The sequence below is a fragment of the Phaseolus vulgaris genome, chromosome 5 (genome assembly GCF_051622355.1).
Source record: "Phaseolus vulgaris cultivar YP4 chromosome 5, ASM5162235v1, whole genome shotgun sequence".
Taxonomy (NCBI): domain Eukaryota; kingdom Viridiplantae; phylum Streptophyta; class Magnoliopsida; order Fabales; family Fabaceae; genus Phaseolus; species Phaseolus vulgaris.
Window position 1 is genome coordinate 31,339,783 of NC_143502.1, and position 60,948 is coordinate 31,400,730.

Consider the following 60,948-nt stretch of genomic DNA (forward strand, 5'->3'; position numbering starts at 1 on the left):
TGGCAAGTATGCTGAACATGCCAACAAAAGGAGAAAAGCATTATTGTTTGATGTTGGTGATTGGGTTTGGCTTCACTTGAGAAAAGATCGTTTTCCTAATCAAAGGAAGTCCAAACTTATGCCTCGTGGTGATGGACCTTTTCAAGTCCTAAAGAGGATTAATGATAATGCTTATGAGTTAGATATGCCTGATATGTTTCTTGGTAGTCATACCTTTAATATCAGTGATCTAACTCCTTTTTCTGTAAGTCTTTAGAATTCGTGGTCGAATTCTCTCCAACTCGGGGAGTATGATGGAGATCAAGAAGAATAAGAGAATGAGGATGAAGTTGAAGATGCTCAAAGACATATTAGCTCATCATCCTTTTTACCTCAAAGGATTACAAGGAGCAAAGCTAAAGAGTTAGGAAGTAGGCTTCAAATGTTTTCTCTTATTGTAGTTTCTTTTGTATAAAATTTAAAATACATAGAGTAGTGTTTAGTAAGGTGCTAAAGAGGAAAACCTAAGACACATCTTGTGTATAGCATCTATAGGCGTTAGTTTTTAGGAAAAATCTAGAAGGTGCCTCTTCACTCTCCATTTTAGGCGCTAGAAGTGGAAGAGTTATAGGCTACCTTGTAAAGCTTCTCTTGTAAGCTTCTTTGTAATAGGTGATCGGTCTTTCCCTTATAAAAGGAGGGCTTGAGTCTTTGAAATGATAGAATTGATTTTTGAGTAAAGAACCTCTCCCAAATTGGTGAGTGAATTGAGAGAGACTTGTGTCTTCTTATCTTCTAGTCTTATCCTGAGTGCATTCTTGGACTCTCAAGTGGCGACAACTACACTCATCTTGAAGCCGTTCATCCTTCAAGTGGCGTGCACATCTCCAAGAGCTACAACCACATAAGTTTCCCAGTTCTTTTCATCATCTTCATCCATTTCCATTCTAAAACAAACTCTAAAACATGTCTTTGATGTTTCTAGTCTTTTCAATCGGTAGAACTTGCTTGTTTTGTGTTTTTATTCGGTAGTTCCTTCTAGTTTTCTGTTCTTGTGGTTTTTGTTGTGTATCCTTGTGTTTTAATCGGTTCATTTGTGTTCTTTTGTGTTTTAATCGGTTCATATGCCATATTATGAGTTTCTATATGAGTTTGGCTTGGTTACTTGTGCTTTGGTGAGTTCTTGAATGTTAAGAACATTGATCCAATTCTTAAAAAGTGCCTAATCATATTCCAACTCTTGTTGAATTCATAACATGTTCATATCATATCTCTATCATGTTATTGGAATCATATCAAGGTGTGTGTAGCAAAGAGGGTGAGTGGTTCTTGTGGTATCAAGATCACCTCTTTGTGTTTGTGTGTGTTGTAATATGTGATTGGTTACTAGTGGAACCCAGTGGTTGTTCTAGGAACTGGATGTAGCTCAAGGTTGAGTGAACCAGTATGAATTGGTTGAGTAATCTCTCTCTCTCTCTCTCTCTCTCTCACTCCTTACAAACTGTTTGTTTTAATTCTGGTTTTGCTGCTGCCATAAATAACCATTTAAAACGTAGTTTCAATCGATTGAAATTTTGCAAACAGTTTCTTTTACATTGTTTGATTGACTTCCTTGATTGCTTAGTTTGTGATTGTTGATAATGCTTCATTCTTATTCAATCTTTGCAAAAATCTTTTGACAAAAAATTCACCCTCCCTCTTATTTAAGCCATTAATTCTAATAGTGCAGTCTGACCTCTCCTCTGCATCACAACACAAACCTATAGCAACATCTATTCATATACAAAGCATCATAACTCACAACTCATGTTAACGATTGAATGCAATTAAGGGGGTATAACACCCAATCAGAATAAGAGAATTGAAAGTTATTTATTCTTCTCCTCATTCTATTCCACGCTTGTAGTTGAGCTAGAATTACAATTTCCTCTACACCCACTTTCCCTTCTTTAAAAACCACCCCATTCCTATGATTCTAAATGCTCCATACAACCGCTACCGACACACATTTCCAAGCTTGGTTCCTTTTTGCATTAAACTGAAACAATAGGAAGTGGAGCAAATGATGCTTCATATCACGGTGATATGAAAATTGTATCCCTAACCATTCAGACACCTTCAACCATACCTAAAAAGATACTACGCATACCCCAAAGAGATGGCTTACCGTTTCCTCTTCCTCGTTACTTAAAGGGCATAAGAGAGATGTTAATGTTACCCCTTTTCTTCGAAGATTATCTCTTGTTGGTACTCTTCCTTTGAGAATCCTCCATGCCAAAGTTAAAACATTAGGTATGACTTTGATATCGCATAAGACTTTCATTCCTTGATCACTTTCAGATGGAGTACACAAGTGCAAGGCTCCATATGCTGATTTAACTGAGAATTCACCTCCTTCTTCAGCATCCCAAACAACCTTTGTCCTTAGATCCTTGTTGTATTACACCCATATTGAGATCTGATTCTAGTTGTATAAATTGTTCTTTTTCCCATTTGAAAGTCATTCTTCTCCATTCCAAATTCCATACCCATCGACTCTTCCCACATACCCTCCTGTTGAATAATTTTATCTTTATGCTCTGATATGAGATATAACCTTGAACATTTTTGTTTCAGAGAGAAAGCACTTGATCAGTTATCTTCTCATAATAGAATGTCTTTCCTATCTCCCACTTTCCAAGATAATTGATTATAAAACCAACATTCCATTTGTCCCTCTTCACATACTTTTCACAAGTCACGTCACCACCATGAATGAGACCTACTGTGAGTTCTTCCTCTAACACTATTGGCGTATTTCGACAAAACCACCTCTCTCCATTTTCCCGAAACATCCACTTTCAGTTTCCACATCCTCTTTGCAAGTAATGCTTTGTTAAAGCTTCTTACATCCTTTATCCCCAACCCTCCCTCCTTCTTTGGTACGCATATGGTTTCCCAAAATTTGCCATCACTTATTTTGTTTTATAATTTGTTTTGCTAATATTATGACATAATTGTTTAATTTTGTACTAGTGAACATAATTTTGTATTTAATTAAAATGGACTAATAATGGTAAAATTTTATTTAGTTATAAATAAATATACTATTAAAAGTTATTAACTTTTTTTGTAATAATTATTTTAAAAATTATATGTAGAAGGGTTGATAATGTATTTTTTTATACATTAAATTAAACTCCAGACCTTCACTTTTAACATGTTTATTTCTGCTTTAAAAAGTTTATTCATATTATAGCCTGATCATTCTCTTTTTTTTTTTATAAAAATAATATTCTGATCTTAGCATTAACTGAAATAAAATCAAAGTGTGAAGCTAGCACAGCAAGGAAATGTAAGGCTACTTCATATTAAAAAAAAATGAAATCCTATCACGTTGTTTCTTAATTTAAAAAACACGTTTAGGTGTAAAGTCTAAAGTTTATAATTGAAAAATGTTTAATAAACACATGCCGTTTCTATCTAAAATTTAGAGTATATTTTTGAGATATTTGACACAGTATAAAGATAAAAATGAGACAAAAATAAGTGTATATTATATCATATATGAACTCTTATATGTTTAAAGAACGAACTTATTTATAATTGTCAAAATTCATAAATTTCTTAATCTTCAATTTTCTTAATAATATGTTCATACCTTCTTTTTATAGTAAAAAAATAAGTAAAGAGGTGTAACTATTTTATCATAAAAGAATAAAAGAATTGTTGCCCTATAAAGAGAAACCTATAAAGAGAAAATTATGAAGTAAAAACTAATTTTATAAACAAAAAATAATTAGTTGCTATCGTGATTAAATTAGAGATTATTTTAGAGACTAATTTTTTTTTAAATTAATTTTTATTATTGTTAAATAACTTCTAAATTGGTATCTAATTAGTTACTAATTTAGAAATCATTTAACAATAATAAAAACTAATTTAGAAACAATTGAACAATAATAAAAACTAATTTAGAAAACAAATTTTTTTCTAATTTTTAAAATATTTTCTAATTTAATTACTATAATAATTAATTATTTTTTGTTTCTAAAATTATTTTTTATTTTATAATTTTTTTATAGTCTGTCATGTCTTAAACTTGTTTTTCTTAAACAAGGTTTGATGAAGAATGAAGAAAAAAAAATATAGTTGAAATAAAATATCTTAATAATTAAACAACCAAAATTTTCAGTCATAAGTTGCACCTAAATATCTTCCTTGTTATGATACTGTACACCCTCAAATTATTTTTTATCATAAACACCCTTAACATTTTATTTTACCATATACAGAATATTTATGGATTAATCTGCAGAAGAAGGTGGTGATCAAAAAACAAAAATCTGCAGAAAAAGGTAGATGGAGCTCTGAGTGAAAATTTGGTCCCTGATTGACATAATGAAAAATAAATTTTGCAGGGACAGAATTTCTTGAGATTCTGACTGATAATATATTAAGAAAGTTGGAAAAACTACATGCAACAGAGGCAGCATCCATCTCAGTAACATCACCAAGTCTACAGCTAGTTTTTTGAACTAATAGCCAAAATGGTTGCAAACTTTAACTGAGAGGCTCCGCAAAACATGGGCATGTGATCAATTATGATGTCTCTCTCTCTCTCTCTCTCTCTCTCTCTCTCTTTCTCTCTCTCTCTCTCTCTCTCTCTCTGTCTCTGGTACAACTACACAGCATGGCATTATTCTCTCTCTTGGTGTCTCTGTCTCTGTCATAATTTTTCTAACACCATTTTCTTATGAAGCTTTGTATTTGCTTTGGCGAAAGAGTCGCCGCGAAGGTAGGCATTATATATGCAAGCAAACACACCCACGCCAGAGAAATCACTTAGACCTTGGAATGACCTATAGAATCTTTGCATGCATTATTATTATTTTATTTCCAAATCCAATCTCACAGATTACTAAGATGGGTAACAGCCAAAATTCTTAGACTGTGTAATCAGATACTTCATCGAGAACATGGCAAATAATGCTCCTAAATATATACAATACTCCTTTACAAAGTCTAGGGTTCTTCTCTCCACACCTCTCTATATATTAATTCCACTATCTTTTTTCTTTTTATATGTTCTTTCTTCGTATACTTCTTTCATTATATATGTCTCCCCATGTTTTCGAGCAACATTTGGTGCTATACATACTTCCTTCTGTACTTGTTATAAAACACATTTTTTGAAAAAAATAACAGTCTTCTTACTAATTATTATTTGTTTCTATCATCTAGACTTAGTGGTTGATTTATATATTTATCACAACTAAAATTACAATATACATCTTTTTATTGTTGGAATATGTTTTACCTCCTAACATTTAGTATTAATATTAATAAGATGCATTCTGATTTCTGACTATTAATGATATATAAAGAAATTTGACTTCCATGCATTGGTACATCTCAAAATTAGCAATATATATATATATATATATATATATATATATATATTAGGTTAGAATTCAAGATATTAATCATTCATTTAGTACACGAGAACATGATATTATTTGAAACTTAAAATAATAGGTTTTTTTTTTTTTTTTAAATTTCACTTATATATTATTTAATGTGTTCGCTTTATTAATGATAGTCAAATTCCAACTGCTATGATAGAACAAAAGCTAGGATCAAATTAGTTTCATAGAAATAGTGTGAGTATAAGGAATATAAAAGTGAGAGCCAATCTCTGTACTTTGATAAAAAAGACAAAAGTTTTAGAGCCTACCTAGTGGAAGAGGACAGTAGTTATATTATTGTTTATTATCGGACATAATTAACAAGTCAGTGATACGATGCACACACCATGTTTTACATATATATGTTTTTACTACCTGATTCTTATATCATCTTGTGTTTTGTGAGTTCATAGTTGAGGAATTAAGTTATCACTTTCCTAATATATGCACTTTTTTTCTGAAACAAAACCCGAACATCTACTTAATCCTACTAGCACGGAGTAACTGTATAAATATTAAATATCCACGTGTATAGGCACTATGCCTATGCAGACATTGATCTTGTAGACAACACCTACAAAAGTAGGTTTTATGTTCTTTCATCTTCTTTAGACTGTTCTGCTTAACCGATGTCAATTTTCATGGACGAGAAGATTATATTCAAACCGATTGTTGAATAATAGGTTACTGTATGTTTCTTTTAATTTATTAATAAAAAAAAATTAGAAAGCAATTATACAGAAAGTTGTGTGGGTGAGTTGATATCAGTTGTCTCTAGCGGTTATACTTCTCCCATGGTGTCAAGGGGGTGTCAAGGGTGCATACATATAAAGTTGGTATCTAAATCTTGGTAGCTAATTAGATATCAATTTATAAATTTTATTAATAATAAAAACTACTTTAGATATCAGTAAATTTTTTAGTCTGTAAAATAATATCGAATTTAGTCAATATAGTGACTAATTATTTTTATCTCTAAAATTGGTTTCTATTTAATGATTTCTTTGTAGTGATGCTATTAGAAAACCAAATGAAAGTATAGGGATATCTCAGGGTCACCCTAACAGAAAAGAACTGGTCGAACCTCTTTATTGGAGGTATGGATCTCCATGAGTTACCTATGATCGGGAGAAGATTTACGTGGTATAAACCTAATGGACATGCGAAGTCAAGAATGGATAGGGTCTTTATGTCTTCAGAATGGTAGGGTGTATGACCATAATGCAAACTCTATGTCCTAGATAGGACTGTATTTGATCATTGTGTCAGTTTGGTCACACAATCTCAGTATGATTGGGGATCGAGACCCTTTAGATATTTAAATGTTTTTCATACAGATGGGGTTTTAGGGAAGTTGTAGAAAATTGTTGGGTGAAACAAGATAAGCAAGGTAATGAAATATGGACTGTGAAAGAATAGTTGAAACTTCTTAAGAAAGAGATCAGTACTTGGAAAAATGAGGTATTTGACTTGTTACATAGGAAAGTGGAATGTTTGGTTAAGAGAATTAGGGAGTTTGATATAAATGATGAACAAAGGGGTCTAAATGATGAATAAAGAAACTCCTATTTTGCTGACCTGAAGAGTTTTAACTTAAAATTGAAATGCTATAGAAGAACAAAAATCTAGAAGAAAGTGGTTGCAAGATGGTGATCTTAATAACAATATTTTCATAAGAGAATGAAATGAAGGTGTAGTAAAAATATGTTGAAGGAGGTTTATATAGGTTCAAAATGGAGTGAAGAGCCTAGTAAGGTTAAAGAGGAGGTTCTTAGATTTTATAAGGATAGGTTTTCTAGTGCAAATGACCTAAAGATAAGATTAGATAATGTTCTGTTTGCCCAATTAATAGTGTTTAAATGAGTCACTAGTTAAATTGTTCTTTATGGAAGAAATTAAAGAGGTTGTGTGGGATTGTGATAGTAACAAAAGTCTTGGACTAGATGGTTTTAACTTCAATTTTTTTAAAGAATTATGGGATCTTATTAAGCAGGACTTGTCTAGGGTTGTCACGAGTTTCCACAAGTTTGGAAAATGACCTAAAGGTTGTAATGCATCTTTTATTACCCTCATTCCGAAAGTGTCTAACCCCTTAGAGCTACATGAATATAGATAAATTTCTCTTGTGGGTAGTCTGTATAGAATCATAGCTAAAATCCTTTCTAAAAGGTTGCAGAAATTCATTAACAATCTCATATATGAAGAAAAATCTACTTTTATTCATTAACAATCTCATAAATGAGGTCCTAGATGACGTTAGAAAGAGGAAAGGAAAATGCATTATTATTAAGGCTGATTTTGAGAAAGCCTATGATTATGTATATTGGGAGTTTTTATACTATATGCTTCAAAGAATGAGTTTTTGTGTCAAATGGGTAGCTTGGATTAAGGATTGTCTTGAGTCCTCAACTAATTATGATCATTGTGCTTTGGTTCTCAAGAACACATTAATTGATTGGGGGGCGATGTCATTTAGAACTTTTGTATATTTGTGAAAATTACAAGGACTTTTATGTTTTTATCAAAGAAAAATGGAATTCATATAAACTAGAAGGAAATGCTATTTGAGAGTTGAAGGAAAAACTTAAGTGTATGAAGATGGATCTTAGAATATGGAATAAGAATACTTTTGAGGATATTAATAAAACTAAAGATAACCTTGTGACTTCAATTAGAGAGTTAGATAAAAGAGATGAAAAGGATAATCTAGATCAAGAAAATAGAGAACTCTGGATAAAATTGTTCCTGACTTACATAGATTGAAATTAAACAATATGTTTTTTTAGAGGGAATGAGCCCTTTTTATAGTGTTATTGTAGCCAACAAAGTTACTGATGAGGCGAAAAGAAAAAGTAAGGGATGCATCACTGGAAAGTAGACTTCAAAAAAGCTTACGATTCAGTTGAGTGGGATTTTACATGCTGGAGAGATTAGGTTTTGCCAATTCTTGGATAAGATGGATTAGAAATTGTTTGGAAACATCCCATGTATATATTATGTTAATGGCGGTCCCAGTAGAGAATTTTAAATGGAAAATGGACTAAGACAAGGAAATCCATTGAGCCTTTTTTTATTTCTTATCATTGGGTAAGGGCTAATAGGTGTGGTGAGACAAGCTGAGAGAAAAGGTATGCTCGAATGGATTAGGGTGGGTTTAGAAGAAATACATATTAATATGCTTCAATTTATGGATGACACTCTATTCTTTTGTAAACCAAGTTTAGAAATATTGTGGTTCTTAAAGCATTCTCAGATGCTTTGAATTAGCATCTTGATTGAAAATTAATTTCCATATAAATCAAATATTGGAGGAATAGGAATTCAAGCATCTTCCTTGTCTAGATAGGAAGAAATTATGATATGCAGGATCATGCTTCTCCCTTTCACATACCTAGGGGGAAATTATAGATTGAAAGGCTTCTATAAAGGAATGGTAGAAAAAAAAACGTATCTTTAAATGGAAAGCTAAACATATTTCCTTCGCAAGTAGAATCATCCTTATAAAATATGTTCCCTATGCATTACCAATTTTTTCCTATCCATTTTCAGAATGGCAGTATCGATCTGGAATCAAATTATTATAGTTTAGAGATATTTTTTGTGGGATGACGTCATGAAGGGAGGAAAATTGCATGGGTTAGTTAGAAAACAATCTGTAAGAGGAAACAAGAAGGGGGTCTAGGGGTTAAGAATCTTAAGACGTTCAACACTGCTTTATTAGTAAAGTGGGCCTGGACATTGGGAAGGGAAGACAACAAGGGGATGTGGGCAAACATTATTAGGTCTAAATACGAACCATGGAGAGTTTTATTTGAGGATACAAAGAGTAAATTTGATTCCCTATGATGGAGAGACATAAAGAAATTATTTATTTCCCAAATCGGGGGAAATTGGTTCTTGGAAAATATTGCTTGGATATTTGGAAACAGGAATAGAATTATGTTTTGGGAAGATATTTGGATAGGCAAACTACCTTGAAAGATAGGTTCCTGAGACTATATGCCAAGTCAAACCAAAAGGGTATGTTCATAGGTCAATTAGGTGTTTGGAAAGAGGTTACATGGTGTTGGAGACTGAGTTGGAGAAGACCTTGGTTTGTCTGGGAGGAAACTTTGGTGAGTTAAATGGTACACCTTATTAACGAAAAAATTTGTATTATGATAAAAAAGGACGAATGGGTATGGAAAGATATGAATTTAGGGAATTACACTATTAAATCTTCATATAAGATCCTGTCAAATTTTCAAATGGAAGAGGAATTTGAGGTATATATCAAACTTTGGAAATCCAAAGCTTTACCTTCTGCCACTGTTTTTTGTTGGTGTATTTTTCAAGATAAAATTGCAGCAATCCAGAACCTTCTTCATAAAAATATTCGTATTCAAAAGTTAAATTGTGTTATGTGTGATAGGGAGTTAGAGAATTCAAATAATTTATTCTTTAGATGCTTAAAAGTTGTGAAAATTTAGAGCCAATTGGTTTAGATTTGTAATCACAAATCATGGTACTACAATATTACACTTTTGTGGGTTTGATTTTGTGAGTTTTAATGAGAACAAAAATGATATATTGAAAATTATTTTGATAGCCACAGTTTGGAATATTTGAACTATGAGAAACAATATCATTTTTATAATAAAATTCCATATGAGCAACAAGTATTCATGATGGTGCAATTAAAATCTTGGAGGTGGATAATTGGTAAATTCCTAATGGCACTTTTCTTTTATTCTGACTGGTGTTTAAACCTTGTCATGTACATTCAATTGCTAAGCTAAACATTAGGCTTTTTATTCCTAATAAAAGTTTTCGTTATAGCTCGTTAGGGATCAATGTCTTTTGCATACCACAATGGTAATATTGGTTTCAAGAAGAATATACTCGAAGCAAAATTCAAATATGAAGTACGGACTGCATTAAGGGCAAAGTATAAGTCATGAGACTTCTTTTACGAACATCTTTTGGCAGCTATCGCTATTAGATACACAAGCCTAAGGAATGTTTTTTTCTTTCTTAGAGCTAGTAGAGCTTTGGCAAGGGTCTATTGTTTTGTTTAATTTGAAATGTATAAGCTCATATTCACAGTTGTTCTTCATAGAATTAGCTGCTATATATATTTGTTTTTTTTATCATCAATAAATAATATATACTTGTGAACCACTTCATAGGTGATCCAACCCATATACAGAGGAACAAAAAACAACCTAACAACACAACACCATACAACTACTAAAAAATGAACCTTGCCAAAAACAACTGCTGAAAACAAACTAAAGCGAAGAAAGATAGACCAAAGGATTATGACACCAATCAGAAAAAGAAAAACAAGCAGAGAGGAATTTAGAAATGATCCAAGACCAAACCTTGAATTAAGCCAAAGAAAAGATCTTATAATAATCCAAAACTTCACGTTTAAAAATAATCTTATTCCTATGACTCAAAATCTCACTAACCACCACAATCCAAATATTCCCCATCTCTAAGTTGACCGACTCAAGAGCATTACACAACCTGAATTGCAAAAAGTGAGAGTAAGCGTGAAGGGGGGGGGGGGGGGAACTGACAAGATGCTTAACAACATAAAACAAAGATTCCACACCAACTAGATTATTCTAAAGTAAAAAAACAAATGATTTAACTCCTCTTTTACCCCACAAAAGCAGCAAAAAACGCTTCCGACCGCAATCCCGCATCTATGTAAATTATCCTTAGTAGCAAGCTTATTTTTCAGCACCCTCCAAGTGGTAACCTGAGTTGAAGACAAAGCTTTAATTCTCCTAAACAATTTAAACATCCTCGACCAGTCCCCCACATGAACACCTCTTAGAATACCGTAAGCTGAATTTATTGAGAACTATAGAGACTTATCGTATTTCCAAATTCACCTATCAACTTTCTCCAAGACAGGTCACGATTCGTGCACTACCTCGAGAAGTTGTCTAACCTGGACCTTCTTCTGATAAAAAAGTCTCATTTTCCACGCCAAAGACCACTCCCAAACATTGTTTTCCCGAAACCCACAATGATCCAACGACATGTCTTTCTCGACATAAAGAGAAAAAGGTCATGGGAACTTATTCTTCAAGGAATCATTACCTACCCATCGGTCCTCCCAGAATTTGATAGACTTCCAATTGCCAACTTCCCACTTTAAGCAGTCTCCGAAGTTACTACCCCTTTTCTCTAGCTTCCAGGTCATCTTCAAACCTTTCCACCAAAGGGAAGCATTGTAGATACACCTGTCCTTCTTCAGATTTCTCCAACCTCCATATTTGGACTCTAAAACCTCCTTCCACAAACCTCCCTCATTATACCCCAACCGCCAAATCTATTTACCCAATAAAGCCATGTTGAAATCCTTAATGTTAACTACTCCAAGCCCACCACCGTCTCGGGACTCACAAACCTTTTCCTAAGAAATCTAAGCAATCTTCCTCTCTTCAGAACCCCATCTCCACAGAAAGTTCCTTTGAATACGCACAATCTTTTTTCATTACAACAGCAGGCAACATAAACATTGACATGTAAAATAACGGAATAGACCAAAACTGAATTGATGAGACAAATCCTTCAATTCATAGACAAATTTCTACCTTTCCATCTTCCCAATCTGGATTTGATTCTAGCCACCACTCCATCCCAAAACGCTTCCCTCTTGTGACACCCCCCAATATGCAACCCTACATATTTGAAAAGGACTTTCATTACCTTGCAGTTAAGAATAGTCGCAAAACCCTGGATAGAAAACGCATCAATCCCCACCCACCAATACTTATTTTCAAGAAATTCACCTTCAAACCGAAGCCAACTTATAACAATTTAACATTGCCTTAATGTTGAACACACTTTTAGAACTCGCATGGCAAAAAAACAAAGTGTCATATGCATATTGAAGCATATTAACTCTAACCTTCTTACTCTCGATCTCCAAACTGTTTACCACTCCAAGCTCGTCAATATTCCTAGAGACTCCTACCGGACTTTCACCCACAATAAGAAACAAGAAAGGAGTGAGAGGATCACCTTGTCTCAAACCCTTCAATGGAGAAAATTCCTTGATCGGGCTCCCATTAACAAGAATGGATACCGAAGAAGATTCAAGACAAGCTTTAATCCAAAGGATCCACTTATCACAGAATCCAAGCCTTCCTAACATGTAATAGATAAAATATCACTTCACAGAGTTGTAAGCCTTCTCGTAATCAATCTTGAAGAAAACGTTGCTATTCTTCGTCCTCTTAGCCTCCTCAAGCACCTCATTGGCTGATTGTCTAAAATCAACGACCTTACGTAACACCTTTTTCAACCTAAGAGAAAGTAGTTTTGATGTAATCTTGTATATACATACGACTAGAGAAATGGGTATGAAATCACCAAGCGGTTGTGGGTTATCAGACTTGGGAACCAAACATATAAAGGAAGCATTTTACCCCATAAGCCAAGAACCAGAGACAACAAAATCCTTTACAACCAGTCAAATGTCCTTCTTACTCAACTCCTAACTATGTTTAATGAAACTAAAATTAAAACTATCTAAACTAGGGCTTTTCGAACTATCGCAACTCCAAACCGCATTCTTAACTTTCTCTTCAGAAAATATGCCAACCAACATCTCATTATCTGAATCAGAGATAAAGTTAAAAAATAAGTTGTCCAACCTAACCTGAGGCCCAATAGTTCCTTCAAATCTATTATTGAAAAAATCCTTGACTTTTTCCTTCACCACATCCTTGTCATCACACCAGTAGCCGTTAATGAACATACCATTAAAGCTATTCCTTACCTTCTCCATGCAACAATCAAATGGAAGTATTTAGTATTTAGACAACCTTGTTGCATCCACTTGCGACGAGCTTTCAGAAAATACACAACTTCTTGCTTAAACAAAATCTTGTTTTGTTCTTCCAACAGAAACCTCCTCTCCTCCCTACCTACCTCATCAAAAGCGCCTTCATCATCCCGAACATCCAAAGTCTGAATCTTCTTTTTGAAATCCTCCCCAAGACTATTGACATTCCCAAAGATGTCTCGATTCCAGGCTTTTAAATCCTACTTTAACCTTTTCAATTTTTCCTTAAAAGTTAACAACCCTCTTCCAACCACATCGTAATTGGTTCATTTGTCACGCACGAATTCATTGAACCTGTCGTCTTTCTGCCAAATGTCCAGGCCTCTAAATGATTTTGGTCCCCAATCAGAACACTCGTCTTTAAGTACCAAGGCACAATGATCTAACACCGATCTACTAGAAACAAATTGTTTACTATTTGGCCAAATTTCCAACCAATCCTCGGAAACCAAGACCCTATCAATTATGCTTTTCATAGAACCATTTTGTTTATACCAAATAAATTTCCTGCCAATCATTGGGATATCCATCAGCTCTGACCTTTCAATAAAATTATTAAACTCCCAAATTTCTCTGCTACAATGACACAGAAACATAACTTCTTCTCTCCTCCTTCCTCCTAATAACATTAAAGTCCTCAACTACACACCATACCTTGTTCGGATGATTCACCCTTCACAAATTTCATCCAGAATTAACTTTTTTTCCCCTCTACGTCCTTGGGCAATAGGCATTCACAATTGTAACCTGTACTCCACTACCAACCTTCCAACCCCCTTCAATTACAGAAAAATTATTGCCGTTAAAGGACCTCAACAATTGAAGAAACTCTTTCTTCACATCGTAATTAACTCACCAACGTTGTTACTCGCTCCATTTTCAACCCAATCGATATCGTTAGAGCCCCACAAAAGAAAACAATTCCCCTCACCAACCTCAGAAAACTTTGTCTCTTGCAAACAAACCATACCTACTTGTTCCAAACAGATTAACTCTCTTAAATACCTTCTTTTAACACTTCCTCCTAACGCCCTTATATTCAGACTAATTATCTTCATCATCAGAAACACTGACCTCCTTCCTTCTACTAGTATCCCGGGCTTCGAAAGCTTGTAAGGAACGAAGAACCATGTCTTCCTCACCGTCAAACGAAAAGCCCAACTCCTTCCCACAATTCCAGATTTTTCAAGCTTTAGACACATAATTTTTCATCCAGAACAACCCTTGTAACAATTTCTTACAACACTTTCAAAGATGAAATGACTAGTATTCTCTTACCTCAATTCCACCGAAGAAGCGGGTTGGATGTCCCTTCCTACCGAGGACACAATAATCGTACCCGGCAAAGGTTTGAGATTAAGACCAGCCAAACCAACACTGCTACCCAACTTTTTGGTGTCTAAAAGAACCTGGAGCTTACCCGAAGAAAACTCCCTCTCGCACCGAACCACCGTCTTGACTATATGTGTCACCCCTAGTCGGCCCCTCCTGACTCTTAGACATCACCTTAGTTACTGCATTACCTAACTCCTTCCTTTCCCATGCACCATCTTGACTTCCCAAGGAATAATTAATAACACTGTCTGAATGATTATTTGCGTCCCTTGCACTTCCGTCCACCATTGCTGGAAATTGCGACATCTCCTTCCCACCCATTGCGCTGCCCCTCCACCAAAATCAAAGCCATCCGAGACGTAAAAATAATCTTCGACGCTACCATCCAACCACGCCTCAGATTCCCCCTCCGAAGCACCACCCCACCTGTTGTGAGAACACCCTACCTGAATGACTATTGCACTGCTTCTTCTTCAAAAATACCTAACATAAGGTATAATTAATTCTCGCATCTTTAACTAGGCTTACCTTTACTCCAACCGGGATTCTGATACGTAATGTAGCAAATTCTAAAACCTCACGTGAAGCAATTTCTTCGTCTACCTCAATGAGCGTTCCAACCAGAGACCCTATAAGCTCAAAACACTAGTTGCTCCAAAAATTCAGAGGGATTCCTCTACAGTGAACCCACACATATTTTTCCACTACCTCAAAAGACTTAGACCGGGGAACAATCGAAAATGCCATCCAACCATTCTTTGTTTTCTTCTATAAGCTTCTAAAGGGAATCCTCCACTTCACTTGATTTTTTTTGATCAGCAAAGAATTAAGTAAATTAAAGGGAATACTTCAGGGGTATTCCAACCCTTATACAAACACCCACATTTAATCTAATGGCTAAAAAACAGAGACTACAAAATGCAACAAAAACCTATATAATAACTAGTCCCTCCACTTCACTTGATAATAAAACAAACTTCTCACCGATGTATCTAAGTTGCACGAAGTTAAAACCTCCCATAAAAATGCTCTTCTACACTACCTTTACGTTGGAAGCTTTAGATAAACTCTTGACGAAGCTGCATTCCAACCACTTTGGGACCTCTGACTTGAAATTGAAAGAAGACGTATTAATATCTGAAGCCGCATCCTCTTGGGAGGCAATCGTACCCTCATTCTTGACCACTTGTGCAAAGCTTGCACTCCCACTCTTCATCGTCACGACACCAGAAACTTGTTGCACCTTTTGGTTCCAAGTTTTTTGAGAGGCAGTCCGTCTCTTCCTGGATAACCACTCTTTCTTTTGTGGTTCCCTCTAACCATACTTCGGTTTATTAACTTGCAACTTCCAATACCCAATCCAAACTGAGCTGAGTTTTCTTTCTAGTACCTCCACAGCCCTTACACCATGGATCCTTACGAACCCAAAGTGTTTGATTCTAACGTCTAACCTTCTAGGGATAAAGACGTCAAACACTCTGCCCCACCTTTGAAATACTTTCCGAAGGTTCTTTTCCGCATACTCGGGTGGAAAATTAGTGAAGAAAAACAAAGAATCCATCATGATCTTTACTCACTTTTCCTTACCAGAAAATGCTCTCTCTCCCTCGTCGGAAAACCCTTTCTCCTTCTCTCTCTATGTGCTTGCATGTAAATTGTAAGAGTTACTGTATATATCTTTGTTTCTTGTTATGGTTTAAATCTGTCTTTTTGTATGCATGTAAGAACCATCAGGTCTAAGTAGAATGTGTGAGATGAACTGTTTTGACTAGTCATAAAATATTTTTTTATGTAATAGAGTTGAAGTATTCCTCAAATATTTATATTTATTATATTCTTTCTTGTGTCGATAAAAAAAGAAAAAACATATTCTTTTGTATGAATTGGAGTAACACAAGTATTCCATTTAATCTTTTGCTAAAAAAAGAAAAATCTCACCTACCTATGATTCCGATAAGAATCCACAATACAAGGAAAAGAAAATGACTTGACTACTAATTGGAAATATAAAATGTATATGTATAAAGTGACTGAAATAGACGTAGGAAATTGAAAGAATTATATATAGAAAAGAAATAATAAAATTAGGTGGTATAGACCTTTGGTAACGGGCAAAAGATGTTTATGATATAATAAAAGGAGTAATTCTGAGAAAGATTCTTTGCTTCTCTGCAAGTGTTCCTAAAATATGCAACATGTCAACTCCCATGCACACAGAAAATGACAAAGAAGAAAGTGTTGTATAAGCCGGTACGTAGAGCTACGAGAATTCTCCCATTTTTCCATTTGAATCCGCACGAGAACCCATTTCTTCTCTCCTGCGTATGGCTTTCCCAATCCAATCGCTTTGTTTAATCCTTCGAATATTTGTCTTCATTCAGTTTTTTCTCTCCCTCTCTCTCCTCCAATACACGTAAAACTGTGTTCATACTAATCTATAGTCAAAATTGGGTGTCTTGTAGCCAAAACCTAATCCTTGAAAATGATTCCTCATTGGGACCTACACTCTGCGCTGCAAGCAATTAAATAAATAAATATTTAGTCTCCATGATCTCATGACAAGTGGCTTAAATTCTCCCTAAGAGCCTCTACAAAAGTAAATCCTTGGACAATAAGGAAAACAATCCATAAATGAGACAATGAGAGGGAATATCAAATATATGACACAACTATTGTATTTACCATGCATGCATCATCTTGTATTTTACTTTCCCTGTCTTTTTTCCCGAATCTGTTCTCAATATTTTTAAATATATGAATTTTCAGGTTTTCAAAATCACATGCACGTATTTTACTTTGCATATAGACAGGGAGAGAGAGAGAGAGAGTGTTGTCTTGTAAACTTTAGGTTTTACAAGCTAAGTCTGTAGTATTCTGCAGCTAAGATAAAAGTTTAGTTACATTTTTGGTAAACAACTTATAATTCGGATTATACAATAAGTATAAGTATTGAAATATCCCTTAAATACCTCAAAGGTATAATTCCTAAATTCATAGAAGGGTTAAAAGAAAGATGAGTAAGATTCAAATATGGGACCATTAGATGTGATATCGAATTTAATCAATTCCTTGAAGTTGATAAAGGAGTGATTAGAATGTAGCGAAAGGAAATCATCCAATGTATAATAGTTCATCATTATCCACAACTGATATTGAAACAATTTTAGTTGATTTTCATGTATCATTCACATGGATGAAATATACAACTATTTATGTCACCAAAAAAAGTTCTTAGCAGAAGGATTTATATATTTATACATCTTCTCGGACATACAAGCATTCAAAGTTAGTTTTCGAGATAAAAGAAACATATAGGACAAACACTTTTGCCCCTAGCTTTGTTTACCCCTATGATTGCCAATGTCTCCTTAATTAATTAGTTAAGACATACTGACATTAACTTTTCGAGGTTATAGATCATATATATTTGACTATTTACACTTTGGGATTTGGATATATATATATATATATATATATATATATATATGAGTTTTTTCCTACTTGAAACAGTATAGCTTACCAAGACAAAATTGAAAACTGTAAAACATCTTTGTTTGTCAAGTTAGAATTAAGGTGATTGCACGCCTTCGATGTCATAGGCCCATATGTAGGATGAATTAATAAATATAGTAATTCTTTATTGGAATTTTGGTACTAATCAATATACTATACTTAATTTTTCTTCTCATAAATACTTTATATATATAGATTTCTGGTGTGGCTATGTGTTTATACCTCCAGGTATATAAATGCTTGTACCTGTTACACTTAAAAGGATTAATGAACATTTAAATTAAAATAAAACTTGATTAGTTATGCAAAACTATCCAAAACGATTGTGATTATTGATTCAGGCGAAAGAATGACATGAATTAGCATGCAGTGATGTAAGAATAAAATAAGAATTAGGAAATTTGTGTTTGAAGATTCAAGCTGAGAGATATAAATGTCGGTCAATATATACGCCTTCAAAATTGATATGTTACTACAGCTACAACCTATGATTAAGAATATTTGTATAAGATAAACAATAAATGAGATTTGTCAGTAACAGAGGTCAACTAATGACATTAGTAGTAAAGATTATCGCAGATAGGTTAATTGAAAGAAGGACACTAGAAAGAAGCTAGGGACACAACCTGTCAAAGAAAAGTTGGAAAAATAAAAAGGTCAAAAAAAATAATCACATGATTCTCAATAGTACAAAATAGGAGTCATATGTGTGCCTTTGATCTAGTATATCTGTTAGCTCCGGCTAGCTACTTGCTAACTCAAATGTTTTAATATCAAAATGTAAAAAATATTATTAGTCACAGAAAATACAATTGGTTTTGTCCGACCATCGTCTTCTACATGTAAAATATTTTATTGTATTTGAATATACTAATTTCTGAGAATATTTGATTTGATGTGCGATGACTAGTGGTATTTTAGGCTTAGTTTTCCATACATTCCAACCAGTCCCACTTGCTAATAATGCACCCTCACCTTCTTACACAGACCAACCTTACCATATAGGGTTTCCTTTCATCTTCAGATATTGGATCCATCAACACCAAGGGCTCTGCCAACACTAGATATGCTTGAATCAACCTCTGCAGAACAGATTTAAGGGTCTCCAAGAAATTGGCTATGTTGGATCTTAGAAACTAGATTGGCTTCTGTTGAATCATCTGTGGTGGTTTTGTTTGGTCTCATCAGCTATCTTGGAAGGCATACTTTAAGCAGTTCTTAAGCTTCATCGTCACCAATGGTTTGCACAAAACTACTTACATCTCTCTCTCTTCTGTATCTCTATTACTCTTCCACCATTTGAACAATTCAAATTGCTTAGTCTTCTCATCTGCACTTTATTTAATCTTCTAGAACAACATATATATACTTATTTTTAGGAATAACCATATCTGTTTGACTTCAAGTCTTGACTTTTTTTGGTTTCAGATCTCATCCTTCTGTAGCACTTGAAATTAAAAAGGATCAGTTTGCTTCCAGAATTCTAATTGATCATGTAGTTTTGTGGAAGTTCAAATGTGAATCTTATAGACATCTACCCCCATCCCCTTCCAAACTCACACAAAAAAACATGAAAAAAGGAGCTCTATTTTATTAGAAAATGAAAAAAAGAAAAAACTAATAACTACATAGATCACGTACTGCACTTTCACTTAGATTTATTGTAGGTGATGTGTTTTCCTATACATGTTACAATTTTCAAATTGTAGGCTATATATTGGTTAGTGTGGAATTCCAAGACCTAGGAACAAGCAAAACTTGTAATAAATTTATGGTACAAATGTAAGAAGACAGAGAATCCTTCTAAAGCATCATGTATAGTGTCTTCAAAATCAGTACAACTAATTAAACTACATTTAATATTTTTTTTTTCCCATATATGCAACATATCATCTTGGTTATGGCAATATATACTTTGAACAAAAAAGAAACTTTTTATAAGGGGGGGTTGTATTTTTGTTGCTTTTCTGACTTCACTGCCATCTCTCTATCTGCAGAAGAAAAGGAGCATTTAGAAGAATAAATAAATTTAACAGAAATGGATGAGAGAAATTGTATATCTGAGGAAGACAAGAGTGAAAGTAGCAAAACCTCTTCTGCAATTCTTAGAAGAAAACGTTCATTCTTGGATTTGAATGAAGAAGCAGCGGATGATGGAGATGGTAGCACCAGTGATGACCCCATCAGTATCAATGACATATCATCTCAAGAGGGTAATTTGAGCAGTAATAATAACTCAAGTGAAGAAGGGAAAGAGCGTGCAACTGCTGTTAGACAATATGTCCGGTCCAAAATGCCAAGACTCCGTTGGACTCCTGATCTTCATTTAGCTTTTGTGCATGCTGTTGAGAGGCTTGGTGGACAAGAAAGTAAGTGCAACTCACTTCAAGCATATACACTTTTTTTATGCACAATGAACACAATAAAACCTTACTCAAACTTTTACTACTTATGTTACAAAAGGTTACTCCAACTCTCTCAGAAACATGCACAATTTCTCTTTCTAGTCAAACTCAGCAACTATCGAGATCATGATCAGTTTTCAAGCCCATAAACTTTAATTACTACTGGTCATGGATTTTATTACCCGTGAACAAAAGGAGAAATTAAGAAAATGTTTGAAAGATCTTTTGAAACAATCATTCCCAAACATTCTAATCTTACGTTTTTATTGATAATTTTGTGTACAGGAGCAACGCCCAAGTTGGTTCTCCAGTTGATGAATGTGAGAGGACTTAGCATTGCACATGTAAAGAGCCATTTGCAGGTACAAAACCAAACATATATATACACTCACACACACACACACTCAAGCATCTGTTGGTTTATTGTACTCCAGCTAGAGACATTTTTGCCAAATAATTTTTCATTTCATTTCATTTCTAGCTTCATGTAACGCCTTAGTTATATTTTTGGAATTCAGATGTATCGAAGTAAAAAGCTTGATGAGTCTGGCCAAGGTAAATATTTTCAGAACCTTAATATAGTAAAACCATGTTTTTTTGATCGAGCTCTATGCTCTTACCCTTCCATTTTCATGGTTCCAAGGGTTTACACTACATGCATGATCATTCACTTCACTGTCACTGTTTTCATTTCAGTTTTATCTCAGAATAAGGCAATGCAAGGAAGGCATAGTATTTTCGATATGTACGGAAGACTTAATGCCCCACGACACTTTGTGGTAGATAACAGAAATTATATTCCATCATCTCTGCTCATTCAACAATCACCTTATCAGATCAGTGCTCATGGCTCCTCAAGGTATACAAACAAAACAGCCAAATGGCGAAATCAATTATATATATATTAAAAATATTAATAAAATTTTGATATATCATTAGTGTTTCTCTCTGTAGATCACACCCCACAGGTTTTTTCAATGGTCACATGATGATAAGATCAAGTTCAATGTGGGACAAAGATTTGTGTAGTTATCAGTATCAACGTAGTTCTTGCAGTCCTAACTTCGCTGGCCACGCTAAGTTTGATGCCGAGGTAATAAAACTGCTATATTAATCACATTATTTTATTTGCCTAATTATGAGAATAGGTAAATTAAAAGATTTTCATTCCCCAGTTTTCAGAATGCATGTTTTGCTTCTGATGGAGACGTGAAAGTGGAAACCAATAATAGCTAAAATTTCTGCATTTTTTTTAAAGAATACTGAAATTGTTTCTTTAACTCAGAAGCGTATTCAAACACGCATTTAACAACCCTTTCAAAAATAAAAACGGGTCAATGCGTTCAATTTGTTTTGTGTGTGAAAAGTATTAGATAATAAACTGTTTTCTTTGCGAAAACTATTGACTTGACTTAATTTCTATCTAAGTTTATACTTTTTTTCCTTTGATTATACATTTACTAATGAAATACATTGACGTTTATTTGGGATATGGACTTGATGAAGAAAACCGTATTATATAGTATTGCTCTTTTTACATTTTTAAGCCATTTGTTTGATTTAGGAGAGCTGAATAAAAGGTAAAAACAATAAAGCGAGAAACAATAATCATAGAATTAAGAGAAAATAGAATCGAGAAATATGTTCTTTATACATGAATAAAAATAAGAAAGAAAGAATTGGGTAAATTTCTCTCCATTTATTTGAATATGTAAAAAAGAGAATAAAAATATAAGTTATATAAATATTTTCGAACTTATTAAAAAATATTTTTGTAATCTGCAATATTTTTAAGCATAAACATATTTTTAATATGTATGTAGTAAAAAAGAAAAATAGAGTAGTTATTTCTCTCTCTTTTATTTCAAGTTGGGAGAAAATATTTTTAAATTGAAAACACTTCAATTGAATTTTTTTCCTCTCAAACAAAAGAAGAAATTTAGTATGTTTATCATGCTCTCTTCTTCATATTAAAAAATGCAGGGTTAGGGTGTGTATTTTACCTAAAGTTTGATGAGATATCAATTATTGTATTTGAGTTATTGTCGAGTTTTTTAATTGTGATGATTTTTTTCTTAAAAAACGTTGGTGAATTAAGAGAAAAAAATGTATTTAAATTATCTGAACTTGTTAAGATGTGAAACTATATTAATGAAACAACTAATTTTATAATTTAAAAAAAATTGTCACACTATCCTATTAGTCTTTTATAATTTAAATATACTTACTATATAAACTTACTTTATACTATCATTCAATTATATTTTATCATGCATAAAAGAAAGAAATGCTGATTTTTCTAATAATAACATAACATTAAAACACATATCTTAAGATTATTTCTAATTAATAGATATATTTGCTCGTAAATACAATCATATATATCATCTAGCTAAGAAGTAAAATTTCAGTAAAGAAAATATTTAAATTTTGGAGTCCATTTGTAAATACATATAAGGTAATGATTCCTTGTGTTGAATATATTCTTTATTGTTGACCAAAAAAAGAAATATTCCTTGTGAAATTGTAGGTTCGTGATGTGAAAAATCGAATGCCAGAATTCCTAAATCAGGTTCAAGTATGGAAACAGGGTCATGTAAAAGATGAATTAGAGAGGTTGAATGAGAAAAAAGGGTCTCCAAGTTTTTTGGAGCTGAATTTAAGTCCAGATTCAAGAAACATTAATAGTGATGAGCAGATGAAGAAAGATCCAGCAGAAAGTGAACAAGAAATTAACACCAGACTCTCTCTTTCACTGTTCACTTCTTCGTCCTCAAATTCATCACAACAAGCACAATGTAGTGAAAATCATAAAGACGATACCCATGTTGAGAGTTTTTGTTTACAAAATTATGCACCAAGGACTCGTTTGGGCTGAGTACTTATTAGGATCTAGCTATGTCAAACAGAGCATAGGAGTAAGATCTTTTAAGTACTTGTCTTAGCAAATCAATGTCGTCTCAAACAAAATAAGTAATTCTAGTTGTTTGATTTTTGATGTTGTTTTCCGTAAAATATTATGGATTAATTTCATTTTGAATATATAGAATGCTAGAATGGAAGCTTCAAACCCTAGAAGATCCACCTCATCAACCCCTAACTTTCTTTCCAAGGGGCTAGTTAATTATTTATAATTTAAGAGACAATATTTTTTTTCTCAAAAAGTTTATAATGGGTGTGTCATAACAGAAAATGCAGCCAAATGATGAAAAACTTAAAATTACTTTTAAAAAAATCTTTTAAGGTTTAGTAAAATGAGGAAAATGTAAAAGAACTTTTTTCAATGATTACCTAGCGAAAGGGCTAAAAATGATTTACACTTAAAAGAAGTGTTAATTTCAGAGAGTGTAAACATAATGTCTTTTAATACATCTGTAATGGGTGTGGGTTGGGGAGGGTTGAAATATGTATCGCATGCTCTAATTTTATTTATTTCATTTTTTATTAATGAAAAAAATGTAAAGAAGAGTTAAAGTTTAACTTATAGCATTTTTTGTTAGAAAAAAATATATAAATATAGGTTATTTGGATTATGGGAAATTATGCAACTATCAATTGATTGATCTTATCTTAAATTTGGTAAGTATTAAACTTAAAATCGTTATTAGTCTTATTTAAAAATATTAATAACTATTACTTTTAATTTAATTCTAAAGTATTAAACTCAAAATTATTATTAGTTTTGTTTTTTAAAAGTTTGATTGATCAACAATTATTATTTTTAATTTAATTCTAATTTTGAATGTTATTTATAGTATAATTTTAAATGTAATTTATAATATACTGAGAGAAGATATGGATTTGAGAAATTTATTGTGAAACTAAAGACATTTATTTAAAAAATAATCAAATAAAAATGTATTTTCTATTTACAATTTATACAAATGCACCAGCATTCCTGGTGATACAGACAGACCTCCTCACTTCTAAAGCATTTGCTCCCATAACTACTCCTCTAAGAAACTGATCGAATCACCAACCAGCGTCTGGGCCAAAACCACACCCACCCCATTATTTAACTACCTTCCTTACTCTCTCAGCAGAACCCTGGGGCATGTTCTTGTGCCGAAACCACAGCTGAACTGGTGTGCACCCAAGCAACTCTTTCAAGGCCAAACTACCTCCAGTGCCCCAAAGAAGCATACACCCGTGATTACCTTCCTTACCCTCGTACGGACTCATAAGGAGGCAAAAATGGCATTGAGACTGCCACCCTAGTAGAGAAACTTCTATTTGCACGTGGTCTGCCACACCAAAGCTCTTCCACCCCCACCCGTATCATAAGCAGGATAACCCTGCCGCAACACCAAACTGCATAGAGCATAACTGCTTCTACAACCAGACCATCCGAAGCTTCCCATTTGCTCACTTAGAGCTTCCATACTCTTTATCCAAAACTTTTAATGCATATAACAGGGTTCAAGTTCCAATCAGAAAATAGATAATTAAAGGAGTCTACTTTGTGTTTCATCCATAGCCACGACTTCAATTGGGCCAGTTGAAAAATCTCTTATGCTTCTGTTACCTCTTGTCTAAAAATGACATGATTCATTTGTTTCCATATACATCGCACTACCACCATCCACATTCCTTTCTAAACCAAATTATGTTTAAACGAGACATGTGACAACACGAAATTCTCAAAATGGTTCATCGCGTTTTTATGTTGGACAAACATTATCCCAATCCATCTGAAACAAAAATCCCATACCTTTTGGGCAATAATGCATTCAACAAAAAGATGTTGTGATGATTCTTCTACAGCTTGGCACATCACATATGATAAGGGGATTACTACCCCTCTTCTAGAAATATTTGTTCTAGTAGGAACTCTGTCCAAAAGCACCCTCCATGTTGTTGTCAGCACATTTAGGAAAGCTTTAGCCTGCCACAACTGCTTAAAGACGTTCTCATGGGTCCTGTAATCATGATTTGTCAGAAGTGTATAAGTTGAACTCACGGAAAAACCCCCAAGGTATCCACTCTCCAAACTTGGGTGTCTTTAGCTTCATTATACAGCGTAACCTTAGAAATCATCTTTAGCATTTCATCTTCTTGTGAAGCTTCCCATTGATACCCAACTCTCCTCCCACACATCCTCCACCTCCATTCAGAATCTTCTCACCCTCCTAACTCACCCACCCTTTTCCCTTGATCCAGAGGTAAGGAAAACAACCCCGAGAACAGAAATAAGAGAGTATTACCACTACACCAAACATCCTTCTAGAACCTAACCTAGTTCCCTCCTCCCACTTTCCATTCTAATGCTCTTTGAAACCAGCCCGCTTCTTCACCCTTTCTACAACTTTTACATAAATCTCTCTACCATCGTGATTGTAACTTCAACCTTGTGTGGCCGCTATTAAGACCTATATCATATTTGGATAAGAGACTATCCTTCCACTTCCCCTTTTCCTCACTCAAGAGTATCCACTTCCACTTAGCTAGGAGGGCAACATTGAACTTTCTGATGTCTTTAATTACTAGCCCCCTTCCTCTAGAGGTTTACATAAGTTATTCCAACTCACCCACAAGATAGAACTCTCCTCTCTTCCCCAACCCCACAGAAACTTCCTTTGGATACTAATGATTTTATTATACACTGACTCCGAAGCTTTAAAAAATGACAAATAGAACAGGGGAATAGATGAGAAAACCGATTTGACCAAGCAAAGTCTACCTGTCATAGATAGGTAGTGACCCTTCCAGGCACTTAGTCTTGCACTAACTCTATTCACAATTGGCTTTTAAAACTGTTTCTTCCTCGGATTTCCGACTACTTCAAGCCCAAGGTATTTGAAGGGTACTCTCATAAGAATACAATGTAACGCCTTTGCATACACTTGAAGGGTTTGCCTCTCAATATTAATATACCTTCCAACTTAGATTTATGGAAGTTGATTTTTAGTCGAGACGCTAGCTCATAACATTTGAGAATTGTCTTTAGGGTAAAGACATTATCATAGAAATCCTGGCACAAGAAAAGAGTATCATTTGCGAATTGAAGAACACTCGTGTCAACCTCATTACAACCGACCTTCACTCCATTGAGCAGATTAGATTTGGTCGCCTGTCTAACCAACCCAACTAATCCTTCAACTACCACAACGAAAAGGAATGAGGCTAGAGGATCATCCTGTCTAAGCCCTCTTGTAGGGTTAAACTCCGCAGTAGGACTGCCATTAACCAAGACTGAAACCGTTGTGGACTCCAAGTATGCCCTGATCCACATGGTCTATCTATTATGGAAACCCAACCTCCTCATCATATCAAACAGGAAATCCCATCTGAATCCTCATGAAGCCTGAAGCTGTGTGATGTTTTAAGTTTAGGTTTTGGTATGGGGTTTAGAATCTTTGTAAGATCAGTATTGATTCTCAGACAAAGCTTGTTTCAATCTGTTTTAAAGATTAAAGTGTTTTTCCATGCAAATTGTATAATTGACAAAACCATTTAACCAGAAAAATCGTGGTTTAAACCGATTAAATGTATGTGTTCATAACAATTTTTTGAAAACCTGTTTTAACTGATTTGAATGTTCAAAACTGTCATCAATGATAGCTTTTCAAGGTTTATAAAATGAGTCTTCATTTGAATGTAAAAGATATTGATGAAAAACAAAGAAGTTTGATACTCTGATTGTGATTGATTTGTGAAAAGGTTTTTTACCAAGTTTTAGCAAGATTGCCTTTGTGTTTTGCTGTGATTCAAAGAACTGATCATTAGGGTTCTGGTGTACTGTGTCTCCAGGTGTTTTCTAATCCTGTTCAAGTTCTTGTAATTGTTCATATAACTCTTTGCATAACTGTTGTAAAATCCTGTAAAGTCAGTGTGATTCTGGCTTGAGGTGTTTGTTGTGTGCAAGGAGGGTGAGTAGGCTTTGTGGGATTCAAAGTCACCTATTTGTGTGTGGTGTATGTGTAATCTGTGATTGGTTGCATAATGGATACTCAGTGGTTTGACTGAGGAATGGATGTAGCTCTGGGATTGAGTGAACCAGTATAATCTCTGTGTGTAATTCTCTCTATCTCTTCTTTCATTAACTGTTTATATTTTTCGTTGTCATAAACAACTGATTAAATCACAATTTTAACCGATTGAAATTCTGATACCAGTTTCTGTTTGTCCATTGTATTGGTTTTCTGAAGTTTTTTTTTTAGTTGTTTGTTAAAGTTTCATTGTAGGCAAAGTATTTGAGAAAATCTTTTGAAAACAATTCACCCCGCACCCCCCTCTTGTTATAGCCATCAAACTTAACAATTGCCATCAAGAGCAAGGTTCTTGAAAGTTACTTAGGTTTTTTTTTTTATTTCTAGTTTTTGAAAATCTTTTGATGGCTGATAAAATGCCCTTTGGGAAGGTGCCTCAATAAACATGCCACCTCTGTTTTGTGGAGTTAATTACCAATTTTGGAAAGTTAGAATGAAGATCTTTATACACTCAACTGGCAAAAGCATTTGGGAGTCAATTGAAAATGACCCTTTTGTACCTCAAGTTAAGAAAGATGATGTTTTAGTTGATAAACCTTCATCTGAATGGACAGAGGTAGAATGTAAGAAAGCTAAATTTGATTGGATAGCTAAGAATATTATAATATCTGCTCTAAGTTGTGATGAGTTTTTCAGGGTTTCGCAATGTAGCTTGGCCAAAGAAATGTGGGATATCTTAGAGGTTACACATGAAGGCACAAATGATGTCTCATCCTCAAGTTCTTCAGATGATGAGGAAGCTAATCTTTACCTTCTAGCATCAGTAACAAGTAGCATGGATTCTACTTCAACAAGTAAAGGTACCACCTATGATCAATTACTTAATGCTTTTTATGAAACTCAAGATGAAGTCATCCGATTGGCCCTTTCTCTCAACCAGTTGAAAGGATTAAATAACTGGTTAGAAAATAAAGTTAAGGATCTAGAAGAAGAGTTGTACAAAAAAAATGAAGATTTAGAACATCTGGAATTAATCTACAAGAATTCTTCTTGCAGTTGTGAGAAAATGAGCTGTGAAAATTGTGAACTTCTAGAAAAGAAGATTTGCTATCTTTTGAAAACTTTCGACAAGCTTACAACTGGAAAGTCCAACTTTGAAGATGTTTTAGCCTCACAGAAATATATATTTGGAAAAGCAAGTTTGGGATTTTATCCTCAAAGCAAAGAAAAAAAGATTGCAAAACCTTTTTCAAATTTTCCAGAAAAACAATCGGTTAAAGTGTCGTTTCAACCGGTTGTTACATGCTTACATTCATGAAGAAAGGTCATTCTGTCAGGTATTGCAGATTTCGTAAATCTCTTGTACCTAAAGGCATCTATAAGTGGATTCCAAGATGTATTGTCAATATAAAAGATAAAACTAACACTGAAGGTCCCAAATTCTTCAAGGGATCAAATCTTAATATTTGACAAAGTTCTGTTTTGCAGATTCCTGATTTCATTTGAAAAGTTTAGCAAGGATTGGATGTTCTGTACATGTCTACATATCAGGGTCTAGTGTTGGATTCTTGAACTTCTGTAATTAGAAATTCAGTGATCCGAGAATTAAATTCCCATTCTTTGTTGAGAACTACTTGTCCACAAAATTCAATGCAATGTGTTTCTCTATGGTTCTATGAATAATTTCCATGTGTACCATCTACTCTTCGTATGTTTTATTGTTTGCAAATATGTGAAAACTTAATAATTACATGCAACATGTGTTTTTGGTTTAAAACAGGTTGTTTTTCTTCAGAACATAAATTTAATCGATTGTTTCCTCGAACAACCGATTATTTTGTATCTGATAAGCTCTGAACGTATCTGGTTTTTGGTTTTTAAATTGTGGTTTGTGATTCTGTTAAACCTAGTGATGTGTATGGTCAAACTTGCTTTAAATGATGTTTGAATACTGTTTAACTCTGGTACATTTGCTTTTAATAGATTAGATCTTTATTGTTTTTGAAAATCAAAAGTGTCTTAAATGCTTGGTCATATATCACATGTGAATCTGTACTTTTTGATTTGACTGACTATGTTAACTTTATGATTAAGATTTGATTCGTTTTTATGTTGAATACAACCAACTTTGACCAGGGATTCTCTGCTATAAAACCCAATGCATTTAGCTGTTGTTTCCACTTACAAATAACCGGTTAATCTAGAACTGTTATTTCTATCTTTCTCTAAAAAGATTTCTTTGCAGAAACTGTTTCTGATTTAAGCAATGGTTGGAACTCCTTCATCTGCAAAAACAATGAAGTCCAGGGGTGTTAAAAGCTCTGGAAAGCTTGAAGGATGGTTTGCAGGAGATACCAATCTCATCAACAAGTATCTACTAGAGACTAGTAGAAAGAATGTGAATACCCCAAAAGTTGTTTCCTTCACATGGATGAAACAACAGAATTTGGATTTTGTAAGGAGTATTCTCAAAGAACAAAAGTTGGAAGAGATTCCTAGAACTTATAGGGAATATCTATCCTGATCTTGTAAAGGTATTCTACACTAACCTTAATTTTGATGGTGACTCACTTGTTTCTCATGTCAAAGGTGTAGATATGATCATCACAAGTGAGGTATGGTCTGTTGTGACCAGGCTGAAGTCTTATGGACTAAGAATCAACAGAGGAAACCTTGGAGTAGTGGAAGATTTCAATAAAATCCAGTTTTACAAAGGTTGGCTCAAGAATCCCCACTCCAAAGTGAGGAATTTTTCTGTTGGAGGGTTGAAACTTGATGAAAGGCTTGTAGCCTTCATAGTTTCATGGATTCTCACACCTAGGGGGAGCAACCATTCAACTCTTTCTGAAGAAGATCTTCTCTTGATCTACTGCATCATGAATAAAGTGAAGATCAACTGGATTCACATAATCAAAGACCATATGCAAAAATCCATGAGGTTATGTGACTTTCACTATCCTTATGCTATTTTGATTTCTAATTTCCTTCACTATTTTGAAATGGATATAGAAGGAAAGCTAGCTGAAGTCATCAAGCCCTCCAATGAAATCAATAGTGGATCCCTAAGCAAGATGAGGTTTACTAAGATTGGTGGAAGATGGGTAAGCAAAGATGGTGACCATGCTGGCCCAAGTGGAACTAATGAAGGAGATGAAACTGAAGAGGCAGTAATGCAAGATGATCATGCTGCTGAAACTCAAGAAGGTATGCATCATGACATCAACATGGAAGAAAGGATGCCAAACATGTCATCCTTTGAAATGCAAATGCTTAATAGAATGGACACCTTTGCTTACAATCAAAGGAACCTTTATGAGATGTGCAAGCCACGATTTACGAACATGGACACACAGTTTTCTACTCTGGATGAAAAGATTGAAGAAGTTCAGAGGCAGACTCTGGAACTACAATTTCAAAGAGAGGATAGCCCTTCTTTTAAGCTTAATTTTTTTATGATGTTTTTAATCCTACCTTTTGTCTATTTGATGAGACAAATAAGGAGATAAGTATTGGGGGGTTTTGTAATGTTCTTAATTGTGGTTTATTGTGCTTTTGAACATTGCTTTATTGCTTTTATAAACTGTTTTAGCTGGTTTATGCTTAGTTGTTATTTCTAGTTTACAGCAGAATTTTAACCGGTTATCTCTGTATTATAACCGATTGTTTTTATGCAGGTTCTGCTAATTTTTTGAAATCTGATATATAATACATATCTGTTTGGACTAGTCTATTATGTGTTTATTCAGTGTTTGCAGGATTCAAAAGATTCTAAACAAATAACATTCCTAAAAGCATCTCAGGGATTTGTCTCCATCAAATAGGGGAAAATTGTTGAATATGAGAAGCTTTGATGTGTCAAATCCTCATGAAGCCTGAAGTTGTGTGATGTTTTAGGTTTAGGTTTTGGTATGGGGTTTAGAATCTTTGTAAGATCAGTATTGATTCTCAGACAAAGCTTGTTTCAATCTGTTTTAAAGATTAAAGTGTTTTTCCAAGCAAACACTAGTACAAAATATGAAAACAACGACCCTTTATTTAGTGCGGCTTTGCGCTTAAACGCATTTGTAAAAAATGCGGTGGCATTTTTGTAATTAAATTGATTTACAAATGCGGTTCTAGGGTAAGACTGCATTTGTAAATCAATTCAGAATGATTTACAAATGCGGGCATAGTAAAGACCGCATTTGTAAATCATTTTAATTGATTTACAAATGCGGTCTTACCCTAGAACCGCATTTGTAAATCAATTTTACCCTAAAAATTGAAGCGCGCCACTAGTTTTCACTTTCACTTTCGTCTTCTCCGCTCTTCGTTTCAACGTTCTGTTTCAGCTCTCCCTTTGCATTGTAAGTTTCAGCTCTCTCCGCTTCAACGTTTGTTTTCAGAATATATAATGGATCGAAGTTGGATTAATGTTGTTCGTATAAGTGATGAATACGAAAGGGGAGTAGAGGAATTTATACAATTTGCGCAGCGTAACGCGATTATTAGTGGTCATGATGGAGCAAAGATCAGGTGTCCGTGCGTTAACTGTTTGAATGGAAGGATACTGGATGTGAATATCATGAGGGAACACCTGCTGTGTGATGGGTTTCTTCGATCTTATACAACTTGGACATGGCATGGTGAATTATTAAATTTACCACGTGTTTCTGTAACTGAGGAATATGTGGGTTCTACCATGGATGAAGCAGTACACGATGATGGAGATGATGATTGATTGGAGTACATGATTCATGATGTGGGAGCTGAGTGTTTTGCAAAAGCGCATGGATATGAATGTATGTCAAAAGATGCAGAAACTCCTTTGTATCCTGGATCAACTAACTTCACACGGTTGTCGGCGGTGTTAAGATTGATGAATTTGAAGGCAATAAACGGATGGACTGATAAAAGCTTCACGGAATTGCTCCAGCTGTTGAAGGATATGCTTCCAGAGGGAAATAGTCTACCTAATCGTAATTATGAGGCCAAAAAGATTCTTTGTCCAATGGGTATGGAGTACAAAAAGATAGATGCATGTCCTAATGATTGTATATTATACCGGAAAGATTTTGAATTGTTGAAAAGTTGTCCGAGGTGTGGGTTATCACGTTATAAGTTGAAACAAAAAGATGATGATTCTATTGATGACATGGAAAAGCATGGACCCCCAATGAAGGTTATGTGGTATCTTCCCATCATTCCAAGGATGAAGCGTTTGTTTGCAAACCCAGACGATGCTAAGAATCTTAGATGGCATGCAGATGAGAGGAAATGCGATGGCATGTACCGACATCCAGCTGATTCTATTCAATGGAAGAAATTTGATGATGACTTTCCAGAATTTGGTAAAGAATCAAGAAATATCTGACTTGGTTTAGCTACAGACGGAATGAATCCGTTTGGTAATATGAGTACAAATCACAGTTCATGGCCTGTATTACTAGTTATTTACAACTTACCTCCTGGATTGTGCATGAAGCGAAAATACATGATGTTGTCTATGATGATATCCGGTCCGAAACAACCAGGAAATGATATTGATGTTTATCTAAGTCCCCTAATTGAAGATTTGAAGTTAATGTGGGACCAGGGTGTCGAAGTATTTGACGGATTTGCTAATGAAACTTTCAAGCTTCATGCCATGTTATTTTGCACCATCAATGACTTTCCGACATATGGTAACTTATCAGGTTATAGTGTTAAGGGTCACAAAGCGTGTCCAATATGCGAAGAAGACACTGCTTCTCAACAATTGAAACATGGAAGGAAAACAGTATATCTTCGGCATCGGAGGTTTCTTAGAAGTCATCATCCTTACCGGAGGTTGAAAAAAGCCTTTAATGGACACCAAGAGGGTAGTGGTCCACCAACTCCATTAACCGGTGTTGAGGTTTACGAAAAGGTAAATAACATAGACCACACCTTCGGTAAGTCCAAAAAAAAGTCATCTGTGACAATATTTGGAAGAAGAAATCAATCTTCTTTGATCTTCCGTACTGGTCGAGGTTAGAAGTCAGACATTGTATAGATGTAATGCATGTTGAGAAGAATGTGTGTGATAGCTTAATTGGTACACTTCTTAACATTAACGGGAAGACGAAGGATGGTCTAAATGCTCGTTTAGATTTGATTGAGATGAACATACGCGGCGAGTTGGCACCCATAGAAATGGGTAAGCGTACATATTTGCCCCCAGCCTGTTACACAATGTCAAAAGATGAAAAAATTAGTTTTTGTCAATGTCTAAAGGGTGTGAAAGTGCCACAAGGACATTCCTCAAATGTGAAGAGCCTAGTGTCAATGCAAGATTTGAAGTTAATAGGGTTGAAGTCTCATGATTGTCACATCTTGATGCAACAGTTGTTGCCGGTAGCTATCCGTGGGATCTTACCAAAAAATGTTAGACACACCATAACCCGTTTGTGCTCATTCTTCTCTTCCATCTGTTGTAAAGTCATTGATCCCTCAAAACTAGATGAATCTTACCCCGCACGTTATGTCTCGTTCGGGGTATACTTGAGCAAACACTGATGGTGGAAAAGGAGAAATCTCAACAGGGGACGTTGTCTGAGAATGTGGAAACAGGGGTCACTTCTCCTCCATCACCACCTTTTCGCCATGTAAAATGGAAGAGGGCCCGAATTAAGAAGTCGGGTGCACCAAGTTCTGAGCAATCCGGGGTTATAATCGAAAAAATTGTAAGTTACTTTTGTTATTTTCAATTTTTTTAAAGCATTAATTATATTAATGATTGAAAATATGATTTTTGTGTACTCTTGCAGGATTCCTTGGAATCCGACGGTAAATTTGTTGTTGAAGGTCGTCACAATATCCTGGTTGAAGCAATTGGACGACCTGAACACTCTGGTCGTGTTCGTGCCGCTGGACAAGGGGTCGAAATTAAACTTTATTTTGGAGTTTCAGAACGACAGCCATCCTCCTCCTCCAAGAAGGAAACTCAAATGAAGAGTAAGTTACGTGAAGAAATAATGGAGGAGATGAGAAAGGAGACTGATTTGATGTGGCTGGAGATGAAAAAGGAGAATGATCGAATGCGACAAGAGTTTCTATTTGTGCTGAGCCGATTGAACCCCTTGTTAGTCCCACTCCCAAGAGCACAAAGGGGAGTTGTGCGGCTCCTCCAACATCAGGGGATGATATCAATGGGCAGACAGAGGATTGTGAGCTACTGGTAGTGGGCGGCAAACTTCCTCGGGTGGTGGCACTTGGAAAAGTCTATACAAACGCCACCACCTTACATAACGTTCCTCTCTCCCCTGATGTGGCGAAGGTAACAGTTGAAAAAGTACGATTTCCTGATGCTCGTGTTCCACTACCTTCAGATGAGGTAACCACTGTGGCCGATGCATTTCAGACATTCGTTGCCTGGCCCAGAGAGCTCATTCGATCTATGCCCGAACCTCATGTAATAATTTCGTTTCATTATATTATTTTTTATTTATATTTATATATTACATATAATTTAATACAAATGTTGTTTATCTTGTAGAAACCTTTTCAGCCACCCAGTCCGAAAAAGAAGCGCGAGGTTCCAGTTGACGATCCTATGGCTTCCCTACGTCTCATTGCTAGTCAGATTGGCAATGATCCTTTTCCAGTTCCGTGGGATAATACATTTTTTCAAATCAGCACTGAACTGCCACTGATGATTTACAACACAGATTTATCAGAATTTATATCTGGGAAACAGGAGCTCAATATAAGTATAATTCAATTTTTTATGATGTAAGTATCTTTACCTATTATTCAATTTACTTTATGTTAAATTATTATTGATTATGCTTTAACTAAAAACTTGTAGGTTTTTGCATAGAGTCTGTATCACTAAGGGGAAGGAAAATATGTATGGATTCGTAGATCCTGCATATACTAATCCCGTTGGACCAAACTCAACTGAGACTCAAGCATACATCACTAACATCCTGGAAAAAGAGGGAAAACAAATTTATTTATGCCCTTATATTAATGAGTAAGTTTAATTATATGTCATTAATTATTATTATTTCATGTTTTAAATATTTACTAACTCTTTTCAATGATCATATAGGCATCATTGGCAGTTACTTGTCTTATCAATGGTTGATAAGACTGCTGTGTGGTTCTGTTCCCTACACAAGAAGATGCCCACAAAATTTAAGGATATCATTGATACGTAAGTATATTATAAACTTAACTTTGTATGTTACTAATTAACCATCTACTAACGAGGTTTTTTGTATGAACCAGTTCATGGCGTGGATATAACATCCTAAAAGGTCGATCCAGTTCAAATAATTTGAACTACATAAGAGTAAAGGTTTGTAATTTTTTTCTTTCTCTATTATCATTGTTTATCAATATACTAACATATTACTTTTTATTGAATTATAGTGTAATAAACAACTAGGAAGCTATGAGTGTGGCTATTACATTATGCAATGGATGATTACCATTATAAGACTAGGTGTTAAAACTGGTTGGAAAGAGGTATATGTTAAATCATTTTTATAATTCTTGAACATATATATATATCTAGAAACTAATTTATGTCAACTTTGCAATGCAGTTATTCACAGAAGAAACACCAATGAGTGAGGAAGGCATTTCATATGTTAGAGATTCTTGGTCCACATATTTCATTAATTTTTATAACTCTAGCATAGGTAAACAATAATGGTTTTATTATATGTAATTTGATCACTTGTAAATGTACATTTTGATGATTTCAATTGATTACTACATTTCTGTATTTGTCTGGCTGGGTTTGATCATTATGCAGGTTATTTAAATATATGGTTTCTGCACAAAACATAGTGTATTTTAAAAAAAAAATCACTATTTACAAATGCGGTCATTTACCAAGACCGCATTTGTAAATAGTGAATTCGCATTTACAAATGCGGTCTTGGTAAATGACCGCATTTGTAAATAGTGATTTATGAATGCGGTTTTTACCAAGACCGCATTCATAAATCCTAAACCCCAAACCCACTCCCTAATTCAGAATAATATACAAATGCGGTTACCTAAAATGACCGCATTTGTAAATGTGATTTATGAATGTGGTCATAGGACCACATTTGTAAATTCCATATTTACGAATGCGTGCTGATCAAATGCGGTTCTATGACCGCATTTGTAAATTGAAAATAGCCGCATTTGTTTTACATATCTGCACTAGTGAAATGGAAAAACAACCGATTAAAGTTTCGAGATAATCGGTTGTTTGTCACTTAGCTGGCAAAGGGGTTTTGAAACTGTTTTTTGCATCAGTTGTATAATTGAAAAACCATTTAACCGGTTAAATCGTGGTTTTAACCGGTTAACTGTATGTGTTCATAACAATTTTTTGAAAACCTGTTTTAACTGATTTGAATGTTCAAAGCTGTCATCAACGGTAGCTTTTCAAGGTTTATAAAATGAGTCTTCATTTAAACGTAAAAGATATTGATGAAAAACAGAGAAGTTTGATACTCTGATTGTGATTGATTTGAAAAGGTTTTTTTTACCAAGTTTTATCAAGATTGCCTTTGTGTTTTGCTGTGATTCAAATAACTGATCATTAGGGTTCTAGTGTACTCTGTCTCTAGGTGTTTTCTAATCCTGTTCAAGTTCTTGTAATTGTTCATATAACTCTTTGTATTACTGCTGTAAAATCCTGTAAAGTTAGTGTGATTATGGCTTGAGGTGTTTGTTGTGTGCAAAGAGGGTGGGTAGGCTTTGTGGGATTCAAAGTCACCTCTTTGTGTGTGGTGTATGTGTAATCTGTGATTGGTTGCATAGTGGATACTCAGTGGTTTTACTGAGGAATGGATGTATCTTTGTGATTGAGTGAACCAGTATAATCTCTGTGTGTAATTCTCTCTATCTCTTCTCTCATTAACTATTTGTATTTTCCGCTGTCATAAACAACCGGTTAAATCGCAATTTTAACCGATTGAAATTTTGATACCAGTTTCTCTTTGTCCATTGTATTGGTTTTCTGAATTGCTTTTCTGAGTTGTTTGTTAAAGTTTCATTCTAAGCAAAGTATTTAAGAAAATCTTTTGAAAACAATTCATTATAGTAATTTCAGGTTGTCTCTGAGCACAGAAATACAATTACCTTGAACAGAGTATGATTCCCATTTACCTCGGCCCATCTCCCTAAACCCGGGCTCCCCCTGCCAAGCATCAATAACCCTAAACGGTCTCGACCCCCAGTTTTTGTTTAGCGATATCACCACTAGAGCACAGTGGTCTGAAACCTCTCTCGACTGTACATATTGTTTGCAATTTGGCCATGTTTGAAGCCATCCTTCAAAGACCAAAACTCTATCTATTCTAGTTTTTGTTTATCCATTAGCCCTAAACCAAGTATATTTCTTGCCCACTATTGGAAACTCCACCAAAAAATTCCTTTCAATGAAAGAATTAAAGCCTCTTATCTCATTCGTCTGGCTACCTTTTTCTCTAATTCCTTTCCTTTCACTAACTCTTCTAACAACATTAAAATCACCGCAAAACCACCAAGCCCATTCCTGATTAACACTTCTAATGTTTGATAAATCCTCCCATGAAGCAGCCTCATTCAGATTAAAATTTGCATAGACGTTGACTACTGCACATTTCAATTTAGATTTAAGATGCTGCCCAAAGATTGGTATAAAATCCCTTCCCTCCACATGACTATCACAATAAAAGGCTTCTTTATGCCACATAATAAACGTACTCCCAGTTCCATTAGTACCTTTTTTATGCACCCAACCCACTTTATTGTCTCACCATATAGAAAAACATCTTACATTTAACAATCTAGTTGCCTTAGTTTCTTGTAAACATAGCACCTCCGCACCTTCCTTAGCTAAAACATTTCTCAAATATTTAGCTTTAGTACCCCGCTAACCCTCTTATATTCAGGTTAACGATAATCATAAAACAACCCCGTTGTTCCCATCCTCAAACTTTTTTAGAACTTCTGAATCCCTTTCTTCCATACATTCAAGCTCCTTAACAACATCTTCCTCCTCCCTATCACACGAAACCCCAAGATGTTTTCCTAGCTCCCCCACATTAGACGGCACATCAACATCATCAAAACTCCATAGATGAGAATTAGAATTAACAATATCACCATCCGACAAAGCGTTTGAATTAGAGCTTACCCTTGAGGATGAGCATAACCCTACTTGTGGGCTTCCCATTTCACTATTAAGATTCCTCTGAAGTTGTTAACTACAATCTCCCAATTCCCAAAGAAATCGTTGCCTTTGCCGATGTGCCCTTGGCGGAGGATGGTTACTGATTCCCATAGTTAAACCTTCGTTCCCTATCATCATGTCATCCACGCCAATGGGGCCTACAACTTCATTATAGTCCTCACCCACAACTTTGATAGTTCTAGTTTGGGGACCCTCCTTGGAGTGAGAGAAGCTCCCTTGGTCAAGAACATCATCTTTACTATGAACAAGGGTATACACTTCTTCCACTTGGGGATTACAGAGCGCCTTACCTCTCCCTACTTCGACTATTCCTCCACAAACGATGGGTGTCGCAGATTCATAACACCTTACCTCATCGCTGGGTTCCCTTACTTCACTTCCCGAAACCTGTTGCCCCCCCCCCCCCCCAGAAACACGGGTTGGGCTTCCCAACTCCTTCTGTGGTTTACGTGACACATATTGAATTACCAAATGATCCACTTGGGCCTCCTCATCCCAACCCGGTTGGGCCTCCTTACCTCTAGCATTTTGGCCCAATACGAAATTGGACTTTGCCCTAACACCACTTGAATTCTCTATAGCTACAAAAAGGGTTATTCAAATCTAGATTTATATGGTGAGCTAGCCTAACAGAATGGACTTCATAGTGGGCAGAAAAATCCAGGTCCTCTGCATTACCCTTCTGCCACCTTTTTGCTTCATACGTGAAAGAACAACTACTTTCTGGCAATTACTTCCTGCACCCGATCATTTGCTTCCTGCACCCGACGAAGTTTTCAAAATCCAACTATGCCCTTGTCTTCTTTAGTTTGAAAAGCTGTGAAGGTTTATTTTGAAAAGCTATAAAGGGTGCGGAGAAAGTTGATTTTCCTCTTTGGTAGTGCTTTGAGTTGCGTAGGAGGTGGATTTACAGTGGTGGTGGACGGGGTTGTTTGCACTTTGACATTGTTATGAGGTAAGAACAGATTTAAGCTTTTTATCGCATTTTTTTCGAGTTCTGGTAGTGACGGATACCGATATCCGGAAGTCTTCTTTTAACCTTACGGATGCAAGCGTCTGTAAGTCAGTAACATTTTCTGCACCATATTACTGCATTATGGATATAATTATCCGAAATTTATTTTTATATTATGGATTTAAATATTTGTAGTTGTTTTTTGAATTATGGATTTAAATATCTGTAGTTATTTTTTGAATTATGGATATCCATATCCGTAGTTGTTATGGATAAAAATATTTACAAGTCAAATATGACTTCCGCACAAAAATATTCGGAAGGCACACACTATGATTACGCATAAATTTATCCGCAAGTCAAACTATAAATCCGAACAAAAATATCCGGAAGTCACTTACCTTGTCTTTTCCGACGTTCGCTCTGGGGTTCCTCTCTGTTCAAGGGCTCCTTCGCCATGGCAGCTGCTACTCTGCCACCGAAATCGAACGAAACGACGACTGCGCTGTGGTTCCCTGCGAAAACGAAGAGGAAGACGGTGCATATGACTCACTGTGACTGTGGGTTGGGTGCAGATGACTCCGAGCGGCTGAGGGTTGGGTGCATGTCTCTAATTGCATTGGGTGCACATACCTCACTTGACCTAATCTAAAATTCATTAAGGAAAATTTTGTCATTTCGAGTCTAGAATCGGGTGCCAGTTTGAATTAATCAGGTGCAGGGAGAATGTGCCCCACTTTCTCCTTGCCAAGCTGACTCGATCACAGCAGGCCCCTCAAGTTCGATTAGATTTGTCTCTTGTATGACGTGTTCCTTTCCTCATCCTTGCTTCTCCAACCCTAAAGTCGCCCTTCTACTAAGCTTTCCACCATTGTCACCCCCAACCTTGGACAAATTGGTTTCCTCCACAATAGTCTCCAAAGACGAAACACTATTTGATGATGCATCTATATCACCCGTACACTTACATGTGCCTTATTGGTGATAGGGATGCTTTTCCTTAAGATAGATGTTGAAAACATGGCCATTGATCCTTATACAATTTAAGAACCTAGCAAAGCGCACCTTACGCAAGCAAACCAGGATACGTGTATACTCTAGGTTATCCCAGAATTCAATTGCCTCATCAATGGCTACCAAGGAAGCCTCTTTACCTAACACTTTTGAAAAACAATCTTTGTTCCACAGGGAGAAAGGTATCCCATAGCACCTTAGCCAAACAAATCTCTGTTCTACTACAAAACCATCCGACCACGGCTTAACGACCTCCATAACACTGTCAACCATTCCTTATTCCCCTTAATTATCTCTTCCATTTGTTCGCCATCTCTTGGTGTTAGCAGCACTGCATTACCTCCCATATACCTCACTTTAACCATAGTCATCCCCCCTTTAATTCGTTCTTCACACAGCTTAATAAAGGTAATCCCTATTAACGGGTGACCAACCATACTGTTGACCATCCAAGGAAGGGTTTGTTGCAAAGTTTCAACTGAGGAACCTCTTCAGCTAACATGTGAAGAAATATTACTTACTGCCGCATAAGACACCTTCCTCTCCTCTTGCTTCCCATTGACTTCTCTCCATATTGATTTCTCCTTCCCTTTATTTTCCTTCCACACATCCTTATTGACACGGTTCTTCTTAGGGAATCAAACATTTGTTTCCCTGCTTCTCTCGGTTGGGACTTTATGTTTTTCAGCTCTTATGCGTCCTTCCATATGGATTCTATCAGCCTTCTCAACTTTTGTACTCCTCTCCCCTTGGCTAAGCTTTGCTTTTCTATATTTTGGAAAGTTAATATGTAGTTTCATATTCATAATACAAATCTTATCCAACTCTTTTTCCAACCATCGAGCGTTTCCTACATTGAAGAACCTCACAAACCCAAATCGTTTTCCCCACCTGTTAAGCCTCCGAAAAATGAAAACTTCCTTCACCCTAGCCCATCTCTGAAAAGTCTTGATAATGTCATATTTGTTAGAATGTATGGCTTTAAACTAGAGTGAGGGTGAATGGTTTAAAGGGGGTTTTTGAAAACTTTTTAGGATAGAATGAAATTCTTTGCAAGAAACCAGATTTAGGAACTCAGTTTGCCAAGAACAAAGCTCAAAACAGAAAAGCAACAGAAAAACAATCGGTTGTTTCGCAGAAAAACAATCGGTTGTTTCGCAGAAACAATCGGTTGTTTATACCAGCATATAACAACAATTGAAATTAAAGAGTTTAAGGAAGAGAGAAATGCACAAACAGTTTATACTGGTTCACTCTTAACCCAAGAGCTACATCCAGTTTCCCAGAAACCACTGGGGAATCCACCAGGTAATCAAATCCAGATTACATACACACACCACCAAAGAAGTGCCCTTGATCCCCTCAAGACACACACTTCCTTTGACTCAGCATATACACCACCAAGAATGTTGATATTGACAACCTCAAGAGCACACAACCCTTCTTGGCTTTACAACACCAGAATGTACACAAATCACAAAACGAATTACACTGTTATAGAATCAACCGAAATCAATACAGAGTAATCCTATTCCACTTCTCTCTTGAATAACCAAAGCTCAAGTTCAAACTCAAATGCTTCAAAAACTCGTTGAAAAACTCAAATCTAATTTTATTTCTTATTGTTTGTTATAAAACATTAACAAATTATATATTGTATTCAAAACATGGTCAAAGCATTTAAAGTAGGAGCGTATTAAGTTATGAAATCAATTAAAGCTCTTTTAACAAACAAAATTGTTTTCTGTTAGGATTCCAAACAAACAATCGGTTGAAATAGCGAATCAATCGGTTGTTTGGGTTTGACAGCAAGTCAACCATCCAAAACAGTTTTCAAACTTTTTCAAAAACACCTAAGTATAAAACAATCGGTTGTTTCGACAAAACAACAGGTTGTTTTTCACTTAGTTTGAAAAACACTTTAAACTTAAAAGATTTGAAAACACTTAAGCTTTAGATTCAACAAAGAGTGGATTACAAATATAATCTACCCCAGATCCTATTCTAAAGCACACCAACAACAACAAACACCTCCAACCTTCCATCAAACACAAATGATTTGGATTCTTCAAAGCTTGAACGCACTTGATTCAACAATTTCCCCTTATTTGATGAAGACAAATCCCTGGTTGCTTGTGTTGGACTTGTTTGAATCTGAAGCAGTTCCTGCAAAATAAATTTTAAGCAAAGCACAATATCTCTGATAGAAGGTTAGAGCAGTAAAACAAAACATGTTTTGTTTAACCAAAACAACAGCAAAAAACCACCAGAAATACCAGCATATCAGCAACAAAACACCAAAATTAAGGTTCACTTAAACAAAACATCGAGTTTGCAGAAAATAAAAGACAACACAACATAAAATCTCCCCCTATTTGTCTTCACAAATAGACAATAAGAAGAGATAAAAAGGAAATTGTTCCAAATTATACAGAATTTAAAAGCAAAAGCACTTAAAATGATACAGGGCAAAAACAATCGGTTGTTTCGATCATTCAACCGGTTGATTTTCCTTCAAACATTCTTGCCATACTGAAGTTCAAAGATTTGGTTCTGAACACCTTCAATTTGTTCATCCAGGGTCATAAACCGAGTATCCATGCTATTGAATCTGTTGTCAATGCTCTGGAAATTGGTCACACAAAGATCATGGAGATTTCTTTGATTTTCAGCAAAGCCATCAAGCCTATTCACCATGTATCTTTCAAAAGAAGACATAGAAGGCATCTCATCTCCTTGATGTCCTGCACTTGGTCCAGCTTCAAAGGTAGTTGCAGGATGATCTTCATTGTGAATATCCATATCAGCAGCTTGATCTTCTTCATCAAAATCAGCAACTGCAGCACTTGATGAGCCACCATGATCACCATCTTTGCTCACCCATTTTCCACTTATTTTGGTGAATCCCATCTTGCTTAGAGAGCTATTGTTCATTTCTTGTGTTGATTTAACCAACTTAGAGGTCTCATCTTCAAGATTCACTTCAAAATAGAGCAAGAATTTAGAGATTAAAACAACATAGGGATAGTGGTAGTCACTTAACCTCATGGATTTTTGCATATGTTCTTTGATGATATGAATCCAGTTGATCTTGATCTTCTTCATGATGCAGTAGATGTATACAAGATCTTCTTCTGTTAAGACAGAATGGTTTCTCCCTCTTGGAGTTAGAATCCAAGTAACAATAAGAGCAAACACCCTTTCATCCAACTTCAAGCCTCCAACAGAACAAGATCTCACTTGGGCTTGTTGATTCTTCAAGCAACTCTTGTAGTATTGGACTTTGTTGAAATCCTCCACTACTCCAAGATTTCCCTTGTTAATCCTTAGACCAGCATACTTTAAACCCGTTACTGCAGTCCACGTATCATGGGTAATCTCCATGTCTACACCTTTCACATGAGAAACAAGGTTGTTTCCTTCAAACTTAAGGTTGGTGTAGAATACCCGAATTAAATCAGGGTATATGTTTCCCTTCATCTCCAAATATCTTCTCAACAACTGATCTTTTAGAAGCTTTCTCACATTGTCAAGCTTTTGACTTTTTAGCCAATCAAAGGAAACAACTTTAAGGTTGTTGATCACCTTTGTGCTTGTTTCAAAACTATATCTCTCAATGAGCTCATTATCCCCTGAAAACCACCCCTCAAGTCTCCCTCCAGACCTCACAGCTCTTTTTTTGAAACAATATTCCCCATAGTTAACCGAAAAATATGAAAAGAAGAAGGTAGTGAAGTTATTGGAAAAACTGAATTCTGATTCAAGTGTTTTTCGAAGTAATTTCATTCTTGGCTTAAATTTTGCGAAAACCCTCTTTAAACCATTCACCCCCCTCTAGTTTAAAGCCATACATTCTAACATCAAGAACACACACTACTCTTTAGCAAAACACATAGTTTTCATAACAACCCTATGAAACTGCACCACACCAAATCACACAAAAATACAATGTTCAGAGAAGAAGAGAGTATAATACACCTGGGTAAATCAAAGATTAAAGTTTAGAATTATAAGAAAACCCTATTTCACACTTGAGATGATCTAAAAGCTCTTTTAATTCTTTAAAACTGTTTTTTATTAATGTCTCTTTCTTGGTTAATGACAAATAGCGAAAACAACCTTTTTATACTTCAATCAGATGGTCAAAGTGTTTAAATCAAGAACCAAAATCAGTTTGAATCATTTAAAACATATTGGTACAACTTAATAGAACTTTGTTAAGGATTTTAGAAAAAAAACAGTTGAATTCTCGAAACAACCGGTTGAATTGGTTTGAAAACAAAGTCAAAACAAAGCCAAGTTTTTCAAACTCATTTTAAAATTCACTAAGTGTCAAACAACCAATTGAATCGACATTTCAATAGGTTGAATTTTCACACTCTTTAGAAAACTCATCTTTTTCAAAAGGATTAAGATTCAATTAACCTTGGATCATCTTAAAGAGTAGATTAACAATTCAAAGACTATTAGACACACATAGAAAACCAACAACACTGTCTTAAAGCATTCCTCTTGGATTTGGAGACATCAAAGCACCTTGTTCAACAAAAACTAGCATCATAGTCAATGTTATTATCCTCTGAGCATCTCTTATAGTGGTGAAAAGAAAAATAATTTTAGAATGAAAAATTGGGGGAAGTAGTCTCGTAACACCCACCTACACCCACACCTATAGATAAAGACATCATAGATGAGAAACAACAGGTGCTCCTTGTGATTTAACATATCCCATAGTATTCCAAGATTTCAAAACATTATTTTCAATTCTAGACCTGCATACTTCCCATTTTGCAGTATTTAACTTATTGAAAAACAAATAATAGATTTCTCATTCCTGCTTCGAGTGACCAATTGTAGCTTGGGTAATTGACAGAATCCTAGTAGGCAGAGCCTGTTGCAGTTCCAATATAGAATCGAAAGCCTCATTGGTTGAAGTCATCGAATCATATGTTATAGTTCCCTGCACATGTTCTTTCCTTTCAAATCCTTAAGATCTGCAACAAGGAGCGACAACATACCTTTGTGAGCATTAAATCATACTAATTTACTGCCTTAACAATCATATATATAAATAGATTACTGACATAAAGCCAAATAATTAATCAACGAAAAAAATAAGGCCTTTTTTACCAATTCCCTAAAGTTATTACAAGGTTGGTTAACGAGATTTGAGACACATAAATTAGATATTATTTTAGAGACTACAAATTTTATTGGTATGTAAAGTAGTTTCTATTATTGATAAGTAGTTTCTAAATTAGTATCTAATTATCTACCAAGGTTTTAGCTATCAACTCTAGAATCTAAATAATTGGTAGCTAAAACTTTGGTAGCTAATTAGATACCAATTTAGAAACACTAGTGCAGAAAATGCATTTTACAACGACATTCTAGGCCGGTTAAACAAGAATCGGTGTAAACAACAACAATTTAATTTTTATTTTTTTTGTTAGTATGGTATATTACACCGGTTGCAGCAGCCTATATATCTTCTTAGTCAATTCTTCAATCTACTATGTCAAAATTTTATTTTGAGCCAGAATTGCATCTGAAGTAATACAATCCAACATCCCATTCTTTGGCTCAATCTATCTATCATTATGGGTTTGATAATCTATTGATGTCAATGCATCAATAAACTTTGTTGCTTGTTCTACATCAACAACCATCAATGTACCACCAACTACAACATCTAGAAACATTTTTGTATCAAATTTGAGGCCATTATGAAAGATATTCAATTGTGCAATATCTTTGAACCCATGATTTGGTTCTTTTCTCAGCATCACTTTGAATCTCTCCCATGTTTCACAAAATGTTTTGTATTGTCTGAACATAGAAATATCAGATTTTGCTTTTATGTAGAGGGATAGTGGAAAAAAGTCTATGTAAAAATTTATCCTTTACATCTTTCCAACTGGTAAGGCTCTAATTTGGATGGGATTTTAGTCATTCCTTAGCTCTTCCTGCCATTAAGAAAGGAAACAAACACAGATAAAATTTTCAATATCACTTGATTGAAAGCCCATTGTCCCCACCAACTCATAGAATGTAGACAAATGTGTATATGGATCCTCATGGTGCATTCCAGTAAATTGATGGGTATTGATCAGATTGAGAAATGCAGGTTTCATCTCCAAGGCCTTAGTAGCAGGTATTGTAATACTAGAAAAGTGCCTTGACCCCTACTACATAGCATAATCTCCAAGTGCTCTTTTAGGTTGTGGGGAGTGGAAAAGTGGTTGAGGATTATTCTCTAATTTCTCCTTGTTTTTCTTTTTCATCCTATTCTTCTGAGCTGCCTTTTCAATCTCCGATTCAAACTGTAATTGGTCTTTGGAAACCTGTCCTCTCAATATCACATAAGACAACTCACTCCAGGATTAGCACAAGGAGTAACTACCAATAAAAATAAATTTTCAAAATTATAAAATTTAAAACAAATCAGAAAAAATAAAATAAAAATTATAAACAATTAAAATATTCACAATATTTACGAATTTGTACTCTAGAATTAAAAGTGTTCCCCGACAACAACGCCAAAAACTTGATGACTATTTTATGGCAAGTGTACCGTGTCAGAAGTAATAAATTTGTCCCTAAAGACGGATGTCGAACACATAAGGAACATTTGAATTCTCAAGTATAATATTCACTAAATAGAAAACAAAATGTAAAAGTTTGTTAGAAAAGTTGTTGTGTATGATGAATTTGCAATAATTTAAATAAAACAAAGTAAAAGATTTGTGTGATTCAATTGGAAAAATTGGGATTGGGGTTCATCCTTCTCACTCGTCTGTATTTTTACAAAAAGATTATAATATTCAATTTTGATTGATACTGATGCACATATAAAAAACATTCATATTGATTTCTCGTATACAAAATTATTGAGTCTCCTAAATATCAATTTCTCACATATTTATAAAAACTCCTTATCATTACGAACAAATGTTATAAAGAAATTAAGATTTCAAATAAATTCTTAGAAGTACTTTCTACTCAAATCTAAGGATCAAAATCATGAATAATTCAAGCTTTGAGAATAAAATGATAATATCAATCATCAATCAAGAACTAGAATATTATACATAAATATCACCACAATATATAAGAGTTTGAACACATTACTCCCAATCCCAAAGGGAAGAATTAGTCATTCATGTTGGTCATTACAAGCATGAAAGCAAGAAAATATGATCCAGGATGTTTCTCCTTGACGGTTGGCTCCTTTAGGTTTTTCTATCTCTTTCTATTCTCCGAAGTCTAGGATTATGCCTCACACCTTCTATTTAACTTAATTAGGCTTGGTCTAAGTGACATCTCGCTAAAGCGAGTTATTTCTTGCTTAAGCACGTTTGACGAGAAAAAAAGTCCAGCTTCAATAGAGTGAACTCGCTTGGGCGAGTTTCAAATGTTCCAACTTTCTCTTTTTATCTTGTCCATTCTCCATTAGCCTTTTCTGTTGAGCATGGGAGCTTTGATGTTTCAAATCCATGATGAAGCTTGAAGTTGTGCTGCTTTTGGTTTGGGTTTAGATTAGAATGTTTAGAATCTCTGTAAAGATCAGTTCTTGACACTTGCACAAAGCTTACCCAATCTGTTTAAAAAAGAAAAGTGTTTTTCTAAAGTAAAGAGAAAAACAATCGGTTGAATTATCGAAATAATCGGTTGTTTGTCACTTGGCTGGCTTAAAGGTTTTGAAACTGTTTTTGACTTGGTTATGTAACTACCTAACCAATTCAACCGGTTAAATCGTGTTTTCAACCGGTTGATTGTGACTTTCTCTAACAATTTTTTGAAAACCTGTTATTTTGTTTTGTGTGTGATCAAAACTACTTTGGATAATTAATGCTTCCTTGAATGGCTAGTTTTTAAGTGCTAAAAATATAGTCTTTCTTTCAAAACAAAAAACAACAAGTTTTTACACAGTTTGAAATCAAAAAGAGAGATTGAGATTAGTTTTTGAAAGAGGGATTGAGATTGCAAAATTGTTGTTAAGCTTTGCACTGGTACAAGATTTGATCATAGGACTTCCTGGTTTGTGTAATCTCGGGTGTTTTCTGTTCCTGTTGGTTGACTCGAAACGCCTTCGTACGTCTAAGTCACGCTCACATCCAAAGTCATTGCGTTTGCGTATGTTGTCCCTGTGATGAACACTTGAAACACAAAGACAATGGGCGCCCTAGCGGTCGTTTGCACTCTGATGCTCAAGTCAGTACTACGGTTAGGAAACACCAAAAACTGTATACTCTTGCTCTTGTGTGTGTAACGGCGCAAGAGGATTTTCCCCTGGCCAAGTTTGTTAACTTGCTATTTATAGACTGAAAACTAGGGTTTCCTGTTTACCTGAAATGGGCCTTTCTGATGGGCGGGCCTAACACTGTTGTTACCTTACTCTTGGGATAACCTAGCGCGTGGGGTCCCTAACTGGAGTGCAACCTCTGACGGGATGACCACCTGGATGCCTCCTCGAGCACCTGATTTCTGGGGTCACGCGCCTTTGAGAGTGCCCTAGCTGTTCACGTGCCATGCATGCAGCTCGCCACTGATTGCGACCCTTGCTAGTCATACCCTTCTAGTGGCTTTTATACTTTGTGTCACGCCTGAATGCATCGTCCACTCTACATGCATGGGCACTCGTGATCTAGGCTTCTCCCTTATTGATAACTGGTGTGTGATCTGGGATCCACTTCTCGTGGCCCATCTCTACTGTTTGGATCTCCGATGCCCGACCTCTCCACACTGTTTAGTGGCAAGTCGGTACATCCTGATGACCGATGTCTGACCACTCTCGGCTCCTTGGCGCACGTGTTTTGCGAGGTACTGGCCTGTGCTGCCCGTGGGACCCGCTTACGTGGCACCAACGTTACCAGTGGTTGGTCAACGCCCGGGGACTGGTCGATACATTTTCTATTCCTTTCATGATTCTTATAATTGTACTTTCATAAACTTGTAAGTGTGTGTGAAATCCTGCAAATTCATAGGATGTTCTAACTTGAAGTGTGTGGTGTTGCAAAGAGGGTGAGTGGGTTTTGTGGTTTTCAAGGTCACCTCTTTGTGGTTGTCTTTGGTGTAATATGTTAGTGATTACTAGTGGAACTCAAAGGTTTTTCTGAGAACTGGATGTAACTCAATGTTGAGTGAACGAGTATAAAATTTGTTGTGTAAATCTCTATATCTCTAACTCCTTATAACTATTTGTTTTAATTCTGCTTTTGCTGCTGATATAAACAACCGGTTAAAACGTGATTTTAACCAATTAAAATTCTGAAAACAGTTTATGTATCATTGGTTGATTGCTATCTTTAATTGCTTATATGTGATTGTTTGATTAAGGTTCATTCTTAATCAATCCTTGCGAAAATCTTTGACAAACAATTCACCCCCCTCCCCCTCTTGTTTAAGCCATCAATCCTTACATTTTCATCTCCATTTTCTCTTAGAATCCTGAAATTAACACAAATTTGGGAATAAATCGTTCATATTCAAGTTCAAATTCCTAAATTAGAGATTAAATAATAATTATTTTATCAATTAAAATCCATAAGTATTTATATTTTTATATGTTATATTATCGAATTATGACATTTATCAATCATCTCATAAAAATACTTTTATATGAGCCAAAAAATAAGAGACTATTTTGATTAGGTTCGTATTCTTCAAAGCACCACAACCTCTTACAGGAACAAAAAACTTTCCCACTTTATGAAGGAATTAGCACAATAACACCCTTTTAAACCATAACACCTATTTCTTTATGAGAAGAACAAGCTAAGTTAAAATCAAAGAAGTAATACATGAACACCATCCAATGAACATGAACATACAACTATTACTATTTGACTATTTTAAGACATTGAAGAGGACACAAAATCTAATCGAAGAAAGAAAACATTACAACAAACAAATTATTATTTGTGGAGAACTCAAGAGAGAATGTAATCACAATGTGCATATTGAATTCTTACTTGAAAGTGAATTTTTCATAAGAGTATGTTTGTTGGAAAAAGTTGCAAGGTAATATTAACAAATATGTATCTTTGTTAAATTAATAACACAATCCATTGAATAAAAAAAAATCATTAAATAGAAACTAACTTTAGAAACCAAAATAATCAGTTGATTAGCTAAATTAGAGATCATTCTATAAACTAAAAAAATTATTGGTATTTAAAATAGTTTACATTATTAATAAAAATTTATAAAATAACTTTTAAATTGGTATCTAACCATTAGCTACTAAAGTTTTAATTACTAACTACTTTATATTCTAAATTAATCTCTATTAGTATTTTAGGACCAGTTTAGAATCTAAATATTAGTTGCTAAAATCTTGATAGCTAATTGAGATACTAATTTAAAAACATTTTATAATTTTTTATTAACAATAGAAACCACTTTAGATACCAATAATTTTTTTAATTTTAAAATAATATTTAATTTAATCAATATAATGATTAATTATTTTTTCTCTAAATATAATTATTATTCAATTATTTTTTTTATAATTCATATATTTAGGTATCTCTGGGAGAAAAAAAGTAAGATGGAATTTAAGAAAGAAAACTATTTAAGAAACTATTTCTTTAGGATGGAAAAATCTCTTGTTTTAAAGATTTGTATGCCTTATCAACTCAATCTTATATATTTCATTGTATCATAGCGGATATATAACGGATAGGTCAGGAAAATCTTTCATTTTGGTATAATTTTCTAAAAAATTATTATAATTAATAAATTATAGAAAAGTTACAATAAAACCTTATTGGGAAGCATGATTTTATCTTAAAAAAGTGGTGTTCCACCAGCATAATTTCAACATTTTATTTTTATAATACAAAAGTCATATTTGAAATACATAATTTCGTTTCATATAATTTATTTTTATTAAAAACTTGCTTAGTAAATACGTATTTTAATTTTTTGAATGAAATTATATTTAGTTTTTGTTGTATTAAAGTCGTGTGTGCTTACCAAAGACTTCTATTTATAAAAATATAAATCATGCTTGCTAAGCATAATTTCAAAATAAAAATAAAAATTATGTTTACCAAGCAAAACTTCAATAAGAAAAATATATAAAACGAAATCGTATTATCGAACATGACTTCTGTGTTAAATATAATAAAATTAAAATTCTTCCTAATGACAATTTATCCAAATAATTTTCTTACAATCTTTCCACTGACTACTAATTTCTTTAAAACAATTCACATGGTGATTTTTTTCATGAAAAAGTATAAAGATATTTTGACTTTTATATCGAAAAGTATATGCTACAATATTAAAATATTAAAATGCATGCGACGATATTTATATAATTTTTAAATTAAGTTCTAAAATTTTATTCTTTAATATTTCATTTTAATTTTGACAATATTATCTTTATAAATTGTTAAAAAAGTTTGTTTGAATATATTTTTAAAAATTAAGTAACATAAAATTATTGGTGGTAAAAATATTAACAATAATATTTTTTATAATGATGTATTATTTAAACTTGTGAAAATGAAATTATTTAAAAATTAATTTTATTTAAATTTATATTGTTGAGTATAAGTTATTTGATTTATTTTTTAGAAAGAATAATTTTAAAATGTAATTTTATTTTAATTTTACTTTATGATAAATAATTTATTTTACTTTTAATCTAGGATAAAACTTTATTTTAATTTATATATTTTTTTTAAATCATTTTGAAATTTAAAAAAAAATTACATTATAAGTGAATTTAAATATTTATAATTTTAAATAATTAAATTACTTTAATAATTTTTATAATTTAAATTTATTTTAAAAGTTCCTATTTAAACAACATATTTTAATATAAAATATTTTATATTCTCTATAAAGATGTATTTTTCTCTAAACATTATCCAAGAAAACTATTAGAGTGTTTTTTAAGTCATTTTTTATAAATACTTTTATGAAAATATACTTTTTTATAAATTAAAAAAAGTAAAAAATAAAAATTTAAAGAAACAGAATTTTTATATATTAATTTATACTTAAACTAATTTTATTTTATATATTTCTTTTATTTTCTTTTTATTTTTTTAAGAGAATTTATTAAAAAAAAACTTATCGAAATATAACATAAACATATTTTGTTGAAATGCCTCCAATTGATTTGCAATGCAATTTTTTTATTAAAGATTAAATATTAATATAGTTATAGTAGTCATAGGACATTACAATCGTGGACATTTTTCTTTGATATGCTTAAATGGAGTAATGGCAATAAAGAAATTAATAAAAATTACCAAAAAAACAAATAAAACCTCAAAAACTATTCATGCAATTCTTTTAATCTGAGATCGTAATCTAACTCAAAATAAAATCATCATAAATAAAATATATATTTATCGAAATAGTTAAGTCTTACTCGACCGAGACCACGAATTATTTCAATTTACTTTTGTAAAACAAAAAAAAAATCCAGCAACAGAAATTTGAATCTGAGAATTAATACTTTAGAGTACAATTATATATTGAATGATGAATTATTTCAGTTTAGTTTTACAAAACAAAAGGTTCTATAGCAACAGAACTTTGAACATGTCAGAATTAAATCAACCTACTTTATAATTTGAGTAGTATATATAAAATTAAACATATCCATAGATCATGTTTTGTTGAGTTCACCAAGTTAACAACAAGATTTAAAGTAAGGTTGCAGTTGCAATCATAATTTCAATTTCATCTTAATTATTAATTAACAGTATATGGAACAGACAAAACCTTGTTGCAATAGAGATGTATATGATTATGAGAGTCTCAAAATTTTGAAGTTGTGACCGAAAATGTAATCTCACAAATCATGGTTTAAAAATTTGATCTAACCGCCGCCTCCGTCGCCACCGCCATCACCACCGAGTCCACTTATGCGACGCTCTGATTTTCGTGAATGCGCAGTGCTACCACCACCATGACGGCTGGTATATCTACTTGAAGCACGAATTGGTGGTGGTGCTCTTCGTGCATGTTGGTCGTAGGAATCGTCAACCCCACAAGAAAATATGATCATTGATATAAGCATAAGAGACAGAAAAATGATTCCCAGCAAAAATAAGGTCCCTGAGTTATACCTAATTACTTCATCTTGGTAGCCACCATGAAACATTGCAAGGAATTCTCTAGCCATCTTTCACTAATTAATGGGACCTTCTCTTTCTAAACCCTCCTCATCTCAAACCTAGCTACCATTAACGTCCGCAAAAGCTTCCAGAGTTTATACTCTACAAAACTACTACAATGGTGCATACAAAATTAGTAAACCCTACTGTTGCTACAACACTATTTTATAGATCAACACTTCAGAAAAACAGAAACTGCATTTCAAGTTCAAGCAACAAAACAGGATTCAGATCCTGAAAATTTCAAGATCTCAGCAAGAAAAACACAAAGATCCTGAAATTTTGGCGGAGAACCGGACAAGTTTTGTAACGTGAACCGTTATTAAGGAAGAAGATGAACGGTTATAATGTTATGCAAAATAATCTAAAATATCAATATTTTTATAAATTGTAGTTGTTCTCTAAACTATTTTATATTTGTTGTTTCAGTTATAAAGTTTATTGTTGACATTTATAAGAATGAATTAAAGTTTAACTTTTTTTATAAATTTGACATTTATATCAAAACAAAATTTTGCATTTATATCAATACTAAACTATTTTATATTTTCAAAAAATTGCATGATTTTTATTTGTCAATATTATGAAAAGGTAGGAAAGGAAAGTGATGAAAACAAAACTACTTCTTCTTATGAAGCAAAAATAAAATTCATTAAATATATTAATATTGAAAAAATAAAAGGTTGTTTCTTACTGTATCTCCATAGTTGTTTTTTTTAACTCCATCCTTCCTAAAATACCAAAAATATTTTTTATTTTATTGATGTTTTCAATTTTGGAATGAATAATAAAAAAATTAGTCTGAATTATGGAATCTGAAATATAAAATATTTTTAAATTATAGAATCCATAAAATTATGAATTTTGTAATTTGAAATGTGCTTTTTTTTTAAAGAAAAAAATATATATTTTAGATTATAAAATCTGAAAGATATTTCTAGATTCAGAAATATATTCTAGATTTTATAATTCAAAAGCTGCAATTAGAAAAATATACACTTCCAAATTATAAAATTCAAAATATATATTTTTAAAGACAAAATGATCTTTCGTCTAACTTATAATGTGACAGATAAGTTATGGAGGTACACTAAGAAACACCCAAATAAAATGGGCAATTACTTCCTGCACCATATCACTGCACCAAATTTTAGTATGAAAAGATGAAAATTTCCTTAGATAAAATAGGAGTACATATAATGTATGAACCCCCTTTTCCAAAATATATTTCCAGATTTATTATTTTTTTAACAAATTTTTTTAATTGCAGATTTTTTTATCTAGAATGGAATTTTGATTTTTTTTTTTTGGATTTTTATTTCTAAAACACAATAATATCTTCCAAATCTACTTTTCTAGAATGTATTCTTTTCAATTCTTAATTTTCATTTCCAAAGTAAATGACATTTTTCAAAAATTTAAAACTATATAAGGAGAAGGTTAAAAAAGATTGAGTGCGAAAAGAAATAACCGATTCTCCCTATACCATATCAATTCAGACCTACACTCAACACACTGACGTGAAATGTCCGTTTTGTTCTTAATGATTTTAAAAATTTGCCTTCCGGATATATAAATCCGAAACTAATATGTCACTTCTAGATTTCACCATCCGGAAGCTTACTTGGACAACATAAATGACCTTCTGGATGTCAAGATCCATAAGCAAACATAAATGAGTTCTGGATCTTAATCATCAATATCATTTACAACACACCATTCCGGATATAAAAATCTAGAACTCATAACTCACTTCTGAATATGATCATCTGGAAACTTAAATGAAATAAAAAATGACTTTCTAGATTTCAAAATCTAAGAATGTATAAAAATCACTTCCAGATTTGTGCATCAATAAACAAAAATAAAATCAGAACAATGTTGAATTTTAAATTTTATGATGGATGCATGTTATAAATGATATGCTGAAGGGAGAAATTGTCAAAGAATTTGCCAATAAAATGGTATGGAGGCAATTGGCCCACACACTAAGTAGATCCACAAGTGGCAGACGAGGGTAAGAGAAATAAGAAAATATATATATATATATATATATATATATAATTAGAGTGATAAATAAAAGTTGTCATACTGTGTAGTAAAAAGATTGGTTATTAGCTATTTTAAACTGCCAACGTGTTAAAACTATAGATGGAGTTAATTTTAAATAAGTGCAGTATGATTATTTTGATTCAAAGTAAATCGATAAAGGAATAAATGTATATTAGTCTATTTTCTAAAAATAATATGAGAATAAATTTGGTTCATATTTGGTACATTGTTTTATAAAAAAATGTACGAATTCGCTTGCATAACTATCAGTACGAATTCACTTGCATAACTATCAGTACGAATTCACTTGCATAACTATCAGTATAATTAGTTCTGCACAATTTTTTTTGAATTAATTTTACACACTAAATTTTACTTGAATGGCAGAGAATTGAAGTGCTGCCCTAGGAGATCCACAATTTCAAATAGGTTCCAAGTCTGAATGCATGAATGTTAATTACACGAACAGATCGCGTTAAAGATTCGTGTAAATGACAGATACAACTTTTATTGAAACAGTATATTATTACATTATTAAAAAGATACAAAAGGCTATAGTGATTTACAGAGTCACCTCATCATGGGTATAAAAGCAAAGGGGAACACCCAACCAGAAGGATAGGAACATAGAAAACTAATGCAAAAATTACATCACCAAAATTGTTGTATCCATAAAGTTCAAGCTTCTGATATAGGTGTTTGGTATTTCCTGAAAAATTGAGGGATTTTATACTTTGATTTCCTACATAAGAGTTACACAAAACATGCACAAACAAAGAATTATCAGATTACCTCAGGGAGCTGCAGATGACAATGATGTACATTGGAAGATTTAACATTTGCTTCCCACTTAGGCTTAGGGTACAATGATGTTGTCTTGGAAGTGACATTTTGCATGAAGGTTTGCAATAAGGCTAGACCCTGAAGTCATGTTCTTTTTGGAAATGGTAGGTAAAGTGCGCTTAAGCCAAGACTCTGATGGAGCTTTTAGTGAAGGTAGGACAGTAGGAAGTCCAAAACAGCTTGCACCAGATGTTTCTTGGTGACCTGACTTTGTAAAACGTTGGCTTTCTAAGTCAATCTTACCATCATTTCTCACCTTTGAGCTATCCAAAGAACATTCTTTATCAACCCATTTGGCTGATAGTTGGCTCTTCAAATCAACTTCTGAATTTTGATTGAGGCTATTAGAATTTTTTCTCCTGCTATACCCTTGACTTTCTGAATTTATCTCCTTACATCCAATCATTTTACAACTTGAATCTACTGAAAGATTGTTGTAAACGCCACTATCTCTTCTAGAAGTCTCGTAATCACCCCCTATGGTACTGGTTTCAGACGTGACCTTGTGTACAGAATCTACATACATTGTTTTCTCATGAACTTGGCTTTCATAATCATCATGTTGAGTGCTCTCACAGGATACTATTTTGCTGCAACCTCTTTGATTTGGATCAGTGCCATGTTTAGATTTTACAAGAATATCCAAAATCTCTTTTTCTTCTGTAAAGCCACAGGTAGTTCTAAGTTGCTGCAGAATAAGAAAATAAATAACAATTAACCGCACCTAAAGTGAAATAATAGCAAAGAAAATAGATAGAGACAAATTAATACCCCTTTTGTAGATCCAATGTGAGAAGCACCTGATTTTGCTTGCATTCGATGAGCTGCATTTCTTTGAACCTTATCCATTCTTAATCCAGGTATTGGATTCAAAAGACAGAACCGAGGAAAAAGCCCACAAGTAGTAGTTGTGTATCTTTCAAATTCATTGCAGTCATCACTTTCATTTTCACTTTCTTCCCTATCAATATCTTGAATGTAATTTCGCAAAGCTTTTGGCCTATGCTGATTAAGGGGATGTGAACTTTCTTCATTCTCTTCTCTCTTTTTCTGTTTTTGTTGTTCTTGTCCAACAAATGCCTTCTTGTACACATAATGTGATGCCCCAGATGCACTTGCCTTTGCTGCAGGCAAGAACCTATCAATCCTGAAATCACGAGCTTGTTGATGATCACTTGAGAAACTCCCATATGATTGAGCCTCTTGTTCCTCCCAACCAGTCACCCTACAGCTCACGAAGAATGACTCACTCCTGGAAAGTGTGTCATGAGCGTCTTTATAGGATTCACCTCCATCATCTGAATAAGAACTTTTCTTCTCCATATTTTCCTCTTTTGAATATTTTGCTACTCTTTTATCCAAAGATGCAACCCTTTTAGAGTTGGAAAGGGTGCTTCCAGTTCTCATCTCAGAAACTGATTGTTGCTTGATTTCTGATACTCTCCCAAGTGGGGGAGTGACGAAGGGAGGCTGCTCAGCAGCTTGTGCCTGTAACTGGCTTTCATCTTTGGGTTTTCCTGGGGCTTTCTCCCATACAAAAGGAACCGTTCCACCATTCCTCACTGGAACTGACTTTAACTCTGATTGGTAAGTGGGAGGACGTGGAAGTCTGGCTAATGAGTTATTAGTTTTGCTTCTGCGGTCTGTTTCATTGGCCACTGTTGATGAGAAACGCCTCACTGATAAAAGTGGCTGGTTAAAATTCAACTGCTTTTCTTCCATTAGATCTTTGAGTATCATAGAATTAGCTTCTGTGAAACAGCAAACAACAAACTACATTTAAACTTAGCCTTTTCAGCAACACGTGGAAGAAAAATACACTCACATTATTAAGAATTCGAGAGTAATTTTGTATCAGAAGTAGGGAATAGAACCACTGAGCACAAAATGGCTTATATTTATAAAAGTGGTTTATTCTTTGGATGAACTAATCCATAAGAAGTTTTAGAAAAGAAAAATTTAATTTGTTTTTCTAGAATTCCTTATGATGAAATTCTTCCAAATACACAAGCATAGATGTAGTTGAAAAATTGAAAGAAAACCATTGCAGCAGAACCCAAAAAAACCTCTCACAGTACTGCTTAATGGATAATCAGCATTTGAAAATGAAAAACGATAAATATGATATAACTAAAGAATCATGCATTTAATACAAAAATATGTGCTAGTCTTTGGAAAGAAGAACTATAGTCAATTAAAAGTTGGAGATAAATAAAAGTGAAATATAAAAAAATATTGTCGCATTTAAATTGCTGTCACAGTAGCTGTTCCAGTTTTATCGTGATCCTTGATATGGCAGGAAATTGATCATAGTTATAGTTTTGTCGTGGTCCTTGACATTGCAAGAAATTGCCAACAAATATAGCTGATATGACGGCAATTACAATCAAACCAGACCATCAAAGAAACAGAAATTTCAGTTTTATCAGTTAGGCCAAGGCCAGCATTCATCAAAAGCAGTCACGTCGATCAAGAACTAGGACCAAGAAAGTTTTGATGCTTGCATTAGAATAACAAAGAAACATATTTTCATTTTCTGTATAAGATTCACTGTGTCATTCATCACCATGTACGAAACCAAGAAACACATGCACACAAGAAAACAGAGAGAAAAAGTTGAGGAAAAGAACCTTGGAAAGAAAAAATGAGTCGGCCGAGGAATCAACTCACTTTCCTCCTTTGGAAAGCTAGTGAATAAGACCTGCAAAGCCGGTAGAGAGAATATAGAAGCAGAAGCAATTTCGTGTCTTGCACAAGGACATCAGATAAAGAAGACAAAGAAAGAAAGGAATTGCTTTTAGAACAACACATAAACTATATTGTACGCTTGTGTTTATTACTTTTGCAGCAGAGGTGAGTAAATCCTTCTCTTCTCTCTATCTAGTGTAGCATTGAATTTGGTGTGGAAAAAGAAATTATAAAGTGCAAGCACGTACGTTATGATCATTTCATGTTCCTCGAGACTAGCAATTATTTTATATCAGGGGACACATGTGTGGGATCATGTGACAGAGAAGCCAAATCAGGCATAACCATGACTCTGGTACATATCAGTACACAAAAAATGGCACTCTACTATGCATGAAAATAGTTGAAAATGACAAAAAAAGGCCAACCCTGCTTCACGTGTTCGATTCTTGAGGGAAGAACAATGTTTGTTAGAAACCTTGGTGAGAATAAGAGAGATAGAAGATAGAGGAAATTTAATGAGTGATGTGATTCAATGTGATGAGAGATGAAAAGATATGGAACTCCTATTTTCTTCTTCCTTCTGTTTATTTTCTTGCTAATAGAAATTAGGAATATGCTAAATCCAAATCTGCGGTATAAGTTTTTGTTATGTGACTGATTGTAATAAGGAAAAGAAACCCACGCACAAAGTAAATAACATATGCTAAAAACATTATTCTTTCATCCACATATTATATTTAAAATTTTCCTTAATTAAACAAACCAACTAATAATTTAAAAGTATATCGATATTGTTGTTTTAAAAACCGAAAAATCAAATATTTTGGTAAAAATATTTTTGTATATATATAATAAGATTGGAACATATGATTTGTTACTCATATGTTACGATTATCTATTAGTAATTTCATTCAAACTATTATCTTATTTATATTTATCTTATTTATATTGATACACTCTTTTTATGTTTATATGCAAAAAATATAATAATTCTCGTTATGTGTTATTGAATTATAGATATGGTTGTTGGAGATCCCACATCGACTAGAGATTAGAGCCTTTCATTGTATATAAGTGGATGCAAACCTCACCTTATTGAGCCGGTTTTATGGGGTTGAGTTAGACTTAAAGTCCACTTCGTAATATGGTATCAGAGCCATTTCGAGTCTATCCTAGCAAGTGTTTGTGTTGGGTCTATCGTGTCACCCGCTATCGGACCACCCATAATACCTAATCCCATGCCATTTTGTACTGAGAAGATTTTGTTGATGATGTCCCTAAGAAAGATCATCATTTTCATATACCTCATATATTTCAAAGACTTACAACTCGTAAAAAGGTTACACTGATATCTTTGGCCATTGCCATCTTGCTCTACTTACTTTTACGTCCCTCCAAAAAGCGTTGATCTTTTCAAGAAATGCAATGATGATGTAATGCAACAAAATGTAAGTCCACTTTCTAATAATGGTTCTTCATGCATTGTCTGAACATTTGCAGACTCTTGAAAGGTAGATTCCTTCTATATAATTAGAAATATATATAATTATAATATTAAGATAAAATAAGAAGAACAAGGATGAAATTGTAGAAAATAATTTCATTAGTA

The 60,948-nt window shown here is 34.0% G+C and overlaps 3 protein-coding genes across 4 annotated transcripts; 2 read left to right on the forward strand and 1 right to left on the reverse strand.

The window, feature by feature from the left end:
- The first annotated feature begins 19,037 nt into the window (after positions 1 to 19,037).
- Positions 19,038 to 23,602, forward strand: LOC137835389 (uncharacterized). The gene is made up of 7 exons (XM_068643872.2): positions 19,038 to 19,363; positions 20,121 to 20,492; positions 20,814 to 20,890; positions 21,047 to 21,083; positions 21,225 to 21,387; positions 21,483 to 21,621; positions 23,059 to 23,602. The coding sequence occupies exons 2-7, from the start codon at positions 20,162 to 20,164 to the stop codon at positions 23,404 to 23,406; spliced, it is 1,095 nt and encodes a 364-aa protein (XP_068499973.1). The 5' UTR covers positions 19,038 to 19,363; positions 20,121 to 20,161; the 3' UTR covers positions 23,407 to 23,602.
- A 6,854-nt stretch (positions 23,603 to 30,456) lies between these two features.
- On the forward strand, positions 30,457 to 36,116 carry LOC137834478 (uncharacterized). The gene is made up of 6 exons (XM_068642519.2): positions 30,457 to 30,914; positions 35,265 to 35,432; positions 35,511 to 35,615; positions 35,690 to 35,759; positions 35,834 to 35,929; positions 36,009 to 36,116. Exons 1-6 carry the CDS (start codon positions 30,457 to 30,459, stop codon positions 36,114 to 36,116), a joined length of 1,005 nt encoding a protein of 334 aa, XP_068498620.2.
- A 20,174-nt stretch (positions 36,117 to 56,290) lies between these two features.
- On the reverse strand, positions 56,291 to 59,946 carry LOC137835390 (uncharacterized). Of its 2 annotated transcripts, XR_011085083.1 has the most exons (4): positions 59,279 to 59,946; positions 57,420 to 58,399; positions 56,598 to 57,336; positions 56,315 to 56,514 (listed from the first exon to the last, which is right to left on the reverse strand). XR_011085083.1 is itself a non-coding variant. In XM_068643873.1 (3 exons), exons 2-3 carry the CDS (start codon positions 58,386 to 58,388, stop codon positions 56,662 to 56,664), a joined length of 1,644 nt encoding a protein of 547 aa, XP_068499974.1. In that variant the 5' UTR covers positions 58,389 to 58,399; positions 59,279 to 59,863; the 3' UTR covers positions 56,291 to 56,661. The 2 variants fall into 2 exon arrangements, 1 of the variants encoding a protein (XP_068499974.1); XM_068643873.1 differs by having other exon boundaries at positions 56,291 to 57,336; positions 59,279 to 59,863.
- Positions 59,947 to 60,948: the final 1,002 nt, after the last annotated feature.

Bases quoted from the DNA above. Each gene is read 5' to 3' on its own strand.
- LOC137835389 (XM_068643872.2), top strand. From the start codon at position 20,162: ATGGATGAGAGAAATTGTATATCTGAGGAAGACAAGAGTGAAAGTAGC. The intron at 20,891-21,046 runs GTACAAAACCAA...TTTGGAATTCAG, and splicing joins ATGTAAAGAGCCATTTGCAG to ATGTATCGAAGTAAAAAGCT. The intron at 21,084-21,224 runs GTAAATATTTTC...TTTTCATTTCAG, and splicing joins GCTTGATGAGTCTGGCCAAG to TTTTATCTCAGAATAAGGCA.
- LOC137834478 (XM_068642519.2), top strand. From the start codon at position 30,457: ATGGATATAGAAGGAAAGCTAGCTGAAGTCATCAAGCCCTCCAATGAA. The intron at 30,915-35,264 runs GTTTTTAATCCT...AAAAACTTGTAG, and splicing joins AAGCTTAATTTTTTTATGAT to GTTTTTGCATAGAGTCTGTA. The intron at 35,760-35,833 runs GTTTGTAATTTT...ATTGAATTATAG, and splicing joins TGAACTACATAAGAGTAAAG to TGTAATAAACAACTAGGAAG.
- LOC137835390 (XM_068643873.1), bottom strand. From the start codon at position 58,388: ATGATACTCAAAGATCTAATGGAAGAAAAGCAGTTGAATTTTAACCAG. The intron at 57,337-57,419 runs GTATTAATTTGT...CTTATTCTGCAG, and splicing joins ACATTGGATCTACAAAAGGG to CAACTTAGAACTACCTGTGG.